This window comes from Schistocerca americana, chromosome 4, assembly GCF_021461395.2.
Source record: "Schistocerca americana isolate TAMUIC-IGC-003095 chromosome 4, iqSchAmer2.1, whole genome shotgun sequence".
In the NCBI taxonomy this organism is placed as follows: domain Eukaryota; kingdom Metazoa; phylum Arthropoda; class Insecta; order Orthoptera; family Acrididae; genus Schistocerca; species Schistocerca americana.
In genome coordinates this window covers 76,078,864-76,150,952 of record NC_060122.1, presented here as the reverse complement: position 1 = coordinate 76,150,952, position 72,089 = coordinate 76,078,864, and positions in this window count along the sequence as shown.

Here is a 72,089-nt window from a genome sequence, read left to right as displayed (position 1 = left end):
ACTCCGTGAAAAAAATTAGTTACATATGTACTGGTATTGAAATCATTAAGTGCTTGATGTAAATATATTTTAGAGATCAACTACAAAATTAGTATATGAAATCGTAATTTCGAAAAATGGGGACATTCACCGTGCAGACAGTTAAATGTATATGAGGGACATAATATTTTTGAGGTAATTTGAGAGGAGGATTCGAATTAGGAAGAACCCTTCTGAACATCATGTCGAAAGGCATCCCAGTGGAAGCGTTTGAACTCAGAAGAGTGTTAGTGGAGACACTCTGTAGCAATTATGAACATGTGGGGTGTCGCATTGTCCTACTGGAATTGCCCAAGTTAATCGGAATCCACAATGGACATGAATGGTTACGGGTGATCAGACAGGATGCTTACGTACGCATCACCTCCAAGAGTCGTATCTAGACGTATCAGGGCTCCCATACGACACGAAATGCACCCACCTCACATCATTACAGAGCGTCCAGAGCAACCAAACTCGTCCGACCAGGCAACGGGTTTCCAGTTATCAACAGTCCAATGTCGGTGTTGACGGGCTAAGGAGAGGCGTACAGCTTTGTATCGTGCAGTTATGAAGGGTATACGAGTGGGCTTTCGGCTCCTAAAGCCCATATCGATGATGTTTCGGTGAATGGTTCGCACGCTGACGCTTGTTGATGGCCCAGGACTGAAATCTGCATCAATGTGCGGAAGGGTACCATTTCTGTAACGTTGAATGATTCTCTTCAGTCGTCGTTAGTCCCGTTCATGCAGGATCTTTTTTCTGGCTGCAGCGATGTAGGAGGTTTGATGTTTTACCGGGAGAATCCCTACATACGAATGTAAAGAATCACCACACTTGACACTCTGTTTAGAAATCTAGTTCCAGGGAAATTATCGAAGCAACTAATAGTTACGTGAGGACATGGATGCTATAGTCAACACTGCCACGTTCTGCGGCAAGGTCAGCTGATTCCACTATTTGTTTCAGTTTAGGCCAGTTTCCTCTCTTCCGGTTGAACTGCTTTCCTTCTACACTAAGGTAAGCCTTTATCATTTACTATAGTTATACCTATCTGGCTCTGTAACTTACCGTTGTCGAATGTTGGTGGCTGTCGATTTGTTTAGAATGTACAGATTGTACTCAGCGAGGATTTCATTGATGATTCTTCCTCTGTCACCTATAGTGTTTGCATGCCAAAAACTTTTCGTTAATATGAGCTGCAATGAGCAGTTTTTCTCTTCTTGCATAGACCGCCACCATTTTAATCCAGTCCGCATATGGTTCTATGTCATGGGAGTAATTGGTGTACAGGGATGCTATTATCCACGTATCGTTTCCTCTTTTCAGTTTCACTGTTGTTGCATGAGTATTACTTAGCTGAGTAATTTTAGCTATGGTTATATCTGCTGGTTCTACTATGATTGCTGTCATCAGTGGTGTATCTCCTGTCATCCCTCTACTGTTGCTTGGGATACATATCAGTTTGCTGTTTCTTGAGTACGGTTCCAGCAAACATGCTATATCAGTTCGTGTCTCTTCCATTACCTTAGGAAGCTCTTTGCTCACCATGATGCTGTTTTCCATATTTTGCTGTAATATCCTCAGTTTATTTGCATTATAGTCTCTACACATATTGGATTTTAGCGGTATCTGTCGTGCAGCTTCTTATATGTTCGACACACTGAGCTTCCTCATTTGTTACAAACATTTTTTCTTCTTTTACATGGGATTCATTCTTCTGGGGGTTCCCTTGACAGGAAATCAGCTTTTTTATGTCCCTTCTCCCCACCTTGACGCCGGTTATTTGCTCATCATCACAATATTTGGTTGCGTGGCGTAGCCCACAGCCTTCGAAACATTTGCTTATGGCATCGTAGCTGTGAGAGAAATTCACTTTCCGTTAGTGTTGTTGGGATGCCATGAGTTATAAGTAGTGGTGGTAGTGTTTTTGTTTCTTCACACGTGATGCGTTGTATCGTTTCTGCCCTTTCCTGTAACTTTTTACGGTCTTATTCGGTTGCTGTTTCTTCAATCACGACAGTTGGTGTGGTTCTTATGGCCCTAAATTTCAATTTTTCTCGTTTAAGATCTGTTTTTCTCGTTGGTATGTCTCGGATATCTTTAGTGTTTTCATTGTTTATAGGTCCAACATATAGAGTTGTAGCCTGCTTTTCCTTAGCTTTTTCTACCTTTGCAACCGTTTTGCTTTGTTTTTGGTTGCCTGCTACAACTACGGATGAGAAAGTCTGTGTCGTTTTTATTCCAGTGCTTTGAAGGTGGCAGATTTGCTCTAGTGCCTTTTGCAGTTAGTGTTCTAAACTTTGTGTTTTCTATTCACCCAATTTCACGCAGCAGCTCATCCACTTGTTTTCTCAGCCTGTCGTTCTCCTCTTTTAACATGTCTGTTTGGCCTCCAATCCCAGCCTGTTGGAGGGCCTCGATGGATTACGAGTCCTTTAGAGGTCTAGTTGTAGTGAGCACTTCACTTGTCGAAGTCGGATATTTTGTGTGTTCACTAAACTATCTCTCCTTTTAGTCTCGATTGTGTCAATACTAATGCCCAGATTCTATTTCTCGCGAGCTGGCAAACATTAGTGGAAACTTTCTCGCCTTTCAATTAGGCAGCAAAGTTGCTAAGTATCTCTTCTACTGCGGTAATTTTCTCGGAGTTTGATGTGCTTTTCGGTGTGTCAAATGTTACCATTTTGTTTCCATATCCTTCTTCTCCCTTTTTCGATGTACGTGTGGATGTTCCTTGCTTTCGTTCATCTTGTCCTTGCAGCTTCGATAGAGAGCTGCTCCGTTGGATCCTCTTTGTGTCCACTGTAAGGTTATTCTGTGCACGTTCAATGCACGCGCCTAGTGCGGTTTCTCACGCGCAGAATTACTTTGCGTCCAGTAACGACGCGTGTTGCGAGCTGTTATCGGTGCGTCTTCCTATAAAACGCTCTCCCGCCAAGATATTTTGGTCAACCAATAAAAGGTTCCCGCCAAAATGACATTGTTATGATTTCAGCAAATCGACTTGAGCGCTACATTGCGACCAATCCAACAAATCCCCGCCAAAATGGCATCAGTCCTCTTTCAGCGAATAAGAAAGCAGAAGCGGAACGGCCAATCGTGCAACATCGTAATGACGTAGAAGAGAGCTCAGAAAATCACCGACAAGTGGTGAGATGGCGTAGCAGAATTGTTGCCGCCAAAATTACGTCACTGCGTAAGCAACCAATCGTAGACCATTTTATCCCGCCAAAACTAAAATAAGTTGACATATTTGGACTTTAACATCCAGTTCTACTCAATTCAGTCACATTATTTACACATAAATCACTTTTACACGTACTACAGGAAATAATAAAACGTGTTTTCCCAGTTTAAGCACGGAAAAACTCTAATTAAAAGGTATTCAAGAGCTTATTAGCATTCAGGACAGATTAGCAACCGGCAGTGAGGAAAATTCTACCTGTGGCTGATTCTGCACACCTATATTCACAATTTTTATGCACTGTGCGGTACCTGAGGACAGCAATCACTGGTATCTCTTTCAGCACAAAACTCGAAGAAAATACCAGCAAAATACAATCGATAATAAGGAGCCTTTCAGCAGTACATATTTACGGCGGCTGTCTTGGATGGCTGATAGGACAACGAGGAGGTGGATGTTCCGTCAGCGATATTGCAGAAGGACTGTCACTGAATATGACTGTCGGCAGAAGTGGCGAAGAAAATGTGCGGTCGCAAGAAGATCGGGCTCCGGACGGCCACGTGGCACTGCACAAAAGGAAGACCATCACGTTCGGTGTATGGCTCTGGGGCATCGTAACTGAATCTGCAGCGGCAGTTGGCACCGCACTAACGCAACAGTTTGTTGCTAATCAGTTATATCAAAGGCATCATCGAACCAAACGTTCTATAACGTGCATTCCACGATCATTTACTATTTCATTGGTATGAAGCGAGAGCTCATTGTAGTTCATGGTGGATGACTGTTGTGTTTTGTAATGGAAAAGCTGGTCCGGCCTCGGTGTGAGGGATGGTCGTTTGCTGGTTAGAAGGAGGTTTGTTCAGGGCCTGCAGTCAGCCTGTCTGCATACTACACACACAGGACATGTACAAGGAGCATTCAAGTTCTAAGGCCTCCGATTTTTTTTCTAATTAACTACTCACCCGAAATCGATGAAACTGGCGTTACTTCTCGACGTAATCGCCCTGCAGACGTACACATTTTTCACAACGCTGACGCCATGATTCCATGGCAGCGGCGAAGGCTTCTTTAGGAGTCTGTTTTGACCACTGGAAAATCGCTGAGGCAATAGCAGCACGGCTGGTGAATGTGCGGCCACGGAGAGTGTCTTTCATTGTTGGAAAAAGCCAAAAGTCACTAGGAGCCAGGTCAGGTGAGTAGGGAGCATGAGGAATCACTTCAAAGTTGTTATCACGAAGAAACTATTGCGTAACGTTAGCTCAATGTGCGGGTCCGATGTCTTGGTGAAACAGCACACGCGCAGCCATTCCCGGACGTTTTTGTTGCAGTGCAGGAAGGAATTTGTTCTTCATAACATTTTCGTAGGATGCACCTGTTACCATAGTGCCCTTTGCAACACAATGGGTTATGATTACGCCCTAGCTGTCCCAGAACATGGACACCATAATTTTTTCAGCACTGGCAGTTACCCGAAATTTTTTTGGTGGCGGTGAATCTGTGTGCTACCATTGAGCTCACTGGCGCTTTGTTTCTGGATTGAAAAATGGCATCCACGTCTCATCCATTGTCACAACCGACGAAAAGAAAGTCCCATTCATGCTGTCATTGCGCATCAACATTGCTTGGCAACATGCCACACGGGCAGCCATGTGGTCGTCCGTCAGCATTCGTGGCACACACCTGGATGACACTTTTCTCATTTTCAGGTCGTCATGCAGGATTGTGTTCACAGAACCCACAGAAATGCCAACTCTGGAGGCGATCTGTTCAACAGTCATTCGGCGATCCCCCAAAACAATTGTCTCCACTTTCTCGATCATGTCGTCAGACCGGCTTGTGAGAGCCGAAGGTTGTCTCGGTTTGTTGTCGCACGATGTTCTGCCTTCATTAAACTGTCGCACCCACGAACGCACTTTCGACACATCCATAACTCCATCACCACATGTCTCCTTCAACTGTCGATGAATTTCAATTGGTTTCACACCACGCAAATTCAGAAAACGAATGATTCCTCGCTGTTTAAGTAAGGAAAACGTCGCCATTTTAAGTATTTAAAACAGTTCTCATTCTCGCCGCTGGCGGTAAAATTCCATCTGCCGTACGGTGCTGCCATCTCTGCGACGTATTGACAATGAATGCGGCCTCATTTTAAAACAATGCGCATGTTTCTATCTCTTTCCAGTCTGGAGAAAAAAAATCGGAGGCCTTAGAACTTGAATGCACCTCGTACTTGGGATTGTGGATTGTAGTGGGATTTCGTATGACAGCAGGAAGATTCTAAAATGTAGACTTTCACGACCGGAAATGTCATGACCATTATAATTAACCGGGCTGTTATGCCGTGATCGGCTAATGAATTCTGTGTCAATTCCCAACGTTTCGTTCCTGTCTGCGGGGGACATCTTCAAGGGGGTCTGTAGCTCGATGGAAGGTCCAACACACCCACTGGCGCGCTACTGATTGCCGCTAAATTCCGAGTGTTGAAGAAGATGTGTACCACCCGTCCACCACTGGGTGATGGCAACGGCGATCGACGGCAGCGGACAGCGGCCAATTGCACTGACGTTTTCAGAACACGTGACGTCACGCCTCGGCGTGGGAGCGCGCCTGACACGGAATTTAGCGGCAGCCAGTAGCGGGCCAGTGGGTGTGTTGGACCTTCCATCGAGCTACAGACCCCCTTGAAGATGTCCACCGTAGACGGGGACGAAATGTTGGGAATTGACACAGAATTCATCAACCGACCACGGCATAACAGCCCGGATAATTATAATGGACATGAGCAGGAAGGTTCTGTAGGTCACGTCAGTCTAGTGATTCGCCCTGGTGTCCTGCCATTCGTAAACAGCATTCCCGGGTGTGCTTTTCAACAGGATAACACTCGTCCTCGTACCGCTGTTGTAATCCAGCATGCTCTACTGAATGTCGACATGTTACCTTCGCCTGCTCGAGCACCAGATCTGTCTCTAATCGAGCACATATGGCACATCATCGAACAACTTCGGCGACAGCCACAAACTGTAACAACCGTCCCTGTATTGAGCGACCAAGTGCAAAAGGCATTGAACTCCAGCCCACAAACTAACATCTGGCACATGGAAAACACAGTGCAACCACGTCTGCATGCTTGTATTCAACCTTCTGGCTGTTACACCGGTTATTCATATGCCACAATTTCACATTTCCAATGTTTTATCTAGCGCTTACATTATCCTGCGATCTTGCAACGTTGATCGCTTACATTTATTAATGACACAAATGTTATTTATGTTTTGGTGTGGTGATTTTTTTCGGGTCACAGTAATTATGAAGATCAGAGACAAAGTATTGAATTCTGCACTGTTCTTGTGGCATAAAACGATTCATTAAGCGATTATTTCTGTACTGTTGCGAAATTTGTTACAGGCCGAAAAGTTGTCAATGGAAAGCAGCGTCTGGAACGCCGCGACCGCTATGTTTGCTGGTTCGAATCCTGCCTCGCGCATGGATGTATGTGATGTCCTTTGGTTAGTTAGGTTTAAGTAGTTCTAAGTTCTAGGGGACTCATGACCTCATAAGTTAGGTCCCATAGTGCTCAGAGCCATTTGAACAATTTCTTTTGGAAAGCAGCTAACCTGCCGATATTATTGTTAATTCTTAATGCAATGACATAGTTTGCAAGATGATAATAATAACTGCAATCAGACTTCTTTAAAAACATAGACACTAGTTTCGACTCACTAACGTTGTAATGTTAAAACGAATGCGCTCTTATGGCGCCCCATCTTTGAGACACCAAGGCGACCGCTTCCAACAGATTTGATATTATAAAGAATACATATAATATTTAATTTGCCACAGATGTCCTCAATAGTAATAGTCCATGCGGTTTCTGAGCAGAAAATTGCTGATATGAGCATCAGCGTCTTCTTATATACGATGTCATACTATCGTTGAGACAACTGCGCGTATCACATTCTGCTGTCATGAGCATCAGCACGTCATTACATAAAAAGCCATACCGAGAGCCGCATCCACCCATGTGCCAAAGTTATGGATTGAAGTGGACAGGAGTGTCATTGCTCCCACTTGGACTCCCACTCCGTTGTCCAGTCAATGGAGTGCAAGCAATGTTTGCTTACAGTAAGTTTACTGCATGTGTACAATTTTTCCTATTGAACATGAAGTGCCGTCAGCAGCAGCATTGATCAACTGCGAAGAACTTTTTGATAAGACATAGTTATTTTTTCGTATTATTATCGTTAAAGATGAGGACGCAGAGTAAATGTTCACAGTGGGTCTTCCTCACCTAGTCTTGTTTAAACTATGTGGCAGCTCAGCCTCAGCAGCGAGTACCTGATCCAATGCTGTACGACCGCTCTCTCCCTTTTCCACAGTCACTTCCCACAGGATGGCTTCACAGCTTGTTGGAACCGAAATCTTCCGACTTCGCCACAGCACAATCACAGCAGCAAAGCCCCACAGGAGTACTGTTATTCGCCAAAACATACAATGTAACTGTGAGCTGGTCAAAATGTGTAAATGTTGGTCTGGCGTTTGCCAATGACTTTGAAGTAGTTATAGAGGTACAAAATGCACAATGTGCCTGCGCCAGGGAGCAGCATTTGTGGTACAAGTTGGACTATCTGTGCTAGTATAAGCCGTCAGCAGCACACCAGTCGACAAAGATGAAGCATGAAGATCACAGTAGGCGCTAGATGAAGTGCGCCTATCACAAGTGATGCCAAAGACACACCAACAATCAACAATCCGGCAACGCCCTCTCGACAGCAAGTATTTAGGCGGCTGCCACTGCTCGGAAGGCCTCACTGACTAAGTCATTCAGTTGGCGTCTGTCAGTATATTCCCTGAGTGGGTCACAGGTTACAACGGTGTCTAGCGACCAGATTAGTGACAATACTGGGACCAGCAGTGAGACTAAAGTTTGTAATAGCAAGGTTACCGATATAGTCTGCAAGAGGATTATTACTGAAGAGCTTGGACCACAACAAATGGACGCTATTCAAGTATATGTTTACGTAAACAAAGAACAATATAAATCCACGTGTGCATTTGTGTTGTAGAAAGAGGATACTGCCCACCCATGACAACATCCTCTGCCTTGCTTTCTTACCATACAAGACACTATACTGTCTATGAAGTATGATGGAATGCTTAGGTATGAAGATGGCGTATAAGTGTAATACATTATCAGTAACTGAGTCGTCTTGCAAACGCATTCCGATAACAACGTCCAGTGAAGCTAATCAACGATAATACCCACTTCAATTCTGCTACATTGACAAAAATAGCTGTACAGGAGTTGCATTGGGAAATCGTTCCCCTCCCACCTTATTCAGTTGATATTGTGTCCTCAGATTTTCGTCATTTCCCCTCTCTACGGAACAACCTACAATAAATATCCTTTCCGGATTAAAATGCGATCCGAACATAGTTCGGCGATTTCTTCGCTTCAAAACCACGTGATTTATGCAGTCACGGAATCGAAAGGAGAATATATTATTAATGACTGAGGGCTCTGTTACGTGTATCTGTTGAGTTTATTTAACTTATGGGAAAACGCAACAAACTTATGTACCAATCCAGTAACTGCTCCTATACGCCTAGTTGAATTTCTGTAGAAAACTATTCCTCGGATAGCATATAAAAAACACAGTGATTGTGTCTAAATGAAGGAAAAAATTCTGTAAAAGAGAATTGTTCTTATTTCCCATCACTCTACAATAACATTAATAGTGAAAGATTCAAACAATGATCAGACAGATATATCTAACTTACGTTCTTTTATCAGTAACAACACATTTTTATTAAAAAATGGATTGCATAAGTGCGGAATGATTTTGTTTACGTAGCAGCAACTGATCGGATACACAACAGTTACAGCATCACATGACCAGTAGGCACGTATTACACAAAGAAAGGAGAAGAATAATTTTTTTTTAATTTACCATATTTACAGTGTGTAAGGACTAGCAGCTGCAGCTGAAGAGACGCACATATACAGACACATGTATACACAAGGTCACATATTGTGCAAGAAAAAATAACGTATATGTGGTAAACACAATTATTTTCGGTTTGCAAGCATACACTCATACACACAATTTTGAGAAAAGTTTCCGTTATTTATTCTACAAACACACACATACACAAACACACAAGACCACTCAGGCAATCCCATCTTCACAGACGAAGCACTTGTCATCATGACACAAGCAACCGACTTTCAGTTACAGTGCAGTATGCATCTCAATGCCCCTTGAACAGAAGACCACCTTCTGCACCATATGAAGAGATTCATCGTCAGCAAACAGACCCAACTTACAGCCTTGGACCGTGGGAGCCTGTGACAAAACACGATTACACTAGGCTGTCTCCGGGTGACACCTGCATCTGCAAGATGCGCATGCATCATAGATCTGATCTCTACAGATTCCATAATTTGCGAACCATTCACTTTGTCTTTCACCAGGCCAAATAACATTCTTTTTCTGAGGTCTTATGCCATAAACATTACTAGCTGTGTGGAATTCCTCACGATTGTATGCAGTTTCTCCATATAGATTGCAGCCTTTTACCCAGTAGATGTAACTCCGTGTGTCCCTACAAAGTAACTTGATGCCGAGCAATGTGATCTCGTGGAATCTGTCCGTCATATCCAGATATCCTCCATTCTTCATTAAAATCCGAAAAGTGGCATCGTCGAAATTCGCAACTAGAGTGAATGCATATCCTCTCTATGCAAGTTTCTGAAGAAGTTGATGCACAAATCATAAGGAATACAGGAAACAGAGCGATACTTATGGCGTGATTTACTTAGAGAATTAATTGTATTTTTGTACGTTTTCAGGTTTCATACTGACCCTATCATTCACCGACCCAAAACCACCCTAGTGTTCAACAAGAAAGTGAACTTTGCATCTGCAGATATTGTGGAAGAAAACGGGTATATGTCACGGTGGTTTGTTCTTCAAGTTGCATGAAATGTGAGCTGCAGCAGGGAAATTCCCCGCTATATGAAAATGGTTTTTACGTGGATTTTCCGCTTTTGTACCAAAAGACAATTCACATATATGATATGTAACTATCTCCTTGTTTACTGCGAGTTGGTCATTGGAATAGTTTTGTTATAAAGGCTAACATCATTGCAGGACGTTTTCCGAGCTCAGGAAGTAACCATCTCGCTGGATTATCCCTGACTTGGGAGTCAAATTCGTTTCGACTGGAATAAAATTAGGCTACAACTTGACAGGCTGCTACATGTAGTACACGTCATTCTGCGAAATTGGTGCGAAAGGCACTCGGATCACCTTCACAGTGTGCCACAGGAACTACTAATAACTCAGATCTTTTTATCCACAGTGGACATTTCCACAGGTGCCAGTTTCTGTCTCGAGCAAATCACTCTTTCGGCATTTATTCTTATTTAGTTGGAAGGAAATTTTCAGGTCATATTTTAGATCCAGGCTTCGTTCTCGTCTTCAGAAAACAGCAATGAATCTATTAGTTTAGGGTGCTGACTGAGTACTCTGGAGAGGTAGAGATGTCCATCTACCTTATGCTTCACATGTGCTCTGTTGCTCATCTACCACGCAGCCCATAAACATGAACTAAGTAACCGGGTTTCTGCCTCCAGAACTATGGTTGGTCTGGGACTGTGATAGGATGCCTTTGAAGTTATAATGCCCGCAGATGTTACATATTTTTTGCGAATTAATAATGACCTGAATGAATTCTATCGTAGGCCAGAAGCGATCATGTGAAGTAGTATTTATTATTCTCTTATAGGTCTTGAACATTAATGGATGCCTCTTTAGCGGCAATACCTGGAGTCAAAGGAATGCAACTGGTCACCCCATCAACTGGATCAAAAGTAAGCGAATACACTTTAAGGTGGAATACATGGTTGAGCGCTTTAGCAGACCCTCTTCACTCCATATAGGAAAAACTCCTCAGTGCAAGTTTCATGCCACTCTGCAGTTGACATGATGTGCGATACTGCTGCACCCTTTCCCAAAGAAACAACAGTACAGAATTTAAATACCGAGTGGCCAACGTCTGAATACCCAGACTTGTGAAGGGGTCGAAGAAAGGTCCTCCGACTTACACCACTTATTGCCCGAACCGCCCGTTTCAGAGCCCAAAATATCCCTTGAGAATGGGAAGGCATACCACCATATTTAATACTATACGTCATAAGTGAATGAAAACAAGAAAAGTAAACAAACCTTAGGTACTGTTCGAATAGTAAAAATTGCAGCATTAAGTCTTTGAACAAGGTCCTGAATGTGGGCCTTCCACGACAGTTTACTATCTATCTGAACATCAAAAAATTTGAACTATTAAATTTCACCAATCATATGAACATTCTGTGAAATTAAAACGTCGGATGATATCGAATTTTGTGTTACAAAATGTAAAAACTGAGTCTTAATGTGATTTAGCGTTAGTTTTTTTTCTACAAGCCATGTACTTATGTCATGAACTGCACAGTTTGAAACAGTGCCAATATTGCACACAACATCCTTAACTACAAATCTGTCATCAGCGAACAGAAATATTTTGGAATCACCTGTAATATGAGAGGAACAGGAGAAGCACCGGCACTGATCCCTGGGGCACCCCCATTTGACTGTGCCCCACTCAGAACCCATATCATAGCCATTCCCAACACTGTGGATAACGACATTTTGCTGTCTCTTGTTAAAGTAAGAGCTGAACCAATTGTGAGCTATTCCTCATATTCCATAGCGATCTGTCTTCTAGAGCAATACTTTGTGATCAACGCCATAAAACCCCTAAGTTAAATCGAAAATAGTGCCTACCGTTCGAAACCTTTTGTTTAATCCATCCAGCACCTCACAGGTAAATGAGAATGTAGCATTTTTAGTTTTAAGCCATGTCTAAAATCGAATTGTAGATTTGATAGACAATTATGAGAAATAAAATAATCAATTATACTTACATACATACATTTTTCAATAACTTTAGCAAACGATCATTGCATAAAAATTGTGTAAAATTTGCTACATTATTCCTTTGTCTCTTTTTATAAAGCAGCTTTGCTACTGAGCACTTTAATCGTTCAGGAAACGACAATTCTTAAAGAAAAAAATTACAAATATGGCTAAGTACACGGCTAACATGTGCAGCACATTACTTTAATATTCTGCTAGGTATCCATGAGAGTCCTTAGTCTTCAGTGAATCAATAGATTCAATCTCCTGCTTGTCAATATGACAGGAGGGTATTTCAGACATCAGTCTGGTAAAGGCATTTTCCAAGAGAGTTATTTGTCTCCCTGTAGAAGTATGGTTTTATATAATTTACAGGCAGTTCTCAGAAAGTGTTTGTTAAATAATGTATACGTTTCTAACTGATTTTTACTGCCAATTGATTCTATATCGGCAGTCTTGTGTTGCTGACCAGAGACTTCCTACACGACTGACTATATGTCTTTAACTATATCCTGTGAATTAGCTATTCTAAGTGCGTACTACACACTCTTTGCCAACTTAATAAAATTTTTAAGCACCTTACAATACTGTTTGTAATGGGCTACTGCAACTCGATGATGACTACTTCTAACGTTTTGATACAATCCCCAATTTTTCTTACATTACATTCTTATCCCATTAGTCATCCACCCAGGCTGCCTTTTATTGCCAGTACCCTGTTTAGGTAGTTGTAATGGAAAGCAACTCTCAAGGAGCATGAGAAATGTGTCGAAGAAAGCATTATATTTGTCATTTATGTTATCGTCACTGTAAAGATCCTGCCACTCTTATACCTTAACGAGGTGTAAAAAACTCTCTATTGACGTAGGAATAGCATTTCTGCATTATTTGTAATCATATAAAACGTTTGTTTGAATACAAAGACCTTTTATTGTTAAAATTTGTGAACCATGGTCTGGAAGGTCACTCACCCTTTTACTAACAGAATACCCATCTAGTAATGAAGAATGAATAAATATATTGTCTATGGCTGTGCTACTGTTCCGCTGCACCCTGTTTGGATAATAAACATTGTTTGCATCAGATCATATGAATTTAGGACACTGTCGACCATCTTTTTTCTTGCACAATCACATACAAAAATAATATTGATGTCATCATAAATAAATAAGTTTAGATACTTCCTATAAATAGAACCAGAAACACTCTCTAGCTTAAGCAGAAATGCTTTGGAGTCAGAGTTAGAGGACCTATAGCCACCAACAGTTACAAGATTGGTTTCATTAAATTCAACGGCCCCTGCACAAAATTCAAATGCCTGATCAGTGAAGTGCCAAGATACCTCTAAGGACGTGCATGGCCACTTCCGCACTCAGCGAAGAACTCCTTGAAAAACAACCAACTAATCCGCATCTTGGTAAAGGAACCCTCTGAATTGTCGTATTATTTAAGTGGTGCTCCGATAAACTAACTATAACCAGTTCTCTAACTTTATCTCTAATACCTCTTATACTTTAATTAAATGTGATAATTTATTCACTAGTTGGACATATGGCCTCGTTTGAAGCTGATTCCTTTGTTAGAGGGACTTCTTTTAAGCAGGGGTACCTATTAGCTGACTTCAGTCTAAACACGGAGCAGTTCTAACACCAACTACTACAGGAAATTTGTCACGAGTGAACCCACCACCGCCCATTACAATGTCACCTATAAACTTTGCCAGTCTCCCATTTCCATACCTGTTGAGGTGAAGGCCCTGCCTAGTGAAACCAAATGCATTGATAGATTCAAATGACACCACTGCAATGTGAGCCATGCCCTCCTCCCTCATTGCCTTCTCCATCCCCATTTTAACACGCCTAATAGCGGCAGCAAGATGAGGCTGATCATGTCGCTGAAACATTTGAACGAAGTGCACATTAGTGCCACCCGTTTGAATAGCTATCATTACCGGGTTAACCCCTACATCATACTCCCATCCCTAACAATGCTATTCCCAACTCCACCCACAATTACTCGTATTATCTCATCCACTTTCGTAAAATACCTACGTACCCCACCAAACGTAAAGTGCCAGATTTAATATTGAAAGTTTCGGGGCTCAGTTAGCAATCTGTTCTGGGATTATTTGGTCACCATAACGTCTTTGATCTCTGGCAATGAACTACACACTCGAAAATTTCCAGGCTATACCTATGCCGTAGTTAGATGACACAACGAAACACTCGCTCCTCATGTCATTTGTCGGGTAGGTGAGTCCAAAGATCGAATGAAGGCAGTGACATACCATTACAGCTAGTCTACATCTACATCTACAAGGATACCGTGCAAATGACACTTAACTGCCTAGCAGAGGGTTCATCCAACTGCCTTCACAATAATTTTCTATTATTACAGTCTCAGACAGAGCGGAAGAAACGAAAACCTATATCTAATCGTGCGAGCTCTAATTTCCCTTACTTTATTACGATGATCGTTTCTCCCTATGTAGGTCGTCAGAGAAATAGTTTCGCATTCGTAGAAGAAAGTTGGCGATTGAAATTTCGTGAAACAACTTCGCAGAAACGAAAAAGCCTTTGTTTTAGTGTTGATCACCCCACATACTGTATCATTTTGGTGACACTCTCTCACCTATCTCTCGATAATACAGAATGTGCTGCCCATACTGAACCTTCTAGATGTACTTTACAAATTCTATCTGCTAAAGATCCCACACCTCTCAACAGTACTCCAGAAGAGGACGGACAAATGTAATGTACGCAGTCTCTTAAGTAGAGATGTTGTATGGTCTGTGTTCAGTCGTCAAAACGTAGTCTTAGCAACGCCTTCCATAAAACGTGTTCTATGAGCGTTTTCGAATTTAAGTTGTTCGTAATTGTACTTCCTAGATATATAGATTTGTTTGATCTGTCGTGTAACCAAAGTTTAACGGATTCCTTTTAGTACTCACGCAGATGACCTAACACATTTCTTTACTTAGATTCAACTGCCAGTTCCCGTATCATAAAGATATTTTTTCTAAATCGTTTTGCAATTTGTTTTAATCTTCTGTTGACTTTACTAGGCAATAAATGACAACCTTATCTGCAAATAACATGAGACTGATTCTCAGAGTTTCTCCTAAATCGTTTAAATACACTATGATCCAAATTATCTGGCCACCTGGCTGAAAATGACTAACAAGTTAATGGAGCCCTCCATCGGTAATGATGGAATTCACTATGGTGATGGTCCACCCATAGCCGTGATAACAGCTTCCACTCTCGCAGGCAAACGTTTAATCAGGTGCTGGAATTTATCTTGGGGAATGATAGCCAATTCTTCACGAACTGCTGCGCCGAGGAGAGATATCGATATCGGTAGGTGAAGCCCGGCAAGAAGTCGGCGTTCCAAAACATCCCAAAGGTGTTCTGTAGGATTCAGGTCAGGACTCCGTGCAAGCCAGTCCATTACAGGGATGTTATTGTGGTAAACTGGTTTTCGATAGTGCTGAAAGATGCAATCACCATCCCCAAACTGCTCTTTAACAGTGGTAAGCAAGAAGGTTCTTAAAACACCAATGTAGGCCTGAGCTGTGATAGTACAACACAAAACAACAAAGGGTTCAACAACCCTCCATGAAAAACACGACCACACCAAAACACCATCGCCTCCGAATTTTACTGTTGGCACTACACAGTCTGGCAGATGATGCTCACCGGGCATTCGCCATAACCACTGTAACAGTTCTGATACTAAATGTAACTGTGTTTTCTCTTTTGATGCTAGTCAATTGTCAGGATGAGCATTCTAAAGCATTATGTCAGGGTGAAAATACTAAATTAATTAAGTTTTCTCTTTTAACAACATGTGGGCAGGCTGGGTTTTTCCTTGGCTCGGGTATGAGGTCGAATGAAACATCATTTTTACGTAAGATAACTTCTATTGAGGATTTGTACAACTGTTTCTTACTCGATGTTTGGGCTCGGAGAGCGGCAGCTGTGTCGTTTGCGAAGTCTTCTGCTGCGGCAGCGGCGGCGGCGGCGTCTGATTACGCGTGGCAGTGTGTATCTCGTGTCGCCGTCTCGCCCAGCTGATTGGAGACGCGCAGCGCGAGGTGGCCCGTTTAATTATTGCGAGCGAAGTCGTGCATCGGATGGTGATACCTTGGATGTGGCGTGCCAGTGTTTCTCTTCTCTAAGCAGCCGCGTGTGTTGTGCGTCTGCCAGTGGAGCGGCGCGGCGCTGTGGGGGAAGGCCAGTGTCCTGGACCCGAGCAACAGACTCCCGCTTGCCAGTCTTCGGCTGTCAGATCTTCATCCCAGCTCACAGGTGACTGCTGATGTGAGGCCGTCTCCTTCCCGTCCTCACGAGTCGACCGGGTATGTAAAATTCAGACTTCAAATACCTTTTAACTTCTGTCTTCTGGCGCCGCAGCTGCTGCTTGCTATTCAATTACAGTGGCGGACTTGGTGCGTCTGTGCATGATGCAGTCTCTTCTTGCATGACGGTCTTCAGCACCGAAACTGACTGAAAACTACTGCTACGCTTCTTCACTTCTTCGTATTCTTCGTCTCTCGTCTGTGAGGCCCACTGCGTCTCCCGTATTTATTCACTTCAGTTTACTGGAGGATGAGATCAACTTCACGGTCATTGCCTCTTCTGTCACGTTGAAAAGCTTCTCGAAGAATCTTCTTAACGTCGGTCATTGGCTCTTGGAATGTAGGCGAGGGCCTTTGCTCACATGCGACAACTGAGAAACACGTGAGCCAGTCGGGCGATGCCCTGACGGCTGAATCGACAGCGCCCGCTTATGTGGAACTTTCTGACTTCACGGTCATTGTCTCTTCTGCTCTGCTGTTCTGCCCGCTGTTTGCCAGTATGTAACTCTCTAAACTAAACCAAGTTTTTCATTTAGATTCTAATTTCTACTTCACTTTGATTTCTCTAATTTATTTACTTAAGTACCACTCAACACCACATACTGCCATGGGAACACCACATTGTGAACCTTGATTCGTCACTCCATACAAAGTTTTTCCACTGTTCACTAGTCCTACGTTTACGCTCCACACACCAGTCGAGGCGTCGTTTGACATTTTCGGCGTGATGTGTGGCTTAGGAGCAGCCACTCAGCCATGAAATCCAAGTTTTCTCACCTCCCGCCTAACTGTCATAGCATTTTCAGTGGATCCTGATGCAGTTTTCAATGGTCTGGATGTATGTCTGCCTATTAAACATTGCTACCCTCTTCAACTGTCGCAGGTCTCTGTCAGTCAACAGAAGTCAGCCTGTACGCTGTTGTGCTGTACGTGTCCCTTAACGTTTCTACTTCACTATCACATCGGAAACAGTGGACCTAGGAGTGTGGATATCTCACGTACAGACGTATTACACAAGTGCCCCCCAATCACCTGACCACGTTCTAAGTAGGCGAGTTCCGCAGAGCGCCCCATTCTGCTCTCTTACGACGTCTAATGACTACTGAGGTCGCTGATGTGAATTATCTGGCAGTAGGTGGCAGCACAATGCACAGAACATGAAAAACGTATGTTTTTGGTTGTCCTGATACTTTTGATAACATAGAGTAGGTAATGAACGGCAGGGGACCTATAACACTACCTCGAGAAACGCCAGAAATCACTGGCTCAATGGCTTTCCATAAACTGCCACCTCTCTGACAGGAAATCATAAGTTCAGATTCGTATAGCTGAGACGATGTTCCGTAATCACACAATTTTATTTCAAGCCGCTTGTGAGGTACGATGTCAAAAGCCTTCTGGAAATTTATAAACACGGATTCAATTTAACATACCTTGACGATAGTACTCAACACTTCGTGTGAGTAAAGTTGTGTTTCACAATAACGAGGTTTTCTAAATCCGTGTTGACTGTTGTCAATAGTCCGTTTTCTTCGAGGTAATTCATGGTGTTCAGACACAGCATATGGTCCAGAATCCTGCTGCATATCGACGTTATTGATACGGGCCTGAGATTTAGTGGCTTACTCCCATTGCCTTTCTTGGATACTGATGTGACCTGCGCATATTTCCAGACTTTGGTTATGGAACATTCGTCGAGCGAGCATTTGTATATAATTGTAAAGTATTGAACTATTGTGTCAGTGTACACTGAAAGGAACTTAACTGGTATACAGTCTCGAACAAAACAATTGCTATTATTAAGTGATTTAAGTTGCTTCACTACTCCGAGGATATCTACTTCTAAGTTACTTATGTTGGCAGCTGTTCATGATTCGAAATCTGAAATATTTACATCGTCTTTTCTGATGCAGGAATTTTGGAACGATTTGTTTAGTAACTCTACTTTAGCAGCACTGTCAGCGATAGTACTCCCATTGCTGTCATGCAGGTATGGCATTGACCGTGCCTCGCCGCTAGCATATTTCATATATGACTATAATCTCTTTCGACTTTCTGCCACGTTTCGAGGCAAAGTTTCGTTGTGGAAATTATTGTAAGCACCTAGCATTGAAATCCGTGCTAAATTTCGAACTTCTGTGAAAGATCGCGCGTCTTCGAGTTTTTTGCCTTCGTTTAATTTTGAAATGCTTTTTCTTGTTGTTGCTACAACAGTATTCTGACCCGTTTTGTATACCATGGAAGATCAACTACGTCGTTTGTTAATTTATTTGGTATATATCTCTCAATAGCTGTCCATAGTATTTCCTTCAATTCAAGCCACATCTGGTCTACATTTTCATTGCTAATTCGGAGGGAATGGAGACTGTATCTCAGGAAGCTGTCAAGCGACTTTTTACCTGCTTTTTCGAATGGATATGTTTTCTTTTACCTTTGGAGGATTTAGCAGGTACGACACACAGTATTGCTATGAGAACCCTGAGTTTGCGAATCCCTGTATGTGTTTTGATGCTCGTTATTAGCTGAAGATTATTTCCTGCTATGAGGTCATGTGTGTTTTCACACCCGTTTAATACGTGAATAGGCTCATTGACTAATTGTGGGAATTATTTGCAGAGAAGGCGTTTAGCATAGTTTCAGATGATGTTTTATGCTTACCTCCGGATTTAAAAATCAATTTTCGCCAACATATCGAGGGTAAATTAAATTCACACTGTACTATATATGTTTGAGTTGGGTACTTGTTTGAAAGTAAGCTCGAGTTTTCTTTGAAACTTTGAGCAATTGTATCATATGATTTGGGTCGCAGATAAAATAATGAAGTTATGTTTTTTTCCGGTTACTAGGAATGGCCTCTGTTCACGCTAACTTACAGGAAGAGCCTACTTCAATTTCGCTACCAGATAAACTATTTGTAACAGCAACAAACACCCCATTGCCAACTTTATTTAGCCTACACTTTCTGAACACCGTTAATCCCATCCCAAAAATTTCTGTTGAACTTATATTTAGCCAGCTTTCAGTGTCTATAAAAATTTGAGCATCAGTGCTTTCTATTAGTGTTTCGAGCTCTGATACTTTCCTAACACAGCTGCGACATCTTATATTAAACCGATGGTTCCTAGGTCTACGTTCTTCCTCTGTTCAGCCTGCACGTTTCGAGACTGAAGCTCTTTTTATGTTTCCCAATGCACTGTAAACTAAAAAACAGCCAATTCGATGTCACATTGCCCCCTCCCTTGCAAGTTACGGTCTCCTGACTTAGGTAGCAGAACCCGAAACACCATCGCTGTATAGTGCAAGTGGAGGAATTTGCAGCTTACACAGGCACAGAAGCGTCTGAGCCTCAGATTCAGGTCATCCACTCTGCTCTGTATTAAAGGTCTCCAGTCGGTCGTGTCGACTATGATGCAAATGCCGAGCTTTGCTTTCGTCTCACAAGCACGACTGGCAGATTTTACCGTTTCTAGTAGCCGCTCGAAACCACAGAGAGTCTGTTGTTGTTGTGGTCTTCAGTCCTGAGACTGGTTTGTTGCAGCTCTCTATGCTACTCTATCCGGTGCAAGCTTCTTCATCTCGCAGTACCTACTGCAGCTTACATACTTCTGAATCTGCTTTGTGTATTCATCTCTTGGTCTCCCTCTACGATTTTTACCCTCTACGCTACCCTCCAATACTAAATTGGTGACCCCTTGATGCCTCCGAACATGTCCTACCAACCGATCCCTTCTTCTAATCAAGTTGTGCCACAAAATTCTCTTTTCCCCAATCCTATTCAATTCTTCCTCATTAGTTATGTGATCTACCCATCTAATCTTCAGCATTTTTCTGTAGCACCACATTTCAAAAGCTTCTATTCTCTTCTTGTCCAAACTATTTATCGTCCATGTTTCACTTCCATACATGGCTACACTCCATACAAATACTTTCAGAAATGACTCCCTGACACTAAAATCTATACTCGATGTTAGCAAATTTCTCTTCTTCAGAAACGCTTTCCTTGCCATTGCCAGTCTACATTTTATATCCTCTCTACTTCGACAATCATCAGTTATTTTGCTCCCCAAATAGCAAAACTCCTGTACTACTGTAAGTGTCTCATTTCCTAATCTAATTTCCTCAGCATCACTCGACTTAATTCGACTACATTCCATTATCATCGTTTTGCTTTTGTTGATGTTCATCTTATATCCTCCTTTCAAGACACTATCCATTCCGTTCAACTGCTCTTCCAAGTCCTTTGCTGTCTCTGACAGATTTACAATGTCATCGGCGAACCTCAAAATTTTTATTTCTTCTCCATGGATTTTAATACCTACTCCGAATTTTTCTTTTGTTTCCTTTACTGCTTGCTCAATAAACAGATTGAATAACATCGCGGAGAGATACAACCCTGTATCACTCCCTTCCCAAACACTGCTTCCCTTTCATGTCCCTCGACTCTTATAACTGCCATCTGGTTTCTGTACAAATTGTAAATAGCCTTTCGCTCCCTGTATTTTACCCCTGCCACCTTTAGAATTTGAAAGAGAGTATTCCAGTCAACATTGTCAAAAGCTTTCTCTAAGTCTACAACTGCTAGAAACGTAGGTTTGGCCTTCCTTAATCTAGCTTCTAAGATAAGTTGTAGGGTCAGTATTGCCTCACGTGTTCCAATATTTCTACGGAATCCAAACTGATCTTCCCCGAGGTCGGCTTCTACTAGTTTCGCCATTCGTCTGTAAAGAATTCCCATCAGTATTTTGCAGCTGTGACTTATTAAACTGATAGTTCGGTAACTTTCACATCTGTCAACACCTGCTTTCTTTGGGATTGGAACTATTAAATTCTTCTTCAAGTCTGAGGGTATTTAGCCTTTTTCATACATATTGATCACCAGATGGTACAGTTTTGTCAGGACTGGCTCTCCCTAGGCTGTCAGTAGTTCCAATGGAATGTTGTCTACCCCAGGGGCCTTGTTTCGACTCAGGTCTTTCAGTGTTCTGTCAAACTCTTCACGCAGTAGCATATCACCCATTTCATCTTCATCTACATCCTCTTCCATTTCCATAATATTGTCCTCAAGTACATCGCCCTTGTATAGACCCTCTCTATACTCCTTCCAGCTTTCTGCTTTCCCCTCTTGGCTTAGAACTGGATTTCCATCTGAGCTCTTGATGTCCATGCAAGTGGTTCTCTTATCTCCAAAGATCTCTTTAATTTTCCTTTAGGCTGTATCTATCTTACCCCTAGTCAGATAAGCCTCTACATCCTTACATTTGTCCTCTAGGCATCCCTGCTTAGCCATTTTGCACTTCCTGTTGATCTCATTTTTGAGACGTTTGTATTCCTTTTTGCGTGCTTCGTTTACTGCATTTTTATATTTTCTCCTTTCATCAATTAAATTCAATCTTTCTTCTGTTACCCAAGGATTTCTACTAGCCCTCGTCTTTTTACCTACTTGATCCTCTGCTGCCTTCACTACTTCATCCCTCAAAGCTACCCATTCTTCTTCTACTGTATTTTCTCGCCCATTCCTGCCAATTGTTCCCTTATGCTCTCCCTGAAACTCTGTACAACCTCTGGTTTAGTCAGTTTATCCAGGTCCCATCTCCTTAAATTCCCACCTTTTTGCAGTTTCTTCAGTTTTAATCTACAGGTCATAACCAATAGATTGTGGTCAGAGTCCACATCTGCCCCTGGAAATGTCTTACAATTTAAAACCTGGTTCCTAAATCTCTGTCTTACCATTATATAATCTATCTGAAACCTGTCAGTGTCTCCAGGCTTCTTCCATGTATACAGCCTTCTTTCAATCGAAAGCGAGACATATCATTGGCACTGACATGAACCACCACCGGCAGTTGGCTGAACCATGTACTCCTCACGGCATCTGAAAGGACCTATTCCACATCTGGAACGACACCAACGGAGTGAAAACTGACTTTCTCCCTCTCCTGCACAACTGGAACGACACCAACGGAGTGAAAACTGACTTTCTCCCTCTCCTGCACAACTGTGTCCTTAAGGGACCCCACAACGTGCTAAACATTGGAGCTCCCAACTACCAATACACCCCAGACGTTACAAGCTGAGAAGTTTGTTCTGAAACAGGGAAGTGACTGCTTCTGGCTAAGGCACAGTGTCAGCCAGAGACAGCACCTGGAACCTGTTTCTCACACTAATAAGAGACACCTTACGTTCGGCCACCAGGGAAGTCTTTCGCCGCCTGCTACGAGCCGAGGCAACCTCCAGCTACATCACGGGTGAGAGTCAACCTCAATGCGAACAGTAAGTGCCCATCGGTGCAGACTTACGCTAAAACCACCCATCGGTTGAGTAAAAATGTATCTTTAGTGTATGTGTGTGTATGTTCCGCATGGATCACCGTAGGTTAAGACGCTTAAATACGCATATGCTCTACATCAGTCAAAAAGTAACGTACATTGGTCTCTATGGGTTATCATGGACAGCTACGTTTGTTCCAGTATCAGAAGCAAGTCTAGAAAGGTTTGGAATGTAAATCAGAATATGGACGTACATTCTTTTGATAAGTAAGGTCCCTATTGTTGTCTCACTACTGAGGAATTACTGATTAACATTTTCTACCAGTAGTTTGATATCCAAATACCGTTGCATGAGTGAGTATTAATGACCGCGTCCGAGGCTGTATTGCGAGAAAGTTCCATTCGCAAAGCCTCCTCCGGCTACGTGCTGTGAACACGCTGAGCTATGCGTGTCAGTTTCTGAAAGGCTCATTCGCGTCACGTTCCGAATGCGCCTTTCACAGCGAATGAGTAAATGTAGTAGCTCCACGAAATCCCAGCGCTCTCTGTGAATGTAGCCTATAGCCCAGGAAACTGCTCGTATGCATTCGGAGTAAATCATTAGGAAATAACGTCGTTAGACCCTCATCAAAACGCAGGGTTCACCTTAACAGTGTGTGCCTTATTAGTTTCTTCAATAAGTTCTGTTACTAGTTCCCCCAGAAACATAATAACAGTCAGCAGGATGGTGCAGAGAAGATCGAAATCAGTTAGAAATACTTGCATACCTCTCACAGGTCTAGGAAAGATTTTGGACTGCATTAACTGGAAGAGCTTCACGACCCTAATTTGAATATAAAAGAGATTTGTTAACATACACAAAACAGACAATTTGAGGACCGAGATTAATTGAAAGCAACGTAAAGCTAAATTTTGAAGCAGGTGTTAAACAGTGATGCATATTATCACTGTATTTGTTTAACGTACTCATAGAAGAACATAGGATATTCGTTGGCCATCGGTGTTTAGTTTGAAGTGGGACTCACTATTGAATGCAGTCAATGAGATTCCAGCCAGAAGATGTGTCCGGAGATGTCCTGGCGGTGGTGAGATGCCAACATGAATGTCGTCCTTCATACGGTCCGACATCCTGGGGTCATGGTCCGGGGTGTCACTTCAGTTCATAGCCATACCCCTTTGGTGGTCGTCCACGGCACCCTTACAGCACAGCGGGACGTCAACGATATCCTACGCCCCGTTTTGTTGCCATTCATGACAAGCCATCCTGGGCTGACATTTCAGCAAGACAATGCCATACCACAGCAGGCGAGATTTTCTACTGCTCCTCATTGTGCTTTCCAGACCCTGTCATGCCCAGCAAGGTCGCCGAATCTCTCCCCAACTGAGAATGTTTAGAGCATTATGGGCAGGGGTCTCCAACTATTTCGGGGTGTTGACGATCTAACGCGAAAATTGGACAGAATTTGGTGCGATATCCCTCAGGAGGACGTCACTAAGTGCCAAACCGAATAACTGCTAGCGTAAAAGCGACAGATAGACGAATGCGTTGATGACATGCTCAGGCTGTGAAGCTCTTGTTCTTGAATAAATGATACTTTTTTTCTGAAAGTAGGCCTGTAACAACTTTCTTATCTGTACTTGTATATCACATCTACAGTTTTCCGTCCCATTCGGATAAATCCCTCGTGGTGTGTCGTTTCTTGTCTTAAGAGTGTAAATCTAAAACTGAGTGATTTCGTAGGGATTCAACCAATCAGAAGCCAGATACTTTCTGCGCATAAAATCTGTGAGCATGATTGGGTTCTGGAATCTGGGAAGTGTCAGTGCCCTACTCTTCTGATAGTCTGATGTGTTTGTACAGAGCCCTCTAAAATGTTGCTATGTTGGGGAAGTGTGAGATTTAAACGATTATTGAGTATTTGAAGGCACACATCGGACTTAAATGGCGGTTTGACAAATTATATGTTTTTCCTCGTTTCCTTACGAATAACTCACTTTTGGCATGGTTCAAATGGCTCTGAGCACTATGGGACTTAACTTCTGAGGTCATCAGTCCCCTAGAACTTAGAACTACTTAAACCTAACTAACCTAAGGACATCACACACATCCATGCCCGAGGCAGGATTCGAACCTGCGACCGTAGCGGTCGCGCGGTTCCAGACTGAAGCGCCCAGAACCGCTCGGCCACACTGGCCGGCTCACTTTTGGCATGACGTGTTGTGCAGTTGTACCTTAGAACTTCGTAGTTACAATTGACAAGCATTGATCTAGCGGTGTAACAAGTGGCGTCTCGTTCTACACTCCTGGAAATTGAAATAAGAACACCGTGAATTCATTGTCCCAGGAAGGGGAAACTTTATTGACACATTCCTGGCGTCAGATACATCACATGATCACACTGACAGACCCACAGGCACATAGACACAGGCAACAGAGCATGCACAATGTCGGCACTAGTACAGTGTATATCCACCTTTCGCAGCAATGCAGGCTGCTATTCTCCCATGGAGACGATCGTAGAGCTGCTGGATGTAGTCCTGTGGAACGGCTTGCCATGCCATTTCCACCTGGCGTCTCAGTTGGACCAGCGTTCGTGCTGGACGTGCAGACCGCGTGACACGACGCTTCATCCAGTCCCAAACATGCTCAATGGGGGACAGATCCGGAGATCTTGCTGGCCAGGGTAGTTGACATACACCTTCTAGAGCACGTTGGGTGGCACGGGATACATGCGGACGTGCATTGTCCTGTTGGAACAGCAAGTTCCCTTGCCGGTCTAGGAATGGTAGAACGATGGGTTCGATGACGGTTTGGATGTACCGTGCACTATTCAGTGTCCCCTCGACGATCACCAGTGGTGTACGGCCAGTGTAGGAGATCGCTCCCCACACCATGATGCCGGGTGTTGGCCCTGTGTGCCTCGGTCGTATGCAGTCCTGATTGTGGCGCTCACCTGCACGGCGCCAAACACGCATACGACCATCATTGGCTCCAAGGCAGAAGCGACTCTCATCGCTGAAGACGACGCGTCTCCATTCGTCCCTCCATTCACGCCTGTCGCGACAACACTGGAGGCGGGCTGCACGATGTTGGGGCGTGAGCGGAAGACGGCCTAACGGTGTGCGGGACCGTAGCCCAGCTTCATGGAGACGGTTGCGAATGGTCCTCGCCGATACCCCAGGAGCAACAGTGTCCCTAATTTGCTGGGAAGTGGCGGTGCGGTCCCCTACGGCACTGCGTAGGATCCTACGGTCTTGGCGTGCATCCGTGCGTCGCTGCGGTCCGGTCCCAGGTCGACGGGCACGTGCACCTTCCGCCGACCACTGGCGACAACATCGATGTACTGTGGAGACCTCACGCCCCACGTGTTGAGCAATTCGGCGGTACGTCCACCCGGCCTCCCGCATGCCCACTATACGCCCTCGCTCAAAGTCCGTCAGCTGCACATACGGTTCACGTCCACGCTGTCGCGGCATGCTACCAGTGTTAAAGACTGCGATGGAGCTCCGTATTCCACGGCAAACTGGCTGACACTGACGGCGGCGGTGCACAAATGCTGCGCAGCTAGCGCCATTCGACGGCCAACACCGCGGTTCCTGGTGTGTCCGCTGTGCCGTGCGTGTGATCATTGCTTGTACAGCCCTCTCGCAGTGTCCGGAGCAAGTATGGTGGGTCTGACACACCGGTGTCAATGTGTTCTTTTTTCCATTTCCAGGAGTGTATGTCTGCAGTTGTGCAATACACTCTCGGAAAATAGTTCCTTGTGCAAATTATAAATGCATATATTCAAACAATCATTCTTCATTTCTTTCTCATATTAGATCATTTTATCTGCATTTTAAAGCATTTTTATCACATAAGAAATTTTAAATCTTGCAGGTAGTACGCATTCGTGCCAAAGCGTTGCTCTGGCGTTTCCGAGGTTCAATTTATTTTCTGAACCTCCGTGAGTAAGCTTACAGGTGTTCCTTCCGCAGGGAGGGGCAAGAGGAAATGTTGCTAGTAACACGTATGTACAGTTGGGGGAAGGACCAGCTCAAATGCGAGAGGTACTCTGACGGAAACGCACGAAGCGACCCGGACTGATAGGTTGCAGACCATAACCAAAGCAATTAGCATATGTGTCTTCTCTGCAATAAAGTTATTTTCTTACAATCGCTTAACAATTTATTGAGTAATTTTAGTGCTTTAGTGCGCACATGTATATTCCTCTCTTCTTGTTTGATTTTAAAGAAGAATGAACAGCGTTCAATACTTGAGCTTCGAAGAACCTGGATTTAAAAACAGCACAGAAAATTCGTGGTAAAACATTTAGAAGGTCTTTTGATGTAAATATTTATAATATAAATAGTTGAATGTTCTGCTGCATTTCTACAAATGGACTACTTTCTTTTTCGTATAAGCTGTTTGCTAAGGCTACATACAAAAGCTGGTCATGAAATGGCATGTCACGTTGAAGTCATCTAATACAGCACGCGAAATCTGCTGCACATAGGAATGTTTTTTTACATATTTATTATGACTTTGGGAAACTGAAATTAGGCAACAGCTGTTCTCAGCTTACAGACAGAACGTAGAAAGATGCAATGACAATCTAAAGAAAAGTTGCTAAATTCTTTCCAAAATATTTAATTCAAGTTCTATGACGACATTGAACTTGCTTTACATGGACGTTATGAAGCAAGACAATCCGATAAGCCTGGAATATTTAGAGGGCTAGTAACTTTAACTATAACTGCATTTGCGAAAGAGCACACGATCAATGCTACAGACTTTATGGGAACAGCCAAGGACATACAGAATGACTTACAAGATTGTTTGTTACATGTGTGGCACGAGGAAATTAATACAGACATAGCAAAGACACTTGGATGGGTGACCATCCAGCCGCCATGCGCTGTTGCCATTTTTCGGGGTTCACTCAGCCTCATGATGCCAATTGAGAAGCTACTCGAACGAATAGTAGCGGCTTCGGTCAAGAATACCATCATAACGACCGGGGGATCGGTGTGCTGACCCCATACCCCTCCTATCCGCAATCTCAATCGATAGCAGATGAATCTTCTGATGTATCTTCTAAATTTCACTTGGTAGTAATATTTCTTTGTTATCAACTCGAGAACCCATTGAAAGATTTTGGACATTTTTAATTCAATCTGATAACGAAATCCCTTCTTAGCAACTTGCATTAAAATTACCTCGACGGCGTTGTCGAGTAAGGAGGATAACTTAGTGTTTAACATCCAGTCTACAGCAAAGTCATTAGAGATGGTGCTGTCCGAGAACAGAAAGAACTGGTGATAGCTAGGAGTTATGATACTGCTTGCATCATACGCGGCCAACTTACAGAGATCAAAAGAAGTGTAAGAGGCGAATATCATTTACTGTAATTCTTATACAAGTTGCACGTCAACACAAACAGGTAATTCTGTTTCTCAGTACTCTTGCAGAGGAACCAGGATTCTTCTCCCATTCAGCTCAAAGAGTGGCCGTTCTAGGTGCAACAGCGAAATGAAGAGTCCCTCGTGGACCAGACATACGATCGAAATTTAAATAAAAAACAGCCCTAAGATTTCATGAGAAGGAGTCCCTTCTAGAATGTCTTAAACACACTGAAGATACCAGCAACCAGACAATTGTGAATCAGGCATATGGTCTACGGTTGAAACTACTATTACCGAAATTTTCCTTTATGTTAGAGGTATGTTATAAAATAAAGCCCGACTAGGACTTCTTGTACTGCCAGTTATAAAAATACACTACTGACCTGCCTCAATAAAGCAAGTAATAGCATAACTCTGAAATTAAATTCAGGAAATTAGAGACATGTTGACAGTATCATAATTGAGGAAGAACCAAATGTAGCAAAAAGAAGATACGAGGACGTGAATATAACAAGGAATGTAGCAGCTAAGGAAGTATATGACATAATAATTTAGCAGGGCAGAAAGAGGTTTGATTTCCGCAGCCATTTATTGGCCTCCAGTTTACTTGAGCAGTACTTCCTCCTTTCACTGATAAGCAAACTTCCTGAAAAAAATTATTTCTGCTGTTGTACATTCCTATCGATTTTTAAGTAAAACTAAGTCAAGCAGAACTTCACATCATTTATCCTCGAAACGAATTTTAAGAAATGAAAAGTGAAACAATATTTATTTAAAAATAACCTTTTGGTGACATTGCGAAATTGTTAATATTTGTAACCACTATTCCAAAGGTAATGCGTAAAACAGTGTTGTTCCTCCACTTTGTCACGTATAAAAACGATTCCCATGACTACTATGGGTGCCCTAGTGCCATGCTATCTATTGAAAAGAAAAATATCTACAAGCTCCCAGATTTAAATGAGAGGGTTACGGACACATTCACGCGAAAAGGAGGATACTCTTTCTGTATAAATATACGTCTACAGGAGATCGTAAAGTAATTTTGTAACTACAGAAGTACTTTAAGTAGTACAGAAATTTAAATTTTTGGAAAAATAAATTGCATATTACAGTAAAAGTAGTAAACTGCCATTCATTTTAGTCACCAGCTGCCACTGATTCTAACCATAGAATGTCTGAGAATAACTAAATATTTTGTTACACAGGAAGGGGGAAAAATGGCAAGAATACACCATAAAATATGTACGTACCTTTGGTTATTTGATAAGGTAGTCCAAAGATTCGAGGATGCTCAGGTTGAGCAGAAAACCAGCAAAGATAAAGGATTTACGATTATGATCAGTGGTGGAAAGGTCATACAACTTATGATAAAAGGATGATGAATAAGAAGAGAACAGGAAAAAGAGGCAGACAAACAGTAAATAGTGAAGCCGGTTTCCTGTTCATGTACAACGGACCAGACTAACAATAATTAGTGCAGTGTAAGGCATGAACTTACACTTTAACATGACATAAAAGAAAATAGCGAAGTATTATTATTAATAAGCTAAATAAGACTGGCTACAACGTATGACCAACTTCTCAATATCCAGTGATAAGAAATATATTTTTTATATTTTTTCCATTGTTAAATATGTATATACCCAGAACAAAATGTCGTGTTCATCCAATTTTAGCAGGAGAAATTAATGTAAGACTTTGTGCAGATGGCCATGTACATAAGAGGAAGAATGAACTGCAAGGAGTGGATGGTATCACAGAGCAACATGGCCGTCAGGTCACAGCAAGGAAAGCTTAACCCATGGGTCAGCTAATCTGACACACTTTCACCAGCGACAGGAGGGGTCGCAGAGCGGTGCAGTATCTATGCCAACAGCGGTGGCCAGGGATTGTGTGGTTACAAAGGTCACCTGGTGAGACATGGGCGAAGCCAAACCAACGGGAGGTTCCCGCCAGATTAAGTCCAAGGACTACCGCATACTGTCGAACAGACGGCAGTTCACGGGGATGCTTGAGACCACCACCATGACAGAGAAAAAACATTTTGGTTTTGGAGCACTGCACACAGTGGCAGAAGGAGCTGATACAGTACCTGATAGAAAACGGATGATGAGGTCCCATATTCCGAGGAGAATAGGGGATGCGGCTGGAGACCCGCACCGCCGACTAGGCAAGGTCCTAGCGGAGGTGGTTTGCCATTGCCTTCCTCCGACCGTAATGGGGATGAATGATGATGATGAAGACGACACAACAACACCCAATCATCTCGAAGCAGGGAAAATGCCTGACCCCGCCGGGAATCGAACACGGGACCCCGAGCGGGAAGCACGCTACCGCAAGACCGCGAGCTGCGGTCGGATAGATAACTAACTAGCATCATATCTCACTCTCTTTAATAGGGTGGGGGGGAGGGCTGTTTGTGACTCACATTTGATGACAGTGATTATTTTTATACATATGCTTCACTGTTCAGTCTTTTCTTGCGACACAAGAACCTGGTATATGTCATTACAAAAACTGAAACTGATTGTCAACAAAGACTTCCTCGACATGCAGATGAGAGAATGAACCCTGTCTTCAGTACATTCTGAACGATTTTTTATCGTCGGTTGTCGAAATTATTTCATTTTTTATTCGCGTTAGCAAAATAGACGTGACACGATGTCTGGTGCATTCGGTCGTATGGAAGATGCTGTCTACGTTGATGAATTTTAGCACATTAACTGTTCAAGTGTAGCCTGTAGTTTCCACTGTCACTGTGCAGGCAGCCCTTGTGGCCGAGCGGTTCTAGGCGCTTCAGTCCAGAACCGCGCTGCTGCTAAGGTCGCAGGTTCGAATCCTGCCTCGGGCATGGATGTGTGTTATGTCCTTAGGTTAGTTAGGTTTAAGTAGTTCTAAGTCTAGGGGACTGATGACAGCAGATGTTAAGTCCCACAGTGCTCAGAGTTATTTCAACCAGTTTTGACAATGTTCATGCTCGCCTTTAGAGAACCGTGCTTGAAATTTCACACAAGGTGCCGCTTGTAAGCAGCATAGTACTTATTAGATAACCACCTAGGAAACGACTTTCACATAAAAATGTGCCATTGCGTCCAGCGAAACACCACATGTCAGAGTCGATGAAATCACGGTTGCAGTTTCTGGATGTCAGTAGTGTGACAAATGCTAACCTGCGATACACTTGTGTCCTCTTTTTCTATCTCTTGAGTACATCTTCAGCACAATCATCTTGACTTCGTGCCGAGAAGAAGAAAGTATTATTACTGCTGTCATATCTCGAATTTTTTTTCACAACTACTTTATAAGACAACTAATTTATCAAGGATCTCTTTCCTTTTCGTAAAAAAAAAACAGCACTTTGCTGTACGTTCCACAGCCCCACCTGTTTTACACTGTTGCAGTTTTATAAGACAGGTGATTGTCCACCTTCTTCCACAGTAATAATCTTTCACCTACACGTAATGCGAAGTCTACCCACACTGATTTCGCTCACTTTCCTGCTTTCCTACACACCCATCTGCCGGAGAGGTGTTCGTCTCCCTGTCTTTAGAATGACATCCCCCCGTCCCCGGTAGCTGAGTGGTCAGCGTGACAGACTGTCAACGCTAAGGGCCCGGGTTCGATTCCCGGCTGGGTCGGAGATTTTCTCCGCTTAGGGACTGGGTGTTGTGTTGTCCTAATCATTATCATTTCATCCCCAGCGACGAGCAGGTCGCCGACGTGGTGTCAACTCGAAAGACCTGCACCAGGCGAATGGTCTACCCGACGGGAGGCCCTAGCCACACGACATTTCATTTCGTTTCACCGCTAATTCAGCCACCCCTTCTGATATGAATCGTAGTATATACATGACACTAGAAAGTTTTTTCAGTGACTAACTTTATTGATCTTACTGTTATTCAAAGTTAGTTCTGTTTCTGTCCTCTCTGTCGCTATTATTATAAATGTTATTAAATTATTCCTTTTCCACTGTGATGACTATTTCACTATTATTTGTACAACTGTGAATAAAATCGAGATGTATAAATATGAATAAAATAGAGAGATATGATCAACTTGATACAAATTCATATCTACACTCGCTGTTTAGAATAAGATAGGCTCCTGTCATAAAGCCATGTATAGTACGATTAATCAAGTAACAGAAATGATCATGGCGGTCATGATTATTTCATAATTAAAGTTAAGTGCCAGTGTCCAGAGATTCATTCAAGGAAAGTAGTTGCATTGACTATACTTTGGTGAGTCACATCGCTATATGCACGTCTACACAGTACGGAGCAGATGGGTGTCGCCTAACAGAATGTCACACATAACTTACTTTCTGAAAATTACTGCATACTGAAAAACTGCTGTCTGAATGACTGACATCTGTAACTATTAAAATACTTTTATAGTTCGTTTTATTTTTCAAAAGCTTCTGACTATGGCTATGTAAAAATGTCAGTTTTTGGAAAGTGAATATACTGCAGTTTTGAAGCGACAGTAAATTTTGCTCTTTTTTCTGGACTCTGTGTATCGAACGGACGACCCTTGCATAAGCTTCATTTTAATGAGCTCGCCACCGGAATTAGATTAATCCCATCTCATTTTCCCAATGCTTAAACTGGCGGGCAGATAAACCGGGCGTGCAAATGAGCGGATTATCATAGACATGTTCATCAAAACTTGTGGTTTACAATCTGTCTGCGAACACGTCCTGGACGATTTATATTGCTGCTGATAACGCTCGCAGTGAATCGTTCGTTTATTCATCAGAAAAATTGTTCTTATAGTGCAAAGAGCTCCAAACACAAGCAGTTCTATTCTATAAAATTTGAAAATTACGGTATTTCCATATCTGACAACTGCGTGAAATAATTTGCGCCCATCGTTATGCATGGGGCATCGAGAATACTTTCACAAGCTAATCTTACTCACGTACTCTCCCGAGGAGTAATGGACTGTAGCACGGTTCGACCATCAGAAGTCAGTGTCAAATAGTTTCTCACGTTTCCATGAGACAGTACTGAAATGACTCTACTTTAGCAATGTCTTCTTCATAAACGAATTCCTTTAGTGGCCTCTGTCATAATAATAATGATAATAATTGAAATGACTTGCGTCGAGAAGAAAGGTGTCCAGTGGAACTGGTTCTTCTACGAAATTTATTTGTCATTCTACGTACCAGCCACTTCATCAGTTCTGTCTCATTCACGTTTCTTCACTTGTGCTAGTATAAAAGTATGAGACAAATATTATTTATTTCACGTAATATCTTACTGGCAATTCTTTTCCATTTTACTTCGGAAGCGGGAGAAAGATTTTGTACACATTGAATAAAATAGAGACGCATCAGAAGGTTTTCCTGTTGCTCTCTATGCTGCCCTATGAGACGTACCTGAACTTAGTGTGGCGTGTGTTGTGCTGATGCGTGGATCTGTATTGATAATATCCAGAGTGCAATCTTTCTGGTAAGGTTTGTGAACGAATACCCCCTGCCAAGGTGTGCTGTGAACAGATTCCATCACACCATAGCAATAATTCACAAGAGGCAAAGTTAGAGTACTCAACTGTCATCACATGGAATCTCGTTTTCTGACACTAGTTTGGTCTCACGCCTGTTACCATTTACATATTTAAGAATCACATGTCTCCTCGTGGAACGAACATCGCGCGATATTTAAGTGTAATACTTATTAGGTGCTGTAGTACACAGTAGACGGTTCAAGTGGCACAAGCTTTAAATGTGCATCAATATCACAGGTAAATGAATATACTAGCAGATTTATTTCTGTGAATAATATCATTCTATTATAGTTATCTAAAATAATGAAATTAAATCAATAATTGCAAATTTCAGTTGTCTGACTTTGATACGAATCACGTTCAGCGTAAACGTACACTGACTACTCAGTAACTAATGGTTTTCGGACACACCGAAATTGATTTTGGGTGGTTCGGAATAGCCAATAATGTCTTTATACATTTCTGATTAACCAAATATAGGCATTTCCTAAGTAAACAGATCTTTCGTCAAAGAAAAGCTCATAACTTCGTGTCAATGTTCCCATGTTCCAATTCTAACCATCCTATATTACTTTCGTGTTGGCTCAGTTTTTACTCACCAGTTTTTATTTTTGAGACTTTCGTACAAATTTCGCGAAAAAGAATTAACAGCGTTGTTGTAAACATTCTGCTATAGAAATAAATTTTCGAAATCTACTGAGCAGTATGTCAAGAAGTTATTTCTCCTTTCACACCTAATATTTTCCTAAGCTGTACTACTACTACATCCTTTACATGGAAGTGGTCCGATCAGATGACACCTCCCACTGTCTCTCTAACTGTCTCGGCCATCCATTACATCTCAACACGAGACTCCACCATCATTGTAAATTACAAGACACAGACAGTGATATGCGTCCAGCGAAAGAATTTAATTGAAATAACTAATTCTATGCATTAAAAGTAAATATAGACATCGAATTACTGTTATGATTTAATGTTATGACACCAGAAAAAAATCTTCAATGAGACTAGTTATCGTGGTCAGAGACGATAGTTGCATGCCTCGGAATCACCATGAGGTCCTTGCAGAATAGATTCAACTATCGAGGGCGGAGAACTTTAGTTTGCACTTCAGTGATATAAACAACAAGTAAAGTAGGAATATGATCTGCAAAGATCATCATTTAGGACAGATTTCTCAACTAACCAATGACACTTCTTGGGTTACACCTTTTAAAATCATGTTACAGTCCTAAATTTCTCGCGATAAATTCTCATATGACTGCAAGCACCTCACACTAAAGACAGTCCCGATATGAGTTCTATAAAACTTGAAAAATTTGAGTTAACATCTACGTCCAATGTGAAATTTGCGAAGTGTGATAGACTTGTAGCTCGTTCCCTTCTTGAATTAATCTTAGATTTTGAGCGTGCTTGTGCAAGTCTGAACCTTATTATTCTGCCCTGAGCCTGAGCTCTAAGATAATAATAATAATAATAATAATAATAATAATAATAATCACATATCGTTAATTTGGCTTCGAATTAGTGTGATAAGACGCCAAGCTACCTATATATGCGCAACAGGTTTGGGGCAAAGGTTTTTTTGTAACATATCGAAAACCTTTCACGTTAGAATACATAACCGTCTAAACAGATGAATGTATGATAACGCCTGTGAAAACTCTTTTAATACAAAGTCCTGAAAGATGCGTGGAACTGACTCAGATTAATATATGAAAATGTGCCTCAGCACGACCTTGTCACATAAACGTCGATTAAATCCAGCACACAACAAGTGACACCGCCGGCAACTGCAAACTGCATCAGGAATCTAGTTTATCAGCTGGCAGATGATTATCAAATCACATTCTTGTCTTAACCGGTCCCCGTAGATCAATGACTCGGTCAGGGGTTCAGATTTGAACATAATGTAGATGTGGGACTCTGATAACGGCTGAAATTTTGCACAACATAACAACTTGAGAAATGGTGATCTAAATCCATTTTATCCCACAGGGTATGAGCAACTGTGATGTATTTGAAGATACGTCACTTTTTAATATCGAATTCACTATCATTTAAAACATATCACCAGATTCCTCTACAAAGAGATTTGAAAAATCATGAATGTAGAAACCATGCCTGAACGAGCAATGCAAAGAATTGGCGAAAAAGATTTTAAACAATATAAACAAAACTACGATCTTACTCGAATCGGAAACGGTGTAAATAAATACGAGGCGCTACCAACTTACCAAAATTATACCTGAAGTTGGTACTACATTACGTCCGACAGCAACCAGACCAAGCGGAGCAGCCAGAGTTCGAAACTAGACACTTTCTCAGACTAGAATGCCGAATGCAAACTGCTTCCCCTATCGGTACACCGGATGGTTCACTCCACTGCGGTAACGGCCACACACTGCCAGTTGGATGATTTGAAAATCTGCCGAAAAAGGCGAGTAAAGATGCTTCACCTTACTCTAACAGAGAAGTGACCATTCACGTGATTAGCGATATTAACCCTGTGGTCAACAACCCGTATGGACAAGTGCCTTAAAAAACCTGGAACGTATGTTACATACATAATAAAAAGTGAGAGTTAGCACGACGTACCCTCTTCAGATTGATGAAATACCTGAACACCTACCAGAATGTAGCAGATCTGGAGCTGTGTGGCCGATATCGTCGCGCTGAGCGGCACGACACGTGTCTGCCGGCATGCCACTGTCTGACACACAAGCAAGGCCGTCAGTTTGTCGCAGTTTTTTTTATTAATAGAAGAAAATCGCTACTAGCTAAACTACAAAATGTCTGATTACATCTTTGAAGACGCGCATGGTTACTGGCAAAGATTTGGCTCGGGTTACGATTTTTGCATAGCATCGCTACAAATACACTTCGCAGCGTAATTGAAGGATCACTTTTTCGCTGCCTCGTAATTGACACCCATTCCGACTCGTAAGTTTGAAATTTGGCTCTTAGGTGCCTACAACCATTCTCCGAAATAGTACAAAAGGACGGAGCAATACGACGTCACCTTCGGGCTCGACGACGCTTCCGACAGCAAGGGGTCGAAAGGTGCGAAAACAGACCAAAGCTAAGAAGTTTGTGTGACGCGGAAAGTGGCTTAGTAATGTCACATCGGCACCAAATTTCACAATTCTGCCCAAAATCAAGTGGACGCGTCACCCCACAGGTAGATCGATACAGATCCTCTTGCATACATTTCACCGTTTATTTTGACGCCTCTGTGGAGGAGGACAGAACTGCGTGAATTTTTTTTTCTTTTTTTTCCATGTGTGACTGATTACAGTATTTGAGACACACTCCCGCTCAGAATCTAAACGGAAGAGCCTCAGGAGGTGTCATAAAGGGGGTGAACAAAACCACCCATTTTCCTGAGACGTTCATTCCCACACAGTTTGCTGTCGGAAACGACAGTTCGCAGTGCGATGAGCAAACGGACAATCTCTTGCACGGTAGGCAACTCCCAGGCGATTCAAACTTTCTTGACAGACATCACGAGGCTGCAGTCCCATTCAACATGACCTCACCCCTTTCGAATGCAATGCGACCGCACTTTTTGCTCTGGTGTACAGGGTGGGACCTTCAGGGACCGTTAAAAACCATTCGACGAAATATTTTGTCATTGCTGATGTTTCAAAGACTACTATGGCATGATTGGGGACACGTGGAACATATGTGAATAAAAAGCCAAACATCCCGCTCAGACCATCCATTTCAGTAATACCCTCGGTGAGATCTGCCTACATTTTAAAAAAACGCGACTTTACAGAGAAAACCTGTGAAGCACTCCCAAACACTTGCAGGCAGCAACTGGCCTTGGAGGTGTGTCAAATGTTTGCCTACCTCTAGGCATCTTAGCCTACTGCCCAGGTATTCTCTGTAAAGGTGCACTTCATAAAATTGTTAGTAAATTTGGGAGGCTGGAATAGGGAGGTTTTCCAAACTGGGGTCTTACAGGAATCCTTTGCTATTTTATTCCCACATGTGTCAATGTCGCATAATTCTGCCAACCAGTCACAGGAGAACATCAAATAGTAGCAGTGAAAAACCATAATGACGCTTTGCTCTTTCGAACGACACTCAAATTTCATCGAATACTTTTGAACGCTGCTTCGTTATTCCAACCTGCTCAAAAGAGCAAAAATTGCGGTCTTGCTGTATTACAAAGAGATGTAATCATCTTCAATAAGGGATGCAGCTCCACGATGTCCATAGAGAAGGGTTGAAACATCCAAGGGGGTCATCAGTGTGAAAGCCTGTCAAGAACGTCTTACTATTGCTCATCACACTGCAAATTGCCGTCACCGAACGCAAACTGTGTGGAAAACAACAGTATAACGAAAGGAGTGCTTACATTGTCTTTTTATGCGCCCTCTCAGCGTGTGTCTGAAATGTTATCCTCCAACAGCCCATAAGAAAACCGCGTGATTACAGCTCTGATCTCTATTACAGAGGCGTCAAAAGAAGGGGTGAAATGTTAATAGGTGCTGTGACGACCTTCCCATCGTTTGACCCGTCCAGGTGGCGTTTGCCAAAATTGATGCCAATGCGATATCAATAACGCACTTTGCAAGTCACATGAACTTCTAATCTCTGACTTTCTTTTGCATGTCTCCAGTGCAAAGGTTACATCGAAGTACGCTACGCTTTTACATCGTTGTAGAGGAAGATCGTAGACACTTTTGAGTCAAACTTCAAACTATTGCATTGGAAAGGGAGACAACAGCGGGGTTTCGAAAAAGTGATTCTTTACTTCTGTTACACAGTGTAATTAATTAAAAATATGTAATTGTACTGCATTTTAATGTATTTTGTACCACTTTCGGATGATTAACAGAAATAGAACCACGATCAAAAGACCAAATGCCTATGAATTGCTTTCCTGTATTATCTGTCTAATTCTAAATTGTAACTACTTACTCCTATCGCTGCCTTGTGTGTAGCAATATTAAGTGTAGAAATAAAAGTTATTTGCAGTACTTGTTTGCGTTTTATGTTTAATTGAAGGGTTAAGACCTTATAGACAAGACTCTCACATAGTGGCCATCGATAGCGACCGTCAGTCATACTTGAATAAACTGATCGTCTTTACTGCTTCTAGTTTTTGCAAATAATTTCCAAATTATATAGCTATTTGTCATTTTTTTGTCACTCACATTTTTTAAATTGCTTACCTACGCTTGCTAGGGATATATAAATAAAACATATCAAAGAACTGTATGTAATTCGTTTTATGGGATTTTTTTGTAGTATTCATGGTTCTGCCTATATCATTATAGTCCATTACAATAAAAAAGGATGCCTGAAGACTGGTTTGAGTACCACAATATTTAACTGTGGATGATATCATTAGATAATATACGTTCTTGCTATTTCCCGAACTTTGAAGTGAGTTTAGTTACTGAGCAGTCCTACTGTACTTCCTTGGATCTAAATCACTCTGCGACTTAATATTTATTACGCGAAAGGACCTCATAGGTAAAACAAACAATGCATTAAGGATAAGCAGAACCTATTATCGATTGACTGCCTTTGGATTTATGGTCAGACTCTTAGCCATTAAGCTATCGAGTCAATATTCTTTTACTTCTCCTTCTGTGGCCGTCCTTTTCGGCAGCCATTCGTCTGGAGCTCTGTAATTTTTCCGTTTAACCATCGCATACGGGAATAACTCGGAGCGGCCTGTGCATACATGCAGCCTTTGCAACAAGTTCCTCTGTGCTGACAGAATATCAAGCCCCCAGGCCCAGTCAGTATGCACAGACAAACGATCTTCATCTCATAATTGTGCCGCAGTACACAAAATTAATAGGAACAGTCAGCTACTTACAGTTTTATTACTCTCAAAAGGTAACAGCACGAAATTTTCAACAACCTAGTAAAAGTGATCCACTGACAATTCAAAATACACTGTGTAACACAAATAGAGGACCACTTTTTCGAAACGCCGTAATTATCTCCCATTGCCATACAGAATTCGAACATTTTGCTCAAAAGTTCCTACAACAGTCGTCTATAAAAGAGCAAAAACGTGTTGCCCATCGACATCATCCTCAGGCTCGGTGACGCTTCATTCAGTGAGGTAGACACATGGGAAAGAAAGATCAGAAAATCATGTGAGGTGTAAGGTTGGTAAAAAAAGTAACGTTGGCACCAAATTTCACCACAGTTCTGCCCAACGCCATAACACTTCTTACCCATTTTTTACTCTTTCTTTTGATGTCACTGCGATGGATGTCAGAACCGCGTCACCCAGTGTAGAAGTCGCGTGGTTTCCTTACGGAAGGCCGAGGAAAAAATTCCAGACACGCCGCTGCTCAGAATCGGCTCGAAATGGTCTTAGGGTTTCGACACTGATGACGCCCCCGGACCATTCAGCCCCTCTGTAAGGACTCTGTGGGCCTTTTAAACTGCAGTGAGACCGCATTTCTCACTCTGGTGCGCACCATTAATGACAGTTCAGAACCATTCAACGAAACCCGAAACTGGTCCAAATCAGCAACGTATTTTTATACTTTTTCAGCCCTCCTGCTTCAAGCTCCCCTGTGACGTAATGATGGAGAAGGTTCGACATTTACAGGCGCTTGTATAAAACGGCAAAGGGTTTCTCGAAGACAGTCAAGTTTGGCAACATCCTTGGTGCTACTTACACACCTGATCTGAGGATTTTAGAAATGCCCATGTACAGATAGAAACTGTGATAAGAGTTCTAGGCACCTGCAGGCAGGCTACGCCGCTGCTCTTGGGCCTATTAGTGCCCGGAATTGGAGGGCTGTCAGGGGTAACCTGTCTACAAGCCACTGCACTCCTTCCCTGTGCCGCGCGGTCTTAGGCCCTGCAGTCATGGACTGTGCGGCTGCTCCCGGCGCATGTTCGAGTCCTCCCTCGGGCATGGGTGTGTGTGTTTGTCCTTAGGATAATTTAGGTTAAGTAGTGGGTAAGCTTAGGAACTGATGACCTTAGCAGTTAAGTCCCATAAGATTCCACACAAATTTGTACATTTTCCTTCACTGTGTCTTTCTGTACTGGTACATTTTTCAGGCAGGCGAAGCCGGAAGGGCGGCACTGATGGTGTTGCTGAACAGAGGCTTCTTAGAGGGGCCCTTGGCCATGTTATTCATGCATGTGTCAACGTCGCACCCTTTCATAATCGTGGCACCGGAGGCCCCGAAACAGGGAGGCTACAAGGCATAAGCACCAATTGATGGTTTGGATCGTGCTCAAATCTCTTAGTATGGTTTTGAACGGTGGCTGTATGCCAGGGCAAAGCTGCGGCCACACTTCCCTAGAAAGGGGTGTGATCACGTTCAGTGGGCTTGTTGTGTTAGGACTGTGTCGTCAGGGAAGGGGTCAGCAGTGTCCAAGGTTGTCATGACTGCCGGTCTGTTGCTCACTGCACGGCGAACTGTCGTTTTCGACCACGAAATGTTTGGGAATCAATACCCTAAGGAAAGAGTGGTATAGCTGACGTTCTGTATGTCGCGCCTTAAAGCATTTCGTATCGATTCTCAGCTTCGGTGTCTCTGAAATGCATTCTTCGGCACCCATATGAAAACCGAATGACCACGTGACTTCGATGTCCGTCGCTGGTCTGACCTCCATCACAGAAGCATCAAGAGAAAGGGAGAACTGTTGGCAAGGGTAGGCGTGACGACCTTCCCTTCTTGTGACAAGTCCACAGTGGCGCTGGGCAGAATTATGGTGAAATTTGGTCCCAATGTGACATCTTAAACAGATTTACACCTTATACGAACTGAAGAGCTCTTGGCATTCTTCCACATGTGTGGACACACTTCTGAGTGAAGCGTCGCAGAGTCTGATGGTGACGGATCACGTCGCCACGATTTTATACATGTCAAGAGAACGTTTATAGGCTCCCTTGAGTCAAATCTTAAACATGTGTCACAATGGGAGGCAGTTACGGCCTTTCGAAAAATTGTTCCTTTAATCTGTTGTCCAGTGTACTATTAGTACCACTACAGCATAATAAGACCTGAGTATTTTCTTCGGTGTCGTTTGTTACACTTATAGTACTGTTTAAATGGTAACATTACAAGGGTAGCCGCATAAAAGCGGGCTTCGACCTTAAACAGACGTAATGCTTCCCTACATAACGAAACGACTGACAACAAACAATACAGCCGCCAGGATATCAATGGTCATTGTACCTACATCCGAAACGCATAGAACCTTTCTTTCCGAAACTGACACTGAGACTTGAGAACAGTGAGGGTAATGTATGCTACATACAAGAGGAACACGCTTTCCTGCCATCCGGACAGACATTTCTACCGTCACCGCTCTTAAAAATCACAATTCCTACAAGCGGCCACTTTCTATTCTCCACATATGTTTAAAGAACGATGACCAAACTGAATTTAGAAAGTCCTTGCATCAGAACCACGTAATTCCGTCCGACACATATGAAGTGCGTCTGCTGGTGTAGTGCGTCTCACTATAGCAAACACCCTGATTGCATTAGCAGTTTTCCGATCTTTTCTACCAGAACGCACTGATTTACTGTTCCATACATCAATTTCGCCAAATAAAATTCTATACGTAATACGAGAAAATAGTACGTTGGACACAGGTAAGGAAAATGCAGTAAAAGTCAGTATGCAAACTAGAGCAGGAAAAATGGAAAATAACGTAAAATATCGTAGGATACTCTCCGTAACAATAAAACCGTTGTAGTTGTTATGATTTCCAGTCTGAAAACTGATTTGAAGCAGTTTTCCACCCTAGTCTATGAGGAATCTGCATTCTATACGGTTCTAACTGTCAGAAGCAGCAAATAATTAATAGTAGTGACTTCACTACAGATTTCCTAAAGGATTCTGCTAGGCAAAATTATCGAAAAAATGTAGTTTGATCCTATGGTTTGATTTAAGTAATTAACTTTCCAGCACAGGTGGATAAAGACAGTAGAAATCAAACTGAGAACGTTTTTCTTGACGAAGCATAAAGCAAGAGAAAAGCTGTTTACCAGGAAAAAACGCACTCTCGGTTCATGTTGGTCACTTAATTATGACAAATAACACAGTACCCTAAGTCTGTATTCTCCTTAGAGGAAGTCAGAATAAATGATGACTCCTGGATAAATTTTATTAAGAATAATTTACAAGACATGACGTGGGATGAACTTTATAACAAAACAAATGCTAACATACAATTTATTCTGTACCATAATAAATTCATATCACTGTTTGAAAATAACTTTCCTCATAAGATAATCAGTAAGGGCTTTAAACAGGTTTTAACATTTCTTGTGAAAGGAAGGGCAACGTATCTGTTGGCAAGATCAAGCAGGGAACTTGCAGTACTTCAGCACTACAAAAAATTCTAGAAATTACTAAGAAAGGTCATTAAAAATCAAGGAACATGACAATAATATCAGAAATCAGTATTCCAACGATAGACTTAAGGCTGTACGGAATGTAGTGAAACGAGAGACAAGACAGCCAGCCACAGAACAAGATAACATCACTGTGGAACTGAATGGAACGATTATAAATGAATCGCACGTTGCAAATCTGTTTAATAATCATTTCTTAAATATAGTAGAAAGTATAGAAGCAATGAGTTTACGAGAAAAATCGCAGCAGTATATGGAAAATGTAAATCTTATAAATCTGAACCAAGTAATATATCACCATCTTTCTCATCTAGAATTAAGACAGTTACACATTCCCCAAATATGAAAGCTCATCTGGTTTTTATTTTGTTTCCTGTAGAGTACTAAAGATTTATTCCGATAGAATAAGCCAACTCTTATCTGAAGTGTGTAGTACATCACTAACCCAAGGTACTTTTCCAGACAGAGTCAAATATGACTTTGCTACTCCTCTCTTTAAGAAAGTTGATAAGCGAGCTGTCAATAGCTTCCGACCTGTTTCACTGCTGACGTCATTGTCCAAACGCTACGAGAAGGTGAAATATTCTAGAACAGTCTCACCTTAGCAACAATAGCATCCTCAGCAAATCACAGTTTGGGCGTCAGAATATTTGCTCTAGTGAGAATGCCATTTAAATGTTTATTCATAGAATTTTATAGGTTCTAAACAGTGAAATAACGCCGGTTAGATTTTCTGTGTCCAGTCCAGCGCATTTGACTGTATGGATAACAGTATTCTCCTAGACAAATTAAAGTTTCATTCAATTAATGGTATAGCCAATACCATATGTAACCAAAATGCAGAAATTTATACTCAGTAACTTAGTGTGTATAGTACAGAGACGTTATTCCGATTGGGGAGACACCACGTATAGGTTTCCCCGGGACTCAATCATAGATCCACTATTGTTCCTCATGTATGTAAAAGCTCTTCCGACTTAATATAGAATAAGCAGAATTAGGTCATTTAAGATTGTAATCAATCCAAGTACACATACAGAAACAGAAGAAGTGGTAAAGAATATTCCTAAATGTATCGTTGACTTGTGTTGGTGCGAGTTGTGTCGCCCTCAATTAAAGAAAAATACATATTCAGAGTACGCCAGTCATTGGCTGCGATCTGAGGGTTATATTACTTTTCAGGAATCAGTTTTACCAAGATCTCTAGCAATTCTTTTCATCGCTGTTGCTGGATTCGGTGATCTGCACTGTCAACACTGGACATACACTAGATAGTTTGTGCTGAGACATCAGCACATATTGTGTGTTGCAATTGTTTGGTACTTTATTTGTGACACTGCTACATTTTATTGCAATTTGACTCAATGTCACTACGTAATTTTGAGTGTTACAAAAAGCCTTTACATCTAATAATGTTACAAAATCCGGTGCTGACAGCACAGATCTGTAGAAGCACGCATCAGCAATGAAAAAATTACTAGCGATCTTGGTCAACTTGGTTCTTCAGGAATAATATATTCAGTTCCGCACATCTAGGGGTACTACACCAGTGATAAGTGTAGCAAATGGTGAAGAAATGATAGAGTGGAAATCTCAAATTTCGTAGGTGTCCATATTCATAAGAGTCTGAAAAAGGACATTTTGGAAGTCGTAAAAGAGCTTTGTTCAGTCACATCTCTATGTAAAATCACTGCAAGTTTGAGGACAAACAGGTCGCTAATCTCACACATTTTGCATGTTTTAATTCAATAACGTCGTATGGAATAAAGTTCTGGACTAACTCATCTTGATGAAAGGAAGTCTTCATTGCTCCAATATGTGATGTAAGAATAATATGTGGTGGTCACTAACGATCGTCTTGTTGACGTTTAGTTAAGGAGTTTGGCGTTTTGAGTACTGCTCCACAGTACCTTTATTCCCTCGTGATGTTTGATCTGAGTAATGCCCCCGGTAGCTGAGTGGTTGCCGGCGCGGTAGCTCAGCGATGTTCGGTCAGATGGTTAGCTTTCCTCTGTAATAAAAAAACTGAGGTAATCGATCAACAACGAACTTAAACGGATGTCTTACGATGTCCGCCCAGAGCAGATAAAACGAACGAAGACGAACAAAAAAAAAAGTGGTCAGCGCGACAGACTGTCAATCATAAGGGACCGGGTTCGATTCCCGGCTGGGTCGGAGGTTTTGTTTCCGCTCAGGAACTGGGTATCGCGTTGTCCTAATCATCATCACTTCATCCCCATCGACGCTCAAGTCGCCGAAGTGGCGTCAAATCGAAAGACTTGCACCAGGCGAGCGGTCTACCCGAAGGGAGGCCCTCGTCACACGCCATTATTATCCAAGTAATCCACAGCAGATCAAAAGGAACAAAGATGCATATATTTATAATGCCATAAGGAAAATAACACTCATTACTCCACGTTAAGGCTGTCTTTAGCACTAAAATGAGTGCACAATGCTGCAACTAAAATTTCTGATGAGTCACTGAGTGATATAAAATGTCTGACAAAAACTGAAGAAAATTTGAAAACAAACTGAAAATCTTTCTCCTTGACAACTCGTTCAATTCAGTCTAACGAAATTCCCCTTTAGAGAAAATGCTTTTCTTGCTATATCCAGTCTGCATTTAATATCCACTGCACTTAGGGCATCACCAGTTACATTAGTGACAAAACAACGAAACACATCTACTCCTTTTGGTGCCTCATTTCATAAGCTCATTTCCTCAGCTGAAAATTTAGAAATGTAATCAACGTAGATTTAATTTTCTTCATAGTATCTTCAGAGATAAGTCGTATGGTTAGTACGACCTGGCGTGTTCCTACGTTTCCCTGCAATCTAAACTGCTCTTCCGCAAGTTCGGTTTCTCCTACATGTTCACCGTTCTGAAAATAATTCATGACCGTATTTTTCAAATACTAACTTCTTAATCTGATTCTTCGGTAGTATTCATACCAGACAGTACCCGCTTGTTTGAAATTACGATCATTAGAGTCTATATGAAGTCTGAGGGTACTTCGCCTATTTCATAATCGTATCAAAATTGTACTCAGTATTATTTTTGTCTTCTTAAAAACGAAATCTTCACGCATTTTTCATTTCAGTGGACTTCACTGACAATTCAGTTGCCATAAATACACCAGATCCTTAAATGCTGTAGTAACATTTCATCAAATGAGCTAAATCGACTTATGACCAAAGTAAATTACTTATGCCAGTTAAACATTTATTTACTACTATCGTATTATGAAATTTCACTGCACATCAGAAAGTTCCAGGCATTTCTTTATAAAACTAAGAGTATATGAGTTGGAAGACCTTTACGTATGCATCCTCTTATGTAGCAGTAAAAGCTAAAATTTTCTACTTGATGTGAATCACAGGAACAATGTAACGTCAGCTTAACACAATATTGCGTCTCTGTCCAGAGATCAGCCATTGCTTTAGGTCTTTCGAAAAGTTCCGTGCCATATATCTAGATATTACACGGATCGTTCTCATTTCTAGTTCGTATATGATCAGAATGTTCAACGATATGAGAAAAGAATGATTAATGGGGATTAATTTATGTCCCTATAGCGTTTATCTCTCTTAAAGAAAATTAACTTCAGTTCCAATTCATCGTGTGCGGAGAAAATACTTTCAGACCCTGCGATACAGTGCTGGTGGACTGTACTCGAGTTTACAAGTCCTCTTCATAACCGACGACGGATAATGTAATACTTGTTACACTTCCCAGCAATCTGCGGAATCGCTACCTATAAAATAATGTTTCTTCCGTTTCAACATTGCATTGACAACTAACAATAACTTCATTTAAATTCCTTAAAGTGTTTATTAATGGTTCAGTGGGCCAGCCTTGAAAATGAACCGGTAAAGGATTGAAACTAGACGCCTAATAAATAACTACGACTGTTGACAGACCATTAATAAACGGTTTAAGGAAAAACAAAGTTTGCTTCGACGAACCTGCACCCGTTATTTAAAAAAAAAAGAAATTGTACGGCATCCTGGTAGCCCGTCCTGCCGTCTACCGGAACGAAATTAAGCGCAGTCGTTCCCCAAGAGGAGCTCACGCTTCGCTTTGGCGCCCAGTCCTACGCAGCCCGGGCAGCGCGTGTTGTTGTGTGGCCTGTGGTGCGCCGTCAGCCCTCCTCTGTTGTGGCGGGGCGTCGGACCGCAGCGCGTGCTGCCACCGCACCCTCTGTACCCAACACCACGGCTTTCCGAGCCAGCTCTGCGGAAAATGACCGCTCCACCCCACAGTAACAAGTCTCGCCACGCGGTGCAAATACAAATTTTGTGTTGCTAGGAATGACTGTGAGCCGGATTCATTTACTGAACAGTTTATTCATGGTAGACCTGTGCCCGTATCTTTCCCGTATTTAATGAACAGCGAAGCGCTGTGGAATTCTTCTCTTTCAGACTTACGAAGCAGAAATTACTATAGCTCCGAAACAAGCAGCACAGTCACGCTAATGCGACCACCGCCTGTGTTCAACGTGCAATAACCAGTCAAAGACGGCAAGAGACAGCGTTATCAGTCGAGAGTGTAGAAAGCTTGTCGCGGACTGCGGAAGACAGTGCAGTCGCTATCGCAACGCGAGAATGGGACGACTTATCTGACGTGTATAAGGCCATGATCGTTGCCTGTCGGTCCATCAGTGGAAGCATTTCCGAAACAGCTAAGCTCGCAAACTGCTCGCACGCCGTCATGGTTCTAGTAAGGCAAAATGGCGCTCCCCAAAATCTGCACCGAAGCTACTGTGGTGCAGCACGGATCATAGATGGCAGGGGCGAACGATAACTGCGTTTATGTGAACTGGCCAACACACGTGCTACTATTGAGCAACTGACCGTCCAGATAAACCAAGGGGCTGCCAACATTGTCTCCTGAACGAGCTGTTAGCGAACGTTGTTGCGTATAGTGATCACCATCAGGTGACGGTTGATGCACCCGTTATGACTGCTGTTTGTTGGCTACGACGGATGGAAGTTCCATACCAATAGCGCAGCTGAACGTCTAGTGAGTGGCGACAGGGGATATCTTCAGATGAATCACGCTTTATGCTTCATCGGACAGATGGCGGTTGCCTCATACATCATGAAACGTGTGGAAGCAAACGTCCTGCAACAATGTTTTAAACGCTCCATCGTCATTCTGAAAGGTACGAGGGTAATCCCAAAAGTAAGGTTATAACACTCCCGTCTGCTACTGCTATACCATAACCTTAATGTAGGAGGCAGGTCGTGAAATATAATTATTTTGTTAAAGCAATTATGGTATAAAGCAACAGAGCAGTGTTACCCTCTGAGAGGAATTTTGTTATGTTGACCGTGTTGTACCTAACGGAGGTGGCTTATCGGAAATGAAAGTCAGAATTACGTAAATATTTGAACAGTAACAAACGAAATTTTGCCTATCTGCACTGTTTAATGGATAAAGAAAACGGTCGCCAGCCTAACTAGGCAAGAGAATGATTAACATTCTCGTTCAAGAAAATAGTTACTAGTAGTTTTATTGGATAAACACAACCTATACGTTGTCATACGGGAGTGCAGTGAACTCTGACACATACATTTGTTTACGTTAAGAATGAAGCTAGCAGTTAGAGCAGCAGAAACTATTTGCAAAATATAACAGATACCGAAACACACTATTACTTTCAGGGCTTACACAAAGTGAATGGTCTTTATAACATTACTATTAATATGCACTTCTAATACACAAGATAGACAAACACTTAGCAAACATGAGTATATAACGTTTCACAACTGCAGCTTTCTCACTTTTACTACAGCGAAACACAATGTTCACAAAATTGCAAGAAACTGACTCACCTTTTAGAATTTACTACAGACAACAATGTGATCATTTGCTTTATAAGCCTCAGTCTTAAGAACTTTTAATTTTGAAGTTAGCAACAGCACTTTAATAAGCAGTTTTAATAGGAATACTTTCAGCAAACAACATTTACTTTAACTCACTCTCTTGCCACCTTTCTTTTTACTATGTTGAAGAGGCATTAATGAGAAAAATATTGGGCTTTAATGTTCTTTTAGTAAGGACACTCGGATATCACTTTAGTTCAAACGGAGAGCAACCTGAGAGGTGTTATGATGAGGAAAATAAAATCAGGGTAGGTACATAAATTCAGATAAAATTTACCTTATATTTGAGCCCACTAACACATCCATTAACCTGATCCTTCACTCTACATCATTGTAGTATTCCGATGTAATGATTGCGCAATGTGGTGGCAACTGCATGTTGTTAGGTGGAAATTGCAGGTAGAAATGCTGGACTCTGTCATTTCTTGGTGGCGATGATTGATACCAATCCCAGAATATTACCATTTCGTTCCAGCTATTTGTCCATCCATCCGAGGCATTGGAAAGTAGCAGAAAAACCTCTCTCGGCACCAACACAATATGCAATATTTACATGGCAGTGCACAGTTTAGTAGCTCGTCCCCGATTCGAAGCTCGTCCCCGACTCGTAGCTTGTCCCCGACTGACTATCAGTTCCACCTTCTCTACCTAGGCCAACCACAATTTGCGCGCGCTACACAGTTCCGTTCCCAAGGGGAACCACTACATCTTTTACATACAAATTAATTAAGAATCCTAAGTGAGGATCAGCAGTTTACATAACAGCAACCAAATGCATTAAATAAAACAAAACATTTACACATATTGACATCTCTACAAAAAATTATTCACACAAAATTACAGCTATATACAGTAAGTTTTGTTCCCTCCAAATGGGACAAAGAGTTTAAATGAAAGATACACTAAATTGCATAGAACCAAACCATGACATGAGAGTTTGTGCAAAGAAAGAAATATACAGTTTTATGTTATCGATTCAATCACACACATTTACAGAAGCTCAGCGATGTAACATTAAATGAAACAAAAGCGAAATAAATCAGTACAACATTAGAGCTATGGTGTTACAAGGTCTCCCATTTTTTTATAAGTACGTAGACCTGTTTATTTCTACAATGAATTACATCAGTTTACAGCTTAAACATTTATCTATTTTTTGACGTAATCACCATTTCTGTCGATGCATTTCTTAGACGCTGTGGCAGGTTTCGTGTCCCCATGTCATACCACCTCGCTGCCATGCTGTTAAGAAAGTTATGAACTCTTCTTTCACCTCGTCGTCGGAGCTGAATCGCTTTCCGGCTAAATGTTCTTTTAACCTAGGGTACAAGTCAGGACTATAGGGTGGGTGGCTGATTATGTTCCACTGAAACTGTTGCAGGAGAGCAACGGTTTGCCGAGCTATGTGTGGGCGAGCGTTGTCACGGAGAATGTGTACGCCCTTGCTCAACATTCCTCTTCTGCGGCTCTGAATCGCCCGTTTAAGTCTTTTCAGAGTCACACAGTACCTGTCAGCGTTAATTGTTGCCCCGGAGGTTCAGCTTCGACGACGAGGTGGAAGAAGAGGTTTATAACTTTCTGATCAGCATGGCAGCGAGCTCGTATGATATGGGCATACAAAAACTGCCACTGCTTCTACAAAATTGCATCGACAGAAATGGTGATTACTTCGAAAAATAGCTAAACGTTCAAACTGTAAACTGATGTAAACCATTGTAGAAATAGACAGGTCTATGTAATTATAAAAAAATAGGAGACCTTACTTTTGGGATTACCCTCGTACAAAGGATCAACACAACTGTTCATGTATCCTTGGAGACAATGTCCACCCCTATATGCAGTTTGTTTCTAGTCGGCACAATCTATCTTCATACAGCTCGCAGCGTACGTGGATGATCCAAAGAGAACCAGGAAAAGTTTATCATGGTCCCCTCACCATCAAACGCAGTCGAGAATCTGTGCGGTCACCATGAACCGACTCTACGCACCAAGGATCGTCAACAATTAAACCTAGCGCAGATGGCCACAGCACTGGAGTCGACGTGGTTCCATGTCATTGTCGGTAGCTTCCACAGACTCAGGGACTCTCTTTCGGCACGTCTCGCATGAGTCCACACTGCAAAAAGTATTTATGCGGGCTTTCGATAGATGCTCACATTAACGTGAATGGACAGTGTAATATGTGAGTTATACTGTCTTCTGCTACTGTGTGATGTCTTATTTGGACCATACCCATTTCGATCTTCACAAAGCATCTTGAATACTAATGAAATAATTGTGGCTTTGTTTCGAAATGAAGATAAAGAGATCATAAACACTTACCGTGCTTAAAATTACTTTCCTTTACAACCCACGTTCTGTGGCCCCCACATTAATTCCTTGCGTTATTCTACACACAGGTTATTAGTTTTTAACACCATGGTGTTGATCATACATGAACTTTCTTGATCACTTGTGTGACAATTACTACAGGTAGCTTGTCATCTGCAACCTCATATTAGTAGTAGTAGTAGTAGTAGTAGTAGTAGTGTAGTAGTAATGATAGTGAACCCATGGATAGTTCCCTCTCCCTCTACCGTCATTTCAGTGAAGAGCATCAGATCAGTGATACCATACCGCAGCTAGAGTACTCAGTGATTACAGACGCTTTTGAGGAGCGAATCTCATTCACCAGGATCTAGAACCTGGCAGGGGGATAGCACTGCCCTGTTGGTTTCCTAAGGGCGTGCCCTCCTGTCTTGGAAACCGAGCCCCTAAGGCGTCAATGATCCACGGTATCCCGCCATTAAATGCAGTGCAGTTCTTTGCATCGAACTATCGTACTCAACCCGAATTGGTCTGGTGTTGAAGAGACAAGTCTTCACTATCTTTGGAGGAGGGAGGGGAAACGGCGTGATAACGTGGGGCACATCAATCGTATAGTGGTTTCATTTGGTTTCATAAATCCATCTTGAGTGCTATACTGGCCCGGTTTTCCGAGGTGGAAGAGGATCAGTTAAGGCACTCAGCTGAATACTGCACCTGGACATCCATACACATGACGATGATCGTTTAAATGGAGGGTCAAACTATATCAAGCTCCCTAAAGATGTGGCTAACAAGAGGGCATGTATTAATGTCGAAAATAGAAATGATCGCGCTTGTTTTGCATGGTCAATAGAGTTCCCCAGCAAGATCCAGGACAAACCTAAATTTGAGGCATAGGATACCGGTATATCGGTTCACGTTTATGGCCTGGAGAAGAAAAGAAAGCCAGATGAGCAAGACAAGCATATTGTCGTCAGCCCCCTCCATTACTCAAAATTTTTCAGTGACGGTGATAATTATCACTATGTTTGGACCAGAAACATGTCCCGACACCTTTCCTCCCAACTATCAACAAATTGTTGCGTAAAACATATTTGATGAAGGTGCCCCAATTACTTCTCCTCAGACAAGTTATTAGGGGCACATCTAGTAGACTGCGCTTCCAAGGATACGGTACGTGTTATTATGCCTTCTGAGGAAAACAAATTCATTAAGTCCAAGAATGCCCACCACCAGAAGCGATTCCCGTTTGTAGTGTAGACCGACTTCGAATACCTCCTCGCGCCCGTGGCCCGCTGTGAAGGTGACCCTACAGCCTCACACACCACCTTTACAGAAAAGAAAAAAACACATACCATATGCAGCAGCGTACCAGATTGTATCATGTGAGTCCAGTCTTAACTGCTACAAATCTTTTGTCAAGGATAATGCTGCGGTTTGGCTTCTCACTCAGATCGAAACATTTTCATTGGAAGTTGATAAGCTTTCCAGTGGCAACGTTCCCATGACCAAATCGAGGGAGAATGAAGATTTGTATAATAACGTGACTGATTGTCATATTAGCAGGCTGCCGATAGATAAGAGCACTGTCTATATTACGGGGAAGTAACGTGGCGCAGCCCACAATGCATGAAATTTAAAGTACCAGCTACCTAGAGACATAACCGCCTTCTTCCCCAATTTATGTGGGTATGATGCTCCCTTTCTAGTTGAACACTTCGCTGATTTCAGTTGGAAGAAAAATCAGGTCAGTGTCCTGAGGGCGTCCAGATATACATTTATTTCTCCAAATGAATGACGCTAAGAATTACGCTCCGCTTCCTTGGTATGTTATGTTTTATGCAGATACTCGTTGAAACTCTACCTGGGGGTAAAATGCATATCACTCGAGCTGCATTTCCTGACGAGGAAAAGTTTCAACTTGTGACGACTAAGGGGGTTTTCCCATATGAGTATGTGGATAGTATGGCGAAACTTAACAAAACCAGGGTACCCGACATAGTTGCACTCTTCAGCAGTCTTACAGGCGATGCCGTAACGAATTCAGAGTATGAGCATGTCGGCAATGTTCTTGCGGGAATTCAATATTTCAACTTCAGGAGAGTAAGCATGGCTTTACATGGACACAGACATGCACTTGCTTGTGGACGTTTTTGAGAAATTCCAGAGTCTATGCATTACCACACATTCTCTGGATTCCGTCTCTTATTACATGGCATCTGGATTGTCTTCGGACGCCATGCTCATGAAAACGAAGTGCAGCATCAAATTATTGACCGATACTGACATGCTTTTTTTTCTTTGAGTGAGGGATCCCCAGGGATTTTGCCAATATGTATATAGGCACACGAGGGCAAATAACCAGCGGATGGGTGGCAGATTAAATGCATCCCTTGATTTGAGTTACATACTGTATCTGGACGTGAATAACTTTTACGGCCAAGTTATGCAGCAATAACTGCCGATTGGTGAGTTTCGGTGAGTGTCCGAAGACGAATGCAGTGGATTAGGTGGAAAAAGCATGGCGGGGGGGGGGGGGGGGGGATATGGCAGCTGATTCTGATGTAGCGTGTGTGGTGAAGGCAGAACTCACATGCCCTATTAGGTTGCATGATGCACACGCCGATTTGCCACTGTGTCCAGAGCAATTAGTTTCGTAAGGAGAATCCCCACATCAAAACTGATGTCGACGCTGATGGATCAGCGGAGATATGTTATTCATTATAGTAATATCCAGTAGTGTCTCAACTTGTGTATAAGGCTGGTTAGATTCACCCAGGCTATTTGTTTCAAGCAGTCCCCCTGGTGGAAGGAGTATATTGATCTAAAATCGAGACAAAGAGCTTCCTCGATGTGTGACTTCGAAAAAGATTTTTATAAATTAATGAGTATTTCAATCTTCGATAAGCAATGGAACATTTGAGAGAACAACATGAAATTTTTATTAAAACTGAATTGGGTGGGCGTAATTGAGTAAGAAAATGCATTACCAGACCAAATTTTAAGCGAGTCACCACATTCAATAAGAACTTTGTTTCTGTGGAGATGGTGAAGACTGCAGCAGCGTTTACGAAACCTATTATATGGGAATGAGCATACTAGACCTATCCAAACTTCATATGTACCGCTTTCATTATAAGTTTGTTAAGACTCATTTCTCAGATCCTAAGTTGCTTTACGTAGATACGGATAGCTCCATCTATTAGCTAAAGAACTGCAGTCCATCTGAAGTAATGAGGTGCCACGGTAATGAATTCGACACATCCTCATACACGGCCGATAATCCTTGTGTAGTTTCCACAGAACAAGAAGGTTATCGGTATTATGAAGGACTAAGAGAATGGATTGCCGATTGTGGAGTTCGTAGGTCTACACTAAAAACTGTATGCCTATCGCACATTGAAAGATGCCACCCAGAGGCAGGCTAAGGGTGTGCATCATATGGCATCGATTGCCTTCTCTATTCAAGACTATTTGTAGTGCCTGTACAGCTGTGTTCGCTGAGCTGCTCCACAGCTGTCGTATATGGTACAGCACACCAGTATTCTATCGAGAGAACACGACGTGCACACTGTGCTGCAGTTTAAAATCGATCTGTCTCCTCATGACGGCAAAAAAGGTCATTTGTGATGACAGGATTGAAACTCTCCCGTTCTGACACTGCTCACTTGTAGCGAGTGCAGGGGTGGAGAACTCTGATTGAGTGAGTATGCGAGAGAGAGAGAGAGAGAGAGAGAGAGAGTCTGTGGCGTTGTAGTATGACCCTTTTATCATAGTGTAAGTAATTTTGTGTGTGTGTCGTGGAAATATTTTTGTGTTCTATGTACATCTGTATATAAATACATAGAGAGGGAGGATGTGTGGAATACGTGTGCGAAGGAAGGAAAAAGCATAAAAAGCAACAAAAAACAGGAAAAAATTATATATATATATATATATATATATATATATATATATATATATATATATATATATATATATATATACGCACCATGTGCGTGTTGTAAATAGAATACCTTTTAAGTTTTTCACCTGCCGCTAGCCCTCCAAGTCAGATTAGTTTTTAAGTGTATATTTAGCTCACCATCCTTCAGAATTGTTATTCGAAAAAGCCTTTGCTATCGCGGACTGTTGAAATTATATTCTAAGCATGCACAGCCCAACAGCCCATCAGAATTATTGTGAAAGCTATGCTACTTGGGCTGTGGAATTTGGTTGTAGTAGTAAAGAAAGTATGTCTGCATTAGTTTTTAGCTTAGACTTACAAAAGAGTCCTACCATTGTTACTGTTGTGTAAGTAGGCTGTTTAGGTTTTTTTATTGGTAACGCCACCTCTGTATGAAAATCACTGGCTGTGCTGTGTGCAGTCTGTGGCTGCTTTGCATTGTTGTAATACTCGCCATTGTAGTGTTAGGCAGCTGGCTGTGAACAGCGCGTAGCGTTGCACAGTTGGAGGTGAGCCGCCAGCAGTGGTGGATGTGGGGAGAGAGATGGCGGAGTTTTGAAATTTGTCATGAACTGCTATATTTATATATGATGATATCAAGGTAAATACATTGTTTGTTCTCTATTAATATCTTTCATTTGCTAACTATCCCTATCAGTAGTTAGTGCCTTCCATAGTTTGAATCTTTTATTTAGCTGGCAGTAGTGGTGCTCGCTGTATTGCAGTAGCTTGAGCAGCGAAGATTTTTGTGAGGTAAGTGATTTGTGAAAGGTATAGTTTAATGTTAGTCAGGGCCATTCTTTTGTAGGGATTTTTGAAAGTCAGATTGCGTTGCGTTAACAAAATATTGTGTGTCAGTTTAAGCACAGTCATGTATAACTGTTCAAAGGGGACGTTTCACTAGTAACAGTAACACATAATTTTCTTTTCAAGTACATGGTAATATTTCTTCTTACATTCAGTTGTTGTGGTGCACCACTTTAATTACATAGATATTAAGATGTGAATATACATTTCCCTTATCTGCATTGTTATCTTTAGTGTACTATTTTTTCTGCGTGAGCTATGTCATGTTTAGATATAAGCTGCTGTTTGCCAGGCATAGTGATACTGAACTTTAATTTGTGTTACTCTGCTAAGCCAGATTTATTTTTTTGTTTGCTGCGCATAGCCTCATATTAGTTGTAATATTGAATTGCTTGGTAATTTAGATTTACTGTAGCTTGCTTTGCGATTTTCCATCTTTTTTATTGCTGTTTATATTAATTGTTTTATGTGCTGCTGCATTGCCTCGTCCCTTAGTTTAGCATCTGAGCTCAGTAGATTTAAGTTAGCTTAAGAGGGGGTAGACTATATAAGAAACTGACTGTGGAGAATAGGTAAAGAATGCATTATGAAGTTATATGAAAAGGATTTGGGCCCAAATGAGTATTGTACAATCAGAAATAATTATTTTGAAGGAAATATGAACAGAATACAGAAAGAAGGCTTAGATAGGACTTTTTGGGAATAATGATGAACAAAGGGAGATCTCCATGCAAAATACTGCAGTAAAACAAACCCTGTCCTTTCCTTTTGTGTCATCCCTCTATATGTTTGTGTACCCTTGTGTATTTGTCTTTTTCCTGTCGGTATGTGTTTAGCTAATAAGATTTATGTTGTAGAATTTTTCAAATACTATGTTATTTTCTTTGTAAAGATGTTTATACATTATTTATTCTGTTCTGTCTTAATGTTCATGTGTGAAGTTGGTGTTTCGAAAGTTATTCTGATCTTTTATGTATGTACTCATGTCATAATTCCTGGAACACTGACGTATATGTTAGTTCGATTCTTTTGTAAAGCCCATATTACTACAAATGTTATCTGTATTGTTATGTTTTTTAATGATGTATTTTGTACCTTTGTAATTGTATTCTTATGTTATAAAATTGTAATTGACACCAGATCATCAAATTAAGTAATTTGTAAGTTACATTTCACTGCACACGTTTCTGTTGGTCATAGTATATGGACAATATGTGAGAAGTAGGTACTGTTAGTGTTTGCACGTGTGTTGATAATTCAGCAAGGGACTGGATAACAGCATTGCTCGTTCTAAGGACAATTCCAAAAAACTTTGTGAGTGCACAAGTGGTGGTGAAGGACTTGCTATATTATCCGCAAGACTCTTCAATGGTGATTGTGCACCTGCACAGTCACAACAGATGGCTGCTGGCTATCTCTACAAGGACTACAGTGGGTCTACATCTTTGATGATCCATCGATACCATTATTTCTACAAGGACTGCAGTGGGTCTGCACCTCTGGTGGCCCACCAATACCATACTCTCTAACAGGACTACAGTGGGTCTGCTCTGTGATGACCTACCTACCAATCTTCTTCAAAACGTCGAATGACTCTGATGTGGGTTTCCTCTGTTGTGGCCCATTACCTGCCTGCACGTCGAGAGTCAGCACTCTCTTTCCGTTGGAAGAACAACACTACTTCTTCAAGACTGCATGGAAATCCACTACTTCTGTGTGCATTTCCTTTTACTGCTCAGACTTTGAGAAAAACACTGCAATTTTACTGTGACGAATGATGAGGACTGTCTTTATGGACTGTGAGAAAATTTTAGCTTTTGACCAACATTGTATCAATAAGTGTGTGCCTTTGATTTCTTTGTTATTGTAATTGTGAAAAAAATTTTAACAAATATGTATTGGCCAGTGCCCAAAAAAATTTGTAAAATTTTTTGTGGGGAGCATGGGGGCTATGTAAGTAGGCTGTTTAGGTTTTTTTATTGGTAACGCCGCCTCTGTATGAAAATCACTGGCTGTGCTGTGTGCAGTCTGTGGCTGCTTTGCATTGTTGTAATACTCGCCATTGTAGTGTTAGGCAGCTGGCTGTGAACAGCGCGTAGCGTTGCACAGTTGGAGGTGAGCCGCCAGCAGTGGTGGATGTGGGGAGAGAGATGGCGGAGTTTTGAAATTTGTCATGAACTGCTATATTTATATATGATGATATCAAGGTAAATACATTGTTTGTTCTCTATTAATATCTTTCATTTGCTAACTATCCCTATCAGTAGTTAGTGCCTTCCATAGTTTGAATCTTTTATTTAGCTGGCAGTAGTGGCGCTCGCTGTATTGCAGTAGCTTGAGCAGCGAAGATTTTTGTGAGGTAAGTGATTTGTGAAAGGTATAGTTTAATGTTAGTCAGGGCCATTCTTTTGTAGGGATTTTTGAAAGTCAGATTGCGTTGCGCTAACAAAATATTGTGTGTCAGTTTAAGCACAGTCATGTATAATTGTTCAAAGGGGACGTTTCAGTTGTAGTGTGTAAGTTAAAAGTATTACTGCATTGGAAAAGCAGAGTTAATTTGTACCTCAAGAATACTATATTATAGTTCAAAAACTACATTGTACCTTAAGAACTATATTGTATTTGTGTGAACTGAATAAACCAAGAAAAAAAATTACTCACTTTCTTGTTATTTACAAAACCCCTGTCCCCTATTACATTATGTATATAAGGGCTGTGCATGTCTCAAATGACATTAGTTTTGCTGAAGATGAGTGCTATTCATGATTTGAATTTTAAGGTGGAAGATAACAAAATACACATAATGATTGCATGGCATTTAGTGTATCGTGCTGCACGTATAGGTTTTTGGGAACAGGAAGCGCGTGGTGCGTTCACTTCCAAAGAGATGTAGCAAATATTGTTGAAATTTATCTTCTGTGCTTGAACAAAGCCACAGACAAAAGACCTGGGAAAAGCTACGTGCTATGTAAGTAGGAGCTAGATAGATAGAAAAATACAGAATGTGAGTTAGAAAATGCATTTATTTTCATTAATCCAACTTAAAAGTAATTTTACATTTTCATAAGCAGACAGAAGACTATTTTCATACATCTTCTTCTTCTTGACCTTATGTATAGCACGACACCTGTAGGATTCCATGTTGAATAGATGTAAACTTGAAGATTCGTTGCATCCATGCGATCTTCTCTTTGCCTTTGACGCAGATGATGGACTCAGGATGATCGAATATCCGAAGTGACGTCATCATTTCTTTATATGTTATACCAGGATCCTCCCAGTGGAGCCCATGAAAGAAACGTCTTATCCACTTTGCACTTCTCCTTGTTTTAACACACTTCAAAGCCTCGAAAGGTTTCGGCGATGTGACGCTTGCTGTGAATGTTTCTATTATTCCATCACTCTGTGTGAAGGCTGTTATTGCACAGGATTACGAATCGCTGACATTGCATGTCAGCTGTGGTAACACCATGAACTGTGCTGGAGCTATTAATTTATACAATTCGCTGTACAACACCTGTGAGTGGACAGTAATTAACAACACGATCAGGCAGAACAATATCATACACTGCAGTGTGATCTAGGAAGTTTGTTGAAGATTCAGATTCGATTCCGTACATCTACCGGTCCTGATTTAATTGTCTCATTCTGTTTTGAGCAGTCAATCAGGATTATTGGTGCCACCTTCTTGAAATTCGGTGGACTGAGTACACATCCCCCATTTTCAACTCCTTCATACTATGATGCATGGAATCTAGCACACATGTCAAACGCTAGACAGTAGACATTGCTGTCCCACTGTAGATGTAAATTTTCGTATGGATAGTATTCCGAATTCAAATAGACTCTGGCCCTTCATTAACTTGCAGTGGACAAATTTACTTGAGCCTTTTGACACATTCCCTCACTTTTTAGTTTGAAATGCAAGTATGATGAATCGAGGTTCTTCAACTGAACTGATGCTTTAATAGCCCACGTATGTGTTGATGCTTTAGGTAGCAGAGGGTATTCAAAAGTCTCCCATGGCCGGAAAGTTAGCGGCAGATAAGTGCCGGCATTCAGAACTTTTAAAAATTTCAATAATTCCTCGTCAGCAACACTGATGTGGGGCATTTTCTATACTACACTATTAAACCTGATTTCGACGTCCACTGCCTCTTTGAGTGTATGAATTGACGTCACTTGCACTCCACACCAAAATAATTTCCTGTTTGGCTTTCATAATAATTCGCCGCATGTCCTCAAAGTAGCCCATAAGCATTTTTAGAGGCACGCAAGCAGTAAATCGGCTGTATACAACATCTGGTGCCCACATTTTCCAAGTTGTTCGAATCCGAAGTTCAGGCTGAAACGTACGTCTTAAGGGTTGATGTTAGCCTGGCATTACGTGTGCGGTCGATTTCTATTGTATTAAGTTCATAACGGATCTCTTGGAACAAGAATGCCGGAGCATTACGTGTAAGCTTCGAGAGTGTTACCGCAGTGCCACCAGTTTTCCTTAAATGTGCAGTCCAGATGTAAGAAGCTCTTGCAAGGTAGTGGTAAAGCGTGCTGGTGTTGAATAACAATCTTAATTTCATCATTTTTGTTAAATGTGGTAGAAGCCTAGGGCTTATGTGACTGGAATTCATGACGTATAGTTCCATCATCATACTCCACTGACTAAATTACGTTGAGTGATGTCATCGAAAGGTTTGAGACCAATTGAAGTATGGAACTCGGAATTAAGACGTGCCATCGCCCTGTACTTCTGTGGCACACTGACTCTATGTGAGCTCTGCGTGCTAGTTTCATACCTTACCCCCATCTTGTCTAGATGCAGACGTGCAATGATTTCTTGACGCCGAAATCGACAAATCGATTATTGTGATCAACAACACGTAGCTCCAGGTAGTCCAATATCTGAACTGTCATCGGGACATATATCGCGATTGTGGTGGTCTGAACTATCTTATACCCGGTTCCAACTGCAGGGAAGAATCCATAAATAGAGTGAATCAACTTATCGTTGAGATATGAGATTGTGGCTGTATTACACTCAACGTGGATTGTGCTGACTGGTAGTATGTCCATGGCCTGATGTGATGCGTAACATTTACTGGAATCCTTCACTAAAACACGGTCTTTCGCAAAACCTAGCAGTGAAGCTACTGAACCTTTCTGATTAAGGTCGATCGTCACATTATCTTTTCGCATTTCAGATTTAAGCGTATTGATATTTGTGCATAGTTCAGTTCCTTTTCCAGAGTGTTTTAAGACTTCGTTGAAATCATCAATGTCGTAGGCACCAGGTTCTATTTCTAGAATATCCTTATGATCGCCAGTTTCCAGATGCCTTTTACGGTTGGCCTTTGTCATATTTGGGATGCTGTTATACCTCTTCAGAGCAGTTAGCACAATACTCCGATCACCAGAACTTAAATCAATCGGCGGAAAGTAATTTGCAAATAATACAGGCTCTCGTTCTTTTAACGTCAGAATGTACGACATCGTATCTAAACCTCAACTGATGGGTGGGACGTTCAATGATGGCTCTTATATACATCAACCGTCGTTGATTTTGAGCATGCTGTTTCATCAAGTATGTGAGGAGGAACATGATGCAGAGATGTCCACACAAGTATGTGGTAAAGCCCTGACATCGCTGAAAATTGTAGAAGACCCGACTTTTGCTGGTGAGTATCGTTGCAGTTCTCCAGGTGGCTGTAGTTCTCCAAATGAATCAAAATAATAAACAGTATATGCACTTTTCTTGACATATGAGACCCAATGCTTTCCTGGACCACGTGCAACATCTAAATTCACAATTCCACATTCATTAGTTCACCGCATTGTCTTCGGAAATGTATCTCGCATATAAGAAACCACGGGATTATTTAATATGAGTTTCTCTTTAACAACCTTAAGGATATCTTTATTCGTGAACGCTCGATCAGGTAGAATAGTTAACGGGCTTTATTTATTTATGAAGAGGCCAAGTCATTTCTTGTACGGTTTCAAGTATAGTCAAATTCCAAAGGCTCCAGCTTCCGTGACACTATTATGCCTTCGTGCCTCCTCTAGCTGCGCTTGGACGTTTTGAGCATTCTTTACTGTTTTCGCTACAGCCGCAGCCCCTCCTGTGAGTGAGCCTACTGCTGATAGAGCCACAAGGGCCGGAACGAGGAACGGAATAATTCCGCCTGATGTCTTGGGTAAAGGTAGAATGCGAGGTGTTTTAATTGAACCCTTCGTGTTGTTGTTCTTCTTCTTCTCCTTACTCATCATTGCATATTTAGCTGCACAATCGATGTGAGAATGCAGCTTTTCAGACCGCCTGATTTCTTCTTCTTCTTCTTCCCCAAAGCGGACCACGCTGCTTTCGTAAATCGTTTGAAATTCATCACTCTTAAGCCTAACTTAATTTTACCATGCATGGTTTTATCAACAACGAATGCAGCCATATGTTGACCTATACCAGTATCTTTTATTTATCTTATTTCCTTGGCTCTATCAGCTAAATCTCTGTCTGTGACGTGACGTGTTGGAAGATCTTCATTTGCGGCGTAGGCTAGGTCGTGCTCCAGAGAGACTTCGTCGAGTAGGTTAATTCCTCTATCACCATGTTCGAAGCGTTTCTAAAGCTTTGTTCCTAGTCCACAGAACTTATATCCCGGAATGTGTAATTCAACAGGTAATTTGTCGAGAATACCGATTCCACCTCTTATTATGGTGTGTCTCCTATCTTGCATTGTACGCTACTCAGATGATTGGGGTCTACACATCCCATTATATACTAATTTGTTAACACCAATCCAGCTGATGAAGGAAATCCCAACCATTTAACTAGCACTCTACTCCCACAACGTCTTATTACACGTTCGATGAGGAAAACGTCTGGTACAGAGAGTTTTTGCAATTCCTCTATGTAAAAGCATCCTGAAATTTCTTCAACCTTGCTATCCTTTAAGATATATGTTCGGGGATTCGTTCTCTGCACTCTAAGAATAATTCAACTAACAAGTTTGGTAAGTACAGTTTCTCAAATGCAGTCTTGTGTTTTGAAATACGTACTAAGTCACGTATATTAAACCTTTGTTTGCATTTGAATGCATTTGAATGCGGAAATATATCGACCGATGAGTTAAATGTCATGAACATTAGTTGGTCTCATTTTTATTGTATTATGTTTCATTCGACTATAACGTGTTATTATAGGCGGTAGGATATCCGACCACTTGAACGAGCAACGAAGATTAAATGGCTTCCACATCTGAGCTATCACTGCTCTGTTAAAACGCTCCACAATACTCGCTATCAGGTGGATAAACGTTGAGTAGTGGTGTATTCCGTACCGCTCCATCACAATCTTGAAATATTGATTGTAAAACTCTCCACCTTGATCGGTTTGAAGGTTGTCTAGACAGCGACTCATTCATGTTTTCAACCAAAGCTCGAACTCGACAGCAACATCTCTCCCTGTCATTATTTTCACAGGTAATGCCAATGCGACTTTAGAGTATGTATCAATGACCATTAAAATATACTTGAAACCTTTATTCTCACAGTTGTACAGACCAATATCTACAAGATCCGCCTGCTATAAGGTATCTAGTCCTTTAATCACTACTCACTACATGTCTGTGAGAGTATGTTCTGCGTGCTGGTTTGTGCAGCTTCTGAACGTCTATTTCCATACTTGCTATTATTATTATTCGATGATTCCTCTTTCTCTAAGTTCTGAAATTATTCAGATAACCTCATTCGAATGTGCTATATTACTCGCTGCAGCTGAAGCCATCCACAGCTGAAGTCTGTTAGTTCATCTGCCTCATCGTAATATATATACTGGGGGTGGGAGGGGGGAAGGACGGGTTGATTGCTAACACGTTTATGTTGAATATCAAGACCATCATCAACACTTGGGGGTTGTATAATGCTAGTATATTTAGAGTTTTGTGGGCTTCTCAGTGTTATGACCGCATTCCTATATTCTGCAGTGAACTGTAGTATTTCTCCAAACGCCCTGCGATCACTGGTAGAGTATTTTAAGTTTTTTGACGCTCTTAGGAAGATGAGTTTCATTAAGCCACGTGTTGTTTTAAACTCTTTATCCCTGAACCGTATTGTTCTATCTGTTAAACTTATAGATTGAGAGCCGAGCATGTACGATCTCTCTTAGCTGACAACGAATATTCTATCCTAGTCGTGTACTGGTTAGTGAAGTCGGCAATTGGAGCGTTCTCAGCGTCGCCATAATCTAGTGGTGCTACCTTTCTGAGAGATTCGGTAACGGGTTTAAATGTCTCTCATAGTTTTTGCTGCCGCTCCATATGCCTCTTCCTCGACGAACGTAATTTCTCTCCAACAGGTTTACGCGCCTGAATGACTATATTCTTAGTCGACATCTTGACACATACTAATCTGAGCTCTGTACATCGCAAAGTTTGAATATACTTTGTTCCTTTTCTTCTTCTTTCTCGGATCCTCCTGCCCCTCTTCCTCAATAATAAGAAACCCAGCTTTTATTTTCTCCTCAACTGCGCTAATTCCTTTCTCTAGCCGGTGTTGAGCATGCGCAAAACTTTCTGATTGTCCTTACATTCCCTTACAGCCTTACTGGGTATGTTGAGTCTTGCCTCAAGAGTTTGAAATTTCATATCAGTATAAATGCAAGCATTTTGTCTATGTAAACATAACCTCTCAGACTGAGCGCCCGACGTGCGTGTGAACGTTTCCATAGTATGGAGTATACCGACGCATTCACCTACTTTGTATGATTATTTATGGAGAAACTCCTTGAAGTTCCGACTGTACCAACCATCATTCGGTTTTCAAGTTTTATCAATAACGAGAAACCTGTACTGTGAATGATTCCAGAAATCTCCATATATCTTTACCAATTCATTGTACTCCTAACTCCCGTAAATTCCCGGGAGGGGAACGATGAGCTTTGTCGCCACATACACTAACATCCCAGATGTGTTCGATTGGTTTCAGATCTGCTGATTTTTGGGAGGGAGGAGGGGTATCACATCAATTGGAACTCGCCACTGTGTTCCTCGAACCATCCATCATACTCCTGGCTTTGTGACATGTCACATTATCTTGTTGAAAAATGTTACTGCCATCAGGGAACATGATCGCCATGAAGGGCTGTACGTGGTCTGCAACCAGTGTGCGATGCTCCTAGGACGTCATGGTGCCTAAGAACTCCACTAGATACATGAATGCCCATCTGAGTGTTCTGCAGACCATAGTGGAGCCGCCGTTAGCTTGTCTCCATCCTGCAGTACAGGTGTCAAGAAGCTGTTCCCCTAGAAGACAACAGATTCGCGTCCTCACATCGGCATGATGAAGAAGGTATCGTGACTGATCAGCGCATGCAACGCTCTGCCACTGCACCGATGTCCACTGCCAATGGTCACGAGCCCATTTCTCTCATAGTAGCCGATGTCATGGTTTCAAAATTGGCACACGCATGGGTCGTCGGCTGTGGAGGACCATCGTTAGGAGTGTTCGTTGCACTGTCTCTTCAGATACACTTGTAGGCCGCCCATCATGACACTCTTCGTCAGGCGACGCTGCTATTGCCTGGACACCTTTATGTTGGTATTGCGTCGGTGGTCATACTGTTCTGGCTGATCATTGTATTTTAGACATCTAAATATATAAAATCTGTATAGTTGAACTTTACTCACTCACTCAGTGGTCATACCGGACTCAAGAGTTCATTACCGCAGAAACGTATTTTCGCCATCTGTCGCTGTCTTGGGCTAATTCCTTCCATTCACCTTCAATACCTAGGCTCCTCAAATCAGCCTGCACATTGTCCTCCCATCTACGCCTCGGTCTCCCCACAGGACACTTTCCCTCTAAGTGCCCTACAAGTACTCTGCGCGCTGCCCTGCCCTCATCTATTCAAGCTACTTGACCCGCCCATCGCAGCCTACGTGACTTAATAATACTGATTAAGTAAGGGCTTGAATAGAGTTCGTGAACCTCTTCGTAATACACTCTCTGCTAATGTCGTCCCTTTTTGCTCCAAAAATTTTCCTCAAAATTATGTTTTCAAATACTCGAAACGGCTTTTCATTTTGCACAGTGAGAGACCAAATCTCACACCCATACAGCATAACTGGAAGAATAATAGCTTTGTATATTCTAATCTTTAAATTCCTAGACAGTACCCGTGATGAAAGTAATCTAATCAGTGAGAAGTAGCACGCATTTCCCGCCCGTAATCTCTTCTTCAGTTCGGATTCAATCTCATTTCTCGAGGTGATGTCCACGCCTAGATACCTAAATGTGTTCACTTTTTCAAACTGCATGTCTCCTGATCTACTGCTGTTGGCATTCTAGTAGTAACCAGGTATTTAGTTATGTCTTCACTTATCCTTAGACCTACATCTTCACTAGCCTTGTTTAACGCATTCGCATTTGCTGTTACAGATTCTTTCCTATCGCTAATGATGTTTAGATCATCGGCATACGGTAATATCTTAATATTTCTATTTAACTCCACACCCTCTGAATTATCTGCTGCCATTCGTATAATATATTCTAGGACTAAATTAAAAAGAAGCGGAGACAGGGCATCTCCCTGCTTAAGTCCGTTATTTATTACAAATTCTTTGGACACCAATTTCCCCACGCGTACTCTACCTTTTGTGTTTTTCAAACTCGCTTCTATAAGTCTAACATACTTCTTTGATATTCCAAGTTCCAAAAGAATTCTGTACAATTTTGATTGCAATACTGAATCATATGCTTTTGTAAAATCTATGAAAAGATTATGAACTGGTTTATTGCATTCCCATTTCTTTTCCAAAATTTGACACAGGGTGAATATTTGGTCTATAATTGATCTGTTGCTCCGAAAGCCAGCTTGGTAATCCCCCACAATTTCATCTGCATATGGTGTAAGCCTGCTTAGCAAATATTCGAGAAAATTTTGGAACATACTGGTAATAGCAATATCCCTTTATAAAGTACTATAATCCATTTTGTCGCCCTTCTTAAAATTGGGATCATAATCGACTCCTGCCACTCTTCAGGTATCTTCTCTCAGTTCCATACTTTAGTTATCACTTTGTGAACTACTTCCACCAGTTTCTGTCCCCCATTTTTAACTAATTCTGCAGTTATGCAATCAGATCCTGGTGATTTATGGTTTTTCAATTTGTTAATTGCATCTCTTACTTCCTTTAACGTTCGCTCAGGTATCTGGGGTTCTGCTGTATGTATTTCGTACGCCTGCTCATTTCCTGCTTTCTCGTGTACATTTAATAGATGCTCAAAATACGGCTTCAATTTACTGAATATAGCACTGGGGTCTGTCGTATTCTCCCGGCATCCCCTCGAAGTGCATTTGTCCTAGGCTTGAACCCCTTCCAATACCCATTTATGTCTAGGTAAAGTTAGCTAATGTTTTTTGTCTTTCTGTTTGTTTCCATTTTTTATTTTAATTTGATTGTTCAAATAATCCTTCTTCTTTGCCGGTAGCCTACTACCAACTTCCCTTCTCATGTTCAATAACTCCTATCGTTTTTTGTCTCCCATTCTATCCCAATCTAATCTCGCTTTTCTCCTTTCTCTACCACTTTCTTGCATTTCTCATCAAACCACGGTTTCTTCCTGTTCTTCTTAATTGTACCTATTGTCACCTTCGCTGCCTCTTTGATATTATTCCTCACAGTCATCCACTGTTTATTTACATTTTCGTCTTGACCTTCCTGTGTCCTGAGAGCATCAAACCAATTTAAAACTGCTTTCATGTACCCTCTTCTAAAGTTTTCATCATTTAGCTTGTCAGTGTCGAACATAACAAGTTCTGCATTGTGACACCTTGATGTTGCTGCAGAGAGCCGTTGGTGAACTTTGGCAACTACAAGAAAATGATCAGAATCGCAGTCTGCTCCCCTGAAAGGCCTAACATTTTCTATACAAGTGTTCCATTTCCGATCTACAAGAACATGATCAGTTTGGTTTCGGGTGTGTCCATCCGGAGAGATGGTTCAAATGGCTCTGAGCACTATGGGACTTAACATCTGTGGTCATCAGTCCCCTAGAACTTAGAACTACTTAAACCTAACTAACCTAAGGACATCACACACATCCATGCCCGAGGCAGGATTCGAACCTGCGACCGTAGCAGTCACGCAGTTCCAGACTGAAGCGCCTAGAACCGCCCGCATCCGGAGAGACACAAGTTGCTTTATGAATGTTCTTCCTTTTAAAGTATGTGCTCTCAACCATCATGTCTTTTGAAGCAGCAAAATTAACCACCCTTGTGCCATTATCATTCGAAACGTTATGCAAACTTTCTTTTCCAATTGTAGGCCGGAATGCTTCCTCCTTCCCTGTCTTCGCATTAAAATCACGTGTGATTAATTTTGTATCGTACGAGGAGAACTCATCCCACAGTTGATCTAGTTCTTCATAAATGCAGCCATTAACAACCTCTTCAGTATCCTCAGTTGGTGCGTGTACATTGATTACTACCAGTCTGTTCCACCTGCCGGACAACTCTATAACTGATAGTCGGTCACTAATGAACCTTATAACTCTGATTGCGTGAAGCACTTTTCTCTGTACTGCGAAACCTGTTCCGAAACTGTGAGCTTCCGCACCTCCATAGAAAAATGTATAGTTACCCCTCTTTATGCTTTCCCCCTCCCCCCCCCCCCCTGCCACCGAGTTTCCTGAATAGCTGTAATGTCTACATCGTATCTATCTAATTCGCCTAATAATGTCTGGAATGTTCCTGGCCTGTTCAAACTTTTAACGTTCTATGTTCCCAACCAGAAAGTTCCTTTCGGCCTGAGTCTCTTCGAAGTAGGTTCCGCCCGGAGATCCGAATGGGAACCTAGTTTACCTCCGGAATATTTTACTTCAAAGGGACTCATGCCCATTAATGTTGTTGATTCTTGATCAATAGATTTGATAGTAAGAGAAGAAGAAACAGGGATGGTTCATCACGCCATAGCCTGCTCCCCACCGGCTGTCCGCGACTGCTTATTTTTGTATTCGCAGCTACCCTTCATATCTGAAGGCCGTATCCCCTATCTGCAAACTGGGGACGTGCTGTGCCATGGTGATTGGGGCCCACGAGACAGGTACAGTTGAACATGCGCACAAAAATACTTTGTCGAAGAGGTATGAAAGGATTTATTAGTCATCGCATAAAAATGATAATTCACCAAACTCATTTACATTCGTGGCATATAAATGATGAATTTACTCAATAAATCTGTACTTAGAGAAATTTTTCAGTGATCGTCTCCTGCTTCCATGCAAAAACTAAGTTTGCGTTCCGCACTTTACCGAAGACTTCACGTGTGTTCCGTGTTTGGTAGAAGCTATTTCGAATATGCTCCATTGGAGCATTGGTGCTTGGTACGAGGCTTGAGTACGCCAACGATATCAAATGTTCCAAAAAGAATTAATGTATTCGATTGAAAACTAGGGATCGGGCAGACATGCAATGGTTCCCTTAGACCAACCTACATGTTCGGAAACCAACTGTTGAGGTACTGGCAAGCTATCCATGTGAGAAGAGATGGAACACCATCGTGCAGAAACCACATTCTTTGGATGATGTATGGAGGTACTTCATAATGTTAATGCAGAAACTCATGTCTGTGAAACTGCAAAAAAAAAAAAAAAAAAAAAAAAAAAAAATGGTTCAAGTGGCTCTGAGCACTATGGGACTTCACATCTGAGGTCATCAGTCCCCTAGAAATTTGAACTACTTAAACCTAACGACATTACACACATCCGTGTACGAGGCACGTTTTGAATCTGCGACCGTAGCGGTGGCGCGGTTCCAGACTGAAGCGCCTTGATCCGCTCGGCCACACCGGCCAGCGCTGGCATTCACTGCTGCATCATTTTCTTTTGACACACCCGTTCAGTCGTCTTGTAAATTCGTCTTAACAGTCAGATTTTGATTTACATTGTTCATAATGACGATTAATGGTGTATAGCTACGGCACAATAAGAAAAGTATCGCACTTTAACCACATTATTTTATTTCTTAGTTTACAGCAAAAATACTAGAGTTCCTGTAATTCATGGTAATTTTTTTTGTCATCATTTATCCGTTAACTGTCACCACATACTTTCTAAACCAACACGTTGAAATGTAAGTTCTGAAATTATGAGTGGTTACAGAACATAAAATAACAGCGTTTTTAAACGAAAACGAGTAAGGAATGAAAACGAATAACGTAACTAATCTACGTTATATGGAATAGATGCGAATATATCCGACAACTTCCAACTCTCGACCATGTAGGACAAGAAAGATTACTATCAAATAAGGAAGAGCAGAGATACACGAAAGTAACCGTCGTTATAAACACATCTGCAGTGTTAGCCGAAATACTGAATATTGTTGTTTCCATTCCAACAACTTCAAAAGAATGTCACTGAATGGTACTCCGACAATGAAAATGACTATCATATGCGCTGATATTTTTACACTGATACTAATGACATGAACAGATCTGTGAAATATGGTTTACTTTTGTTTGATCACTATTGACAGAAGTACTTTCATAGAGCCTACCGCCGTTTTGTACTCCAGTTTCAATATCCATCAAAGCGTTTATGATGGTTATATTACGTTTTACTTTAAGTCGTTGTGAATTAACTCTTTCTTACGAAAGTGAGACGCGATCGTATTATATTCCTCCCAGAGCATCATTTTCAAAGAAATCTGTCGGGTATTTTCTTTAAAAGAAATTGGAAATACGTGTATTAATATTGTCCTAGGATTATCCATGGCTTATTTAAATCTGCAGGGCTGGCTTCATTTAACGTAACGTGAAGACATACGCCAATGTGGCTTCACAATCAGAAAAAGTAACTGTAAACACTCTGGTAAAATTACGTTGCCTGCAGTTGCTTGCTATTATATGATCCAGTGTTTACAATCAACACACAAAATATTCATCCACCAGCAATATGTGTAGTCACGTAGTCCTCATCTGCTTTGAATATTTATTACCTAATTCGCCCACACGATTGGTTTCGATATCACCTTGCCTTTGGCATTAAATTAACGCAGCGCCATTCACCACGCAATGAGGTTCACCGTCTGCTGTTGTCATGAAACATTACGGAATACCGAATGGTTACACGCGAAATAAATTAACACTGCCTCGCCTCTTGCCTTTCCTTCTGTGAGTCATTCCATACGTCTGTAGTTCGCATCCTGTACATGAAAAGATCAAACCTGTTTCTAAATTTCAGTAACATGTTTATCCCGTCATCGTGTCGAAAAATGTTTCATTGCTAAAGGGATGATCGCTCTTCAGCTGCTTTTAAAATTCACTTTCGGGATTAAGGTAACATCCTGACGGCCAAAGAAAAACATTGTTCTGCTGTTTATTTCTGTACAGTGTGTCCGAACCTTTAGGACCAATATTTTACAGATGCCAGATTACCAAATACTGATGGCTTTGGAGTGAGGACTTAATCGTCTGCTACTGAATCTTAAAATTTTTAGGTAAAGAAATTACGCTAAATTTAGGCTCACAATCACTGAATTGTACAAAATGATATCCTCTCATGTCATTGTAGGTACTCGAATTTCACATTAAATTTAACAACTCTCTAAAGGAGCCGCGTTCTTTTTCGTGGAATGCGACGGTGAACTAGAACCTTTACAAACCGTTCCACTTCAGTTCATGCTGAACTTGATGTAAATACATAGGAAAAAATTCACCAAAGACGCTTCACCGAAAGTTACGTTTTTCTTTTCTTTTTCAGATTTCAGTTTACTAATACATCCCTCACGCGCTGATTTCATCCAAGAAAAAGTATTTTAGACTTATCAGTGTACAGGACCAACTATTTGCAGACTACGCTTTTAAATTGGCGTTTTACACAGTTTTATCTGAGCACTGCAACTGCGTTGTAGTCGACAGTGAAGACAATGGGACTTTTCTTCTGAGGTCATCAGTCCCCTAGAACTTAGAACTACTTAAACCTAACTAGCAAGAATTCCATTGTGTGCGCTCTGTTATTTCCTTAATAGGACCTCCAGATTCGCTTTTCTAATCCATTTGCATTATGGTTCTGATTTATATGAAACATAGA